Raw genomic sequence first — 72,089 nt, 5'->3', positions numbered from 1 at the left:
GGCCAGACGGTCTAGGTTCAGAATTTTACAAAAAATTTCATGATCTGCTGAGCCCACGCTTGCAAAGACTATATGATTACATTTACACTCAACAGAAACTCCCAGACACCTTAAATGAGTCTATAATAACGCTTATTCCTAAAGCCGATAAAGATCCGGAAGATCCGGGATCATACAGAGCAATTGCACTTCTGAACACAGACCAGAAAATACTAACTAAAATACTAGCACGTAGATTAAGTACAGTGATAAATAAATTAATACACCCTGACCAAACAGGCTTTATTCAGAAACGGTATTCATATTATAATCTAAGAAGATTATTTAATATTATATATACCAAGAGAATTATTAATGAAGATTTAGCAATAATCTCACTTGACGCTGAAAAAGCATTTGATCAGGTCGAATGGCCTTATTTATTTTCGGTGATGGAAAAGATGCAGCTAGGGGAGAAATTTTGCACATGGATAAAACTACTATACACAAATCCTACGGCTAGAATACTTACCAACCAAAGACTTTCATCTAAATTCAGTCTATCTAGAGGTTGTAGACAAGGATGCCCGTTATCTCCATTACTATTTGCACTTGCAATTGAGCCACTTGCAGAAAGAATTAGGGGGCAATCCGGAAATATATGGGTATAACACTAAAGACACAGTGAATAAAATTTCTTTATATGCAGATGACGTATTAATTTACATCACTAAACCAGAAATTAGTATCCCAAACCTATTAAAACTAATAAACCAATTTGGTGCACTTTCAGGATACAAAATAAATTGGAATAAAAGTGAAATTATGCCAATAAGGGAACATAACAAACAGATAATACAACTATTCCCATTTAAAGTAGTAAATGAAAAATTTAAATATCTAGGTATCTACGTAACTAAGATATATACATCACTATTTAAAGCGAATTTCCCTCCATTATTGAATAAATTACATAAGAATATCCAATACTGGAAAACATTACCTATCTCAATGGTTGGCAAAATTAATGCCATAAAAATGATTTTTCTACCACAAATATTATACCTTTTTCAGACGATTCCGATATACCTGGCAAAAAACTTCTTTAAAAAATTGGACTCTATTGTTAATGATTTTATCTGGGATTATAAGAATCATAGGATAAGCAAAAGACACTTGTGTAAATCAAAAAATAATGGAGGCTTGGTTTTACCTAACTTTTTGTTTTATTTCTGGGCAGTTAATATTAAAAATATGAACTTCTGGTTGGGAGAAATAGACCAGCAACCAGACTGGTTAAAAATGGAAAAGGAAGATTGTATGCCTTATGACATTGGTTCGATATTATTTGCTACGTCCAAATTAAACAAGAAAATTTACAGGGAAAACCCTATAATATTTAGTGCTATAAAAATTTGGAAACAATTAAAAAATACATTAAAATTAGATAACTTATCTCTTTCTCTTCCAATCGTGAATAATTCATTGTTTAAGCCTTCATGTTTAGACGGGGGTTTTACACAATGGAAGAATAATGGAATTAAAAATATGGGACACCTTTACAAGGAAGGCTCTTTTTTGACATTTCAGGAGTTGCAACAGGTTTATGGACTTCGAGGGAATGATTATTTCAGATATCTTCAACTTAGAAATTATGTTAAATCAAATTCTAAAAACTTTCGAAATAGAAACCCAGAGATTCTTGACGAATGTTGGAATAAGCATCCTAACACAGAAAAATTAATATCTTTTATATATAATATCTTATTAGACAGTGACATCCCTATGACGGACTTACACAGACAAGCATGGGAAAAAGAATTAAATCAGGTAATAACGAAAGACACTTGGGAAGAAAGTTTACAATACATACATCAGTGTTCACTAAACGCTAGACACTCTCTAATACAATTTAAAGTAATACATAGGTTACATTACGCCAAAACAAAATTACATAAAATGTTTCAACATATCTCACCTATATGTGATAAATGTCAACATTCAGAAGCTACGTTATCGCACATGTTTACAAGCTGTACAAAAATTAAAAATTTTTGGGTAAATATTTTTAGTATAATATCCAAAGTAACCAAAACACAACTGGAACCAAACTCAAAATTAATAATACTCGGAATATTAGAATTAAATCAAACACTTAGAATAACACAAAGAAACTTTATCGATTACAGTTTAATAACAGGAAAAAAATTAATCCTAAAATTTTGGAAAGGCCCTACGGCCCCCACAATCAGAATGTGGATTATAGAAATGACGGAGACCTTAAACGTGGAAAGAATTAGACTTGCCCTGTTGGACAAACAGGAATTATTCGTTGGAACATGGTCTCCTTTTATTGAGTACTTAAAGGGTCAGAATAGTTCAGAACCTGACTAGCACCCGGACTAAAGATTGGATGAAATACTACACTTTGAAATATACGAACATATCTCGAATGATGTCTTTAAACTTAAACAAACTTTTCCATTCTTCCTTAATTACCTTTTTCACCCCTCTCTCTTTTTTTATTTATTTATTTATTTATTTATTTATTTATTTTTTTCCCCCTCTCTTTCCCTCTTCTTTCCCTCTATTTCACCTATCCTTTTAGTTCTATCTAGTTAAAAAAAAACGAAGAAAAATGTAAAAAATATTGGAGACAATGTAATAATAACTGTCAATGTTATCATTTTAAAAATGTAAGACAGTAATGATGTAATAGACTATGTACTTATCTCCAATAATAATAAATATAAATAAAAAAAAAAAAAACCAAAAAACAAAAAAAAACCAAAAAAAACAAAAAACAACAACAAAAAACAAAAAAAAAAAAACAAAAACAGTCTACCTGCCGACCTAGACCCACTGCAGTTCGCCTACAGAGCCAACCGATCCACAGAGGACGCAGTCTCAACAACACTGAACCTCGTACTGTCACACCTTGATCGGAAAAATACTTATGCCAGGATCCTCTTCATAGACTTCAGCTCTGCTTTTAACACAATCATTCCGCAGCAGCTGGTGGAGAAGTTGGAGCTATTGGGGGTTGATGCTGGCACATGTAACTGGTCCTGAACTTTCTATCGCAATGGCAGCAGACAGTCAGGGTGGGCAGTAGGACATCAAAAACCATAGCCGTGAGCACTGGCTCGCCCCAAGGCTGTGTCGTAAGCCCCCTGCTGTTTAGTCTGCTTACACACGACTGTACTGCTAGACTCAACAACAACTTCATCAACAAGTTCGCTGATGACACAACAGTGGTGGGTCTCATCAGTGACAATGATGAGTCGGCGTACAGGATGGAGGTGGAGCTGCTCACAGGATGGTGCAAATCCCACAACCTCATTCTCAACATGGGAAAAACTAAGGAGATGGTGGTTGACTTCAGGAGGGCGGGAAAACAACACCATACACCTCTGCACATCAATGGAGCTGATGTGGAAAGGGTCAGCTGCGTGAAGTTCCTAGGACTCCACCTGTCAGATGACCTGACGTCCACGACCAACACCACAGCACTGGTCAAGAGAGCCCAGCAGCGACTACACCCTCTCCAAAGACTACGTAAAGCAGGCCTCCCCACTACACACCTACGAACTTTTTATAGGGGGACAATCGAGAGCACATTAACCTACGGCATCACTTCCTGGTTCGGGAGCTGCAAGGAGTACGAACGGCACCAACTAGACAGGATTGTGAAGACCGCCAGCAGGATTATTGGTGCTCCACTCCCTTTCCTGCTGGACATATACAGGAAGAGATGTATCAGCAGAGCCATCTCCATCATCAAAGACCCCTACCACCCATCACATATTCTCCATCCTGCCATCTGGGAAGAGGTACAGGAGCATTAGCTGCAAAACCAGCAGGATGCTCCTCAGCTTCTTCCCGCAGGCTATAAGACTGATAAACGGACTTTGCCCCCTGCCAAAGTATCGCGCACCAACCACCAACCTGGACACACTGCAGCAGAGCCACTGTCGTGCCGCTGCTGATCGGAACGCCTGTTGATGTTTAGTACAGAATAGAGTATTTAATTTGTTCTTGATATATGTATTTTTATTTCTATTTACTTTTTACTGCACACTGAATGGGCACTGGTTGAGCAACGTTTTGTTTCCTCTGGGTATGTGAGTACTCAGGAAAATGACAATAAAGATATACTATACTATACTATATTATACTATACTATACTATACTATACTATACTATACTATACTATACTATACTATACTATACTATACTATACTATACTATACTATACTATACTATACTATACTATACTATACTATACTATACTATACTATACTATACTATACTATACTATACTATACTATACTATACTATACTATACTATACTATACTATACTATACTATACTATACTATACTATACTATACTATACTATACTATACTATACTATACTATACTATACTATACTATAGTATCAGTGAAGGGAAGCAGTGCTGAAAGTCACAGCAACAGGTTCATCTTAGAAAAGGAAGCTCTGTGTGTGCGCCCCTCAGTCTCAATAGATTATCATAAATTTTAAAGAAAGCACATCAACGCCTCTACTTCCTGTAGAAGAGAAGATTATGGAGATTCAGTATGTCAGAGTGGATTCTCTTGAACGTCTACAGGTGTACAGCGGAGAGCATATTGACTGGTTGCATCGCGGCCTGGTTCGGCAACTTGAACGCCCGGGAGCGAAGACGATTGCAAATAGTGGTGAACGCTGCCTACTCCATCACCGGCTTGGACCTCCCCACCATCGAAGGGATTTACAGGAGTCATTGCCAAAAGGCAGCCAGCACCATCAGAGACACACACCACCCTGGCCACACAATCAGTTCACCCCTGCCATCGGGAAGAAGGTACAGTAGCCTGGAAACTGTAACGTCCAGGTTCAGGAGCATATTCTTCCCTGCAACCATTAGGCCATTAAACAATACAACCCCAAATGAGCTTTTAACTACATAGACTGTTATTGTTATTGTTGCACTTATTGTTTGTTTTTTCCGTGTACGTATGTGTGCGCGTGCGTGTGTTTACTGGTGTACATATATACATGTGATCTATATATATGTGTATTTGTGAGTATACATACACTGAATTTTTTTTTCTCTCTCTTGTTTATCATATTGTTTACAGTGTACTATGTTTACATATTCTGTTGTGCTGCAGCAAGTAAGAATTTCATTTTTCTATCTGAAACATATGACAATAAAACATTCTTGACTATTGATTGGAAAGTACTTTTACTTGTTTCCAAATATGGCAGAAATGCTGATGGAATGGTTGGCCAGAGAATACAGTGTGTTCCAGATGATGTTATGCCTTTTGGCACTGGGCCTGTACGTTTCACTTTGCAACAGTACTTCTTCCACCTGAGGCATCTACAGTTCAAAGAAGTTCACACGTTCTTGTTCATGAGAGATAGAAGCAGAATTAGGCCATTCGGCCCATCAAGTCTACTCCGTTATTCAACCATTGCTGAACTATCTCTCCCTCCTGACCCCATTCTCCCGCACTCATGAAGAATCTATCCATCTCTGCCTTAAAAATATCACTTGACACCCTCCACAGCCTTCTGTGGGAGAGAATTCTGCAGATTCATCACTCCCTGACTAAACCAACATACTGAAGATGATATGAATCTGAAACAAAAACACAAAATGCTGGGAAACACTCAGCATCTGTGGAGAGGGAAAATAATTTGGGTCATCGGTCTCTCATCAAGTTGTTGTTATGAAACATTTCTTGCTTAGTACAGATGTCAGAGGTTATAGAGACAAGGCAGGAGAATGGGGTTAGGAGGGAGATATACTGTAGATCGGCCATCATTGAATGGCAGATGATGGACCGAATGGCCTAATTCTACTCCTATCACATGCCTCACGGCACCAGCGACATGGATTCAATCGTAACCGCTGGTGCTGTCTGTATGGAGTTTGCATGCTCTCCATATGATTGAATTTTTTTCTCCATGGGCACACACAGACTATACGACATAGGAGCAGAATTAGGCCATTCGGCCCATCGAGCCTGCCCTGCTATTCTATTATGGCTGATCTATTTTTCCCTCTCACTCCCATTTTGCTCCGTTCTCCCTGTAACCTTTGACACCCTTGGAACCTAACAATCTCCACTTTAAAAATACCCAGACTTGGCCTCCACAGCTTCCTGTGGCAATAAATTCCATAAATCCACTATCTTCTGGCTTTTGAAATTCCTCCTCATCTCCATTCTAAAGGTACGTCCTCTTATTCTGAGGCTGTGATCCGAGACTCTCCCACTACTGGACATATACTCTCTGCATCCACTCTCTCTGGACCGTGGAGTAACTAAGCATAAAAAAGGGGAGAAATGGAGTCATCGAGTCAAGAGTCAAGAAAGTTTTATTGTCATGTGTCCCAGATAGGACAATGACATTCTTGCTTGCTGCAGCACAACAGAATATGTAAACATAATACAGAACAGGAGATAAAAGTTCAGTGTGTCTATATTATTATCTGAATGGTGGCCGATTAGGAAAAGGAGAGATGCACCGAGACCTGGGTGTCATGGTACACCAGTCATTGAAAGTAGGAATGCAGGTGCAGCAGGCAGTGAAGAAAGCAAATTGTATGTTAGCATTCATAGCAAAAGGACTTGAGTATACGAGCAGGGAGGTTCTACTGCAGTTGTACAGGGTCTTGATGAGACCACACCTGGAGTATTGCGTACAGTTTTGGTCTCCTAATCTGAGGAAAGACTTCATGCCATAGAGGCAGTACAGAGAAGGTTCACCAGACTGATTCCTGGGATGTCAGGACTTTCATATGAAGAGACTGGATAGACTCGGCTTGTACACGCTAGAATTTAGAAGATTGAGGGGGGATCTTATAGAAACTTACAAAATTCTTAAGGGTTGGACAGACTAGATGCAGGAAGATTATTCCCGATGTTGGGGAAGTCCAGAACAAGGGGTCACAGTTTAAAGATAAGAGGGAAGTCTTTTAGTACCAAGATGAGAAAATCATTTTTTACCCAGAGAGTGGTGAATCTGTGGAATTCTCTGCCACAGAGGGTAGTTGAGGCCAGTTCATTGGCTATGTTTAAGAGGGAGTTAGATGTGGCCCTTGTGGCTAAAGGGGCCAGGGGGTATGGAGAGAAGGCAGGGATGGGATACTGAGTTGGATGATCAGCCATGATCATATCGAATGGCGGTGCAGGCTCGAAGGGCCAAATGGCCTAATCCTGCACCTATTTTCTATGTTTTTCTGTTTCTATATTCCATCTATATAATTAAAAGTCTAAACTTGACCACTTCCTGTTTGCACTCTATATTGATTTTAGAAAAAAATGCGGAAGTGTGGACGTGCCTCAGTTGCTGCAAGATGGGGGAAGCGAGAGTTCACAGCTCTCTGACTGAGCTGTGAATCAACTGAACACTGAACACATGTCTACTAAATTTTGAGTGCCCTTAATGTGGTTTGAAAATAAAGTTTGAAAATGAAAATGTGGTTGGTTTGAAAATGTGGTTGGTTTGAAAAGCGAATGTGATTGGTTTGAAAAGTAAATGTGGTTGATTTGAAAAAGCAAATGGTGTTGGTTTGAAATTCTATATAATTAAAAGTCTAAACTTGACCAATTCCTGTTTGCACTGTATATTGATTTTAGAAAAAAACGCGACCACTTATGGCTGTGATTTTTGGCCACCTTACTCAGTCCCCCTCCAGCTGTCAGGGCCAGAGGAATTTTCCCGTCGATGAAAAATAAAAGTCTTATTAATGGTTAGAAAATGTTGAGTTCTCTCTCCTGTCAATCATGCCATGAAGGCCACGCCCCTTCCAGTGGGAGGGTGAGGAGCTATAAACCCAGAAGTGGGGGCGTGGCTCAGTCTCTGCAAGATGGGGGAGGGGGAGGGTCACGACTCTCAATCTGAGCTAGAAATCTACAGAACACTGAGAATACTGACCTGAGAGTGCACTTTATGTGTTTTTAAACTGTGCCTTTTGCAACTGTGCGCCATTTGCAACTGCAAAAAAAGATGAAAATGTCCAAAATTGATTCTCCACCATCTCCCCCTTCTCTTTCACCTGTTTTCGGCAGAATTTCTGGCAGTTTATGAGCTGCCAGCATGCCAGGCCGAAGGTACTGAGCTGCCAGGCCTGAGTGACTGAGCTGCCAGCCCAAGAATCCATTTGGCCCACAATGTCCATACTTGCCCTGTGGAAATTACTCCCTTCAGCCCACAACACCCATGCTAGTGCTCCAGAAAGCCCCCCCCCCCCCACACACACACCGGCCAGCTACTCCCGTTAGCTCCCGGGATGGGCTGCAGTGGTGCAGTGGCATGGCAGAAGTCTCCTGGGATGCACCTTAGTGCCGAACAGAAACGGATCACCACGAACAAAGACGGATGCGGCGGACCACATGGAATGAAGACGGATGTGGCGGGCCGCCCACGGCCTCCTACTAAGCAAGGCATGTCTCGCTGCTGCAAAGAAGGACCCAGCGGGTCGCTGCTGCAAAGAAGGACCCAGCGGGTCACTGCCAGCAGGTTCAATGGATATTTATTGTCACCTGCGCAATTATACATTACACAGTGAAATTAATTTTGCACATGGTATTGAGGGTAGTGTTGACATGGATAGAAAATTGGTTGGCAAAAAGGAACCAAAGAGTAGGAGTGAATGGGTCTTTTTCAGAATGGCAGGCAGTGGCGAGTGGATGCCGCAAGGCTCGGTGTTGGGCTGCAACTGTTTACCATATATATTAATGATTTGGAAGAGGGAATTAGGAGCAACACTGGCAAGTTTGCGGACGACACAAAGCTGGGTGGCATTGTGAACTGTGAAGAGGATGTTAGGAGGTTGCAGGGTGACCTGGACAGGTTAAGTGAGTGGCGCTAGTGGAATTAAGGGATACGGGGAGAAGTCAGGCATGGGTTATTGATTGGAGATGATCAGCCATGATCACAATGAATGGCGGTGCTGGCTCGAAGGGCCGAATGGCCTCCTCCTGCACCTATTTTCTATGTTTCTATGTTTCTATACCATCATGCCGGAGCCGCCATGTGTGGTACCATGTTTATCGAGTTCAATGGGAAGTTCGGAAGCCGCCAAGCTCAACCATGAAACCCGGAGAGTGGAGGTGGGAGTCGTTGGTGATGACCGATGAGAGGAGTGGGCCGGTCAAGTCAAGAGAGTTTATTCTCATGTGTCCCATATAAGACAATCAAATTCTTGCTTGCTGCAGCACAACAGAATGTTGTAGGCATAAATACAGAACAGATCAGTGTGTCCATATACCATAGAATATATATATATATATATATATATATATACAGTGGCTTGCAAAAGTTTTCATACCCCTTGAACTTTTCCACATTTTGTCACGTTACAACCACAAATGTAAATGTATTTTGTTGGGATTTTATGTGATAGACCAACACAAAGTGGTGCATAATTGTGAAGTGGAAGGAAAAAGATACATGGTTTTCAAATTTTTTTACAAATAAAAAACTGAAAAGTGTGGCATGCAAAAGTATTCAGCCCCCCTGAGTCAATACTTTGTAGAACCACCTTTCGCTGCAATTACAGCTGCAAGTCTTTTGAGGTATGTCTCTACCAGCTTTGCACATCTAGAAACTGAAATTTTTGCCCATTCTTCTTTGCAAAATAGCTCAAGCTTGGTCAGATTGGATGGAGAGCGTCTGTGAACAGCAATTTTCAAGTCTTGCCAGAGATTCTCAATTGGATTTAGCTGTTCATGAACCCGGATGTACCAGATTTCATGCTCCTGTACCTTCTACCTGATGACAGCAGAGAGATGAGTGTGTGGCCAGGATGGTGTGGGGCTTTGATGATGTTGGCAGCCTTTTTGAGGCAGCGACTGCGATAGATCCCCTCAATGGTAGGGAGGTCAGAGCCGATGATAGACTGGGCAGTGTTTACAACTTTTTGCAGCCCTTTTTTGCTCCTGGACGCTCAAGTTGCCGAACCAAGCCATGATGTAACCGGTCAGTATGCTCTCGACTGTGCACCTGTCGAAGTTTGAGAGAGTCCTCCTTGACAAACCGACTCTCCGGTGGGAGAGGGAGCCGGGCATTGTGCCCAGCTCCTGCAAGGTCGGCTGCAGGAGGCAGACTCAGGACACAGAAGCTGTTGGTGAAGTGAGGGATGTGGATTTGTGGGCCATGCCAGTCGAGAGTGATGGAAGAGGCCCTGCAGCAGCCAAGGGCTTACCTGGGCTTACCTGGACTAGGGGCACTCCAGTACATCCAGCATGTGGACCGGACTATGGTCTTTGGACATTTTCTTTGTGTAAATGACGCCAAAATATGGCAACATGTACGTGTAAACTACACAAAAAGAATCTCACTGTTCAGTGCACACATCACAATAAAGAACCATTGAACCATTAGGATCATACCCTTGTGTAAGTAGGAACTGCAGATGCTAGTTTAAACCAAAGATAGACACAAAAAGCTGGAGTAACTCAGCGGAACAGGCAGCATCTCTGGAGAGAAGGAATGGGTGACGTTTCAGGTCTGAAGAAAGGGGCTCGACCAGAAACATCATCCATTCCTTCTCTCCAGAGAATCTGCCTGTCCCGCTGAGTTTAGGTATGTTACAAAACCTACCTGAATCGTCATTGGGAATCTGCCCTCAGCCAGGTCCGCGATTTTGGCGCTGTTTGGAGGGGGCGGGTTTAAAACGCGATTTTTACTAGGCTGTACTAATCGCAGATGTTCAGCCTAGTAAATCATTAACGAAAAATCGCTGCAAGACCCGGTCGCAAAAGGTATTATTAGTTTTATAGGCCTCGATAATATAGTTCTAATAGTTTTTAAATTACTGTCTGATTCCGCAACCTCTCGCAGCCCCAGGGTTTTATAGAGCAAACAATTAAAGGTATGTACCTTATTTTTACATTAAATGGGGCATATATATAACCCTGAATATCAAGTTATCTATAGCGAATAGTTCATTTTGCAGGGCTTTTTATATCCCGCAGTATTTTTCCTCGGCATTTGAGGGCACTAATCCAGCGCGATTTCATCAACATTCTCCAAACCAGCCAGCGCGTTCCACATGAACCCACTAGATAGCCGATTTAAATGGGCATTTATTTACAGCAATTGAACACTAAATTCCTTCCATTTGGCCTATAAATTAATGTAAATTAGATATAAAAATCATGTTATATTGTGAATTATTTGTGAATAATCTTTGGACACTTAGGCTATTTAAAAATGTTAATCTTTCCTTAAGAAATGGCCTTTTGACAATCCAAGATCACAGCTTTTTTGTAATGTCCATTGAAAATCAATAGGGAACAAGATGCTAATTTCCGAGTATGAAAATGGCCATAACTTTTTTAATACTTGAGATAGGAAAGTGAATTTGGTGTCAAATTAAACTTATTGTTATGCTTTATCTGATGGGATAAATTGCAGACTTGATTTTTAAAATCTCAAAATTTTTGTAACATTGCTACAAGTTACTCCAGTTTTTTTGTGACTATTTTAGGATTATATACTTGCCTGATTTGCCTATTTATAATAATTTTTTTGTCCATGATTAGTCATGTACAGCACTTTGTGGCAACAGTGGTTGTTTTTAAAGTGCTCTATAAATAAAGTTATTATTATTACTATTATCTATCTGGTTACCATTTCAATTAAATCTGACACCACCAGCTGTAGCAACTGGTTTCAGGAAGTGTGCTGGAGTACATGCCCCAATTAGCAACAATGGTGTTGAAGTGGAAATGGTTAAGAGCTTCGAGTTCCTTGGTGTAAACATTACCAATGATCTGTGGTGGGCCAAGCATATTGAGGTAACAATCGAGAAGGCACACCGTTTCCTTTACTTCCTGAAGGACTGGGGAAATTCAGCGTTTACCTCGTGGCTCTTACAAACCTCGACAGATGCTGCATAGAATGCATCCCATCAGATTGCATCGCGGCTTGGATTGGGAACAGCATTGCCGAAGAATGCAAGAAATTTGCAAAAGTTGTCCATTACATGGACCTAAATCCCCACCATTGACTCCATCTACACTTTATGCTGACTCGGTAAAGCAGCCAACAAATGAAAGAAGGAATTATTTAATTAATTAAGTGATTAATTAATTAATAATCAATTGATGAATTACTTAATAGTTTATTGACACATGTGACAAGTCACAGTGAAATTCTTTGCTTGCTTTACCCAAGGTATGCAAATGGTCGCCACATAAAGGGAGCTTACAAAGTAACCAAGTGTCCCCGCGCCATGTCCCCCATTGTTCTCCCCCCTACCCCCCTACCAGAGCCCTATCCAACTGCAGAAGAACCTCTTTACTCCTATACTGAAATCCACTTGTTATGAAGGCCAGCATTCCATTAGCTTTCTTCACTGCCTGCTGTACCTGCACGCCAACTTTCAGTGACTGGTGTACAAGGACACCCAGATCTTGCTGTACCTCCCCTTACCTAACCTAAACCCATTGAGATAGTAATCTACCCCCTTGATTTAGCCGCCAAAGTGGATAACCTCACATTTATCTATATACTTCATCTGCCACGCATCTGCCCACTCACTCAACCTGTTCAGATCACCCTGCAACCTCCTAACATCCTCTTCGCAGTTCACAATGCCACCCAGCTTTGTGTCATCCGTAAACTTGCTAGTGTTGCTCCTAATTCCCTCTTCCAAATCGTTAATATATGGTAAACAGTTGTGGCCCTAACACCGAGTCCTGCGGCACTCCACTCGCCACTGCCTGCCATTCTGAAAAGGATCTGTTCACTCCTACTCTTTGATTCCGGTCTGCCAACCAATTTTCTATCCACGTCAACACCCCACCACCAATACCATGTGCTCTAATACTTGCTCCCCTCAGCAAAAGGAATGACAGGGAATGCCCTTGGAAGCAAAGATCCTAGAGCAGAGCAAGATGGCTTACTCTCACGCAAACGCGTAGTACGATCATGGGCAGATTCATGGGTGATTATAGGACCCATTTTAGCAACCAGCCTCCGCCATCTTGTTCCGCCATCTTGTTCCGCCATCTTGCTTCCGGCCAAAGATCGGATCTTTGCTTCCGCCTCCGCTCCCGTATCTTTGCTTTGGTCTTTGACTTGGGCGGGGAGAGGGGGGTGCGCGGCCCGGGGTGACGGGGGGTGCGGCCCGGGGCAGCGGGGTGTGCGGCCCGGGGCAGTGGGGAGAGGGGGTGTGGCCCGGGGCAGTGGGGAGAGGGGGTACGGCCCGGGGCAGTGGGGAGAGGGGGCATAGGGGGGAGACATTGTAGTGTGGGGGGAGGCGAGGGAGTGCCGGGGGGAGAGTTGAGGGGTGGGAAAGGGCCTAGTGTGTGTGAAGTTGCGGGGAGGTTTACAATGTTTCTTATTTAATGTCCCTTGTCTAGTCTGAAATAAAGTTCATCATTGGATATAAAAATCAGAAGAAATATAATTGTGTGTGTTATATGATTACATACATTTATATCACATTCATGTATGTGTGCTTACAAACATTTTATTCTTTAACAAGAATTAACAGAATTATGAATCTAACCCTATATCACGCAAAAAACTGTTCCCCCGCAATGCTAATTACCTTGCGAGTCGGGTCAGGTCGGATCGGGTAGGTTCCGGTTACTACAAAATTAACTCAAGCACTGCTTGTGAGCCATTTAAAAAGAAATGATTTAAAAAAACATTAAGATAGACAATGACCAAAGTCAAATTTTATTCTTGACAAGAAGAATGAACTGACAGAATTATGAATCTAACCCTATATCACACACACAAACTGTTGCCCCGCAACATTGATTACACTGTGAGTCGGGTCGGGTCAGGTAGGCTCCGGTTACTAAAATGGGCGGGGAAAAATGCCCAGGATCCCCTCTGTAGCGTACTACACGTCAGCCCATTGCATTTTGCAGGAGCAAGCTATCTTGCTCCGCTATAGGATCTTTGCTTGGAAGTTTGAAGAAATACACTGCCCGCCAACTTGGACTCCACCTTCAACCCCATTAATTGCTGTACCTGAGACCAACATTTAAGTTCCTTCACTGCAAAAGTTGCTCTTCACTTTTTACTTGCCCTTCAAACACAAAGGACAGTTAATTGGAAATACTGACGGCTCGATTTATAACATGCCAACCTTCCTTGGACAGGCTAGATGCAGGAAGATTGTTCCCGACCCCAACTCGCAGGAACATTGTTCCCGATGTTGGGGAAGTCCAGAACAAGGGGTCACAGTTTAAGGATAGGGGGAAATCTTTTAGGACCGATATGAGAAAAACATTTTTCACACAGAGAGTGGTGAATCTGTGGAATTCTCTGCCGCAGAAGGTAGTTGAGGCCAGTTCATTGGCTATAATTAAGAGGGAGTTAGATGTGGCCCTTGTGGCTAAAGGGATCAGTGGGTATGGAGAGAAGGCAGGTACAGGATACTGAGTTGGATGATCAACCATGATCATATTGAATGGCGGTGCAGGTTCGAAGGGCCAAAAGGCCTACTCCTGCACCTATTTTCTATGTTTCTATGTTTCCACTCTGGCCACATCCCAGGAGCAAGAGGTAATTCTGAATTACGAAGTGATGAATGGCAAACACTTGGATAAACACTGCCGTTCTCTTGGACCTTCCAAGAACATGCTGTGGAAGAGTATTTAATGTCATGGCTCAGTTGTCGAGCAATCCGTTCACTTGTAAATGCCAGTACTTATCACCAGGCTGACACACATAGAAAATAGAAAAGTACGGCGCAGGATCAGGCCCCTCAGCCCACAATGCCCGCGCCGAATATGATCCCTGATAAACTAATCTCATCTGCATGCATTTGAGTCATGTCCCTCCATTCCCTGCATAACCTATCGTATCTGCTTCCACCACCGCAACCACTGTCAGGGCATTTCCGACGACCACCATTCCATGTTTAAGTTCTTTCATGTCATAGGAACAGAATGAGCCCATTTGACCCATTGTGTCTACACCGCCATTCAATCATGGCAGATCTGCCTTTATCACTCAACCCCATTCTGCTGCCTTTTCTTCATAACCTTTGGCACCCGTACTAATCAAGAATTTGTCGATTACTGTCTTAAAAATATCCATTAGCAGCCTCCACATCAATCTATGGCATTGCATTCCACAGATTCACCACCCTCTGAATAAAGACATTCCTCCTCATCTCTTTTCTAAAGGCACATCCTTTAATTCTAAAGCTATGGCCTCTGGCCTAGACTCTTCCACTAGTGGAAATATCCTCTCTGAATCGCCTCTATCCGCATCCTTTCACTATTTGGTAAGTTTCACTGATGTCCCCTTCTCTGGGAAAAACTTGCTCTTGGATCGGATTGTAGGTACGCAGATATATAGGCGCGTGCAGGGATTGGAGGTGGACCGCGTGGCAGATGATCGCCTGCTGGTGGGCCGTGGCTCATTGCCCGTGCCCAAGCCCGGCCTCTGCTCGCCCAATGCACTGGGAGGAAGACGCAACGAGGGCCGGTAAGCAGACTGGCGGTGGGTAGCTTGGCTGGGCCTCAACAGTGGACAGGGCCGTTGGAGGCCCTGCCGCAGCCTGGGGCTCTACCCAGTCGCCTGGCCCGGCGAGTCATAGCTGTATCCCAACCGCAGGCCCGGCTTGCTCGGTGAGGGTAGGCCACCAGGCCCAGCCCCTGCTCACTCCGTGGATCAGGTATCGGAGAGAGCATGGGAGGAAATGGTGACCGTCATTAGACAAAGGGCCTGGTGAGAGGAATCTTCCGCACCCTCGAGGTTGGCTGCGGGAGGTACCTGCCCTTCCCCTCCCCTCCCCTCCCCTCCCCTCCGAGGAACGAAGGCTGAAGAGGGCCAGGCATGGAGATGGACATCGGTCCGCAGGACGACCTGAATGGAGGTGGAGGAGACAGCTGCAATGGGCCGTTGTGGTGGGGTATGGGGATAGTGTTGTGGGTCTGTATGCTAAAGATGTATTTCATGGTACCTGGCACACGTGAAAATAAATAAACCATTGAAATCATTGAAAGTATTGAAACCATTGAGGTATATGTGAAAGAGCTAATAGTTAAATCTAATATGGTTTACAAAATGGAGTTGTTCTTCGACAAAAGCATGGTCTAGTAGAACAAAAGAATGGCTCGGTGCCAAGTCTGAATGACTTTGCAAATGACATGGAACACAATATGGAGGACAGGTTGTCTTTTTAATAAAGACATTAAAATGGAAACCTGCATAAAAACATGTGCTCTTTCAAGACCATAAAGAAGCCAAGATTGAAAAAAATAGCTGACGCCCCAGAGATTAGTAATAACTTGTTATTGGATGAGCATGATTTGGACCCAGCTTTTCCTATATTCTGAAATGCTACAGTATCTTTCAGTCATGCCATATTCAGACTTGGTAGGAGTATTTTACTGATAAGAAAAATGTATAATTGTGGTAACTTTCCTTGGTTCTGTGAATGGAGCCCGAGAAGCACTGAGCAACGTTTGTGCTCATTGGAGATCTTGCCACTCCCGTCTGACGAATTGATTAAAGATTGCCATTGTTTGCCTTTAACAATTTTGTTGCTGTCTGCTTTTTGAGAGACTTTGACATATGGATCATGTACAGGTACATGAGATTAGTTTATTTTAGTATTATGTTCGGCACGGACATCGTGGGTCGAAGGGCCTTTTCCAGTGCTGTATGGTTTTATGTTCTATAAATGCTCACATTTATTTAGAGATGGCTTATATACACAACAGGGATGTAATGCTGATGCTCTATAAGGCACTGGTCAGGCTGCATTTGGAATATTGCAATTTTGAGCACCATAACTAATTGTGAGCAATTTTGAGCACCATAACTAAGGAAGGATGTGATGGCTCTGGAGAAGGGTCCAGAGGAGGTTTACAAGAATGATCCGAGGAATGAGTAGGTTGTAGCGGCGCCTGCTAGCGTACGCAGAGACCAAACCTGGCGTTCATAAGCCGCGGTCATGTGACTCGGGAGGGGCTGCTTGTTTCACGCGGTTTTACACTTGCGCGCGTTAGTTCAGCACTGACCGCCGTTGCGAGCAGATGTGGCTGAAGAACCTGTATACTGGATATCGAACTTCTGAATAAAGATCTGTTGAAAACTCCAGTAGTCATTTCTCAGACCACTAAATCGGTGACCCCGACCTGTCTAGCCGTTGTTAGACAAGAACAATAATGCAGGAAGAGAGAATTGGCCAGCACGAGGCAGGGCTCACCGGCCTTCAAACTGGACTGATCAACCTCAGGTGTGGTTCACCCATGTTGAGGCATAGTTCCACCTTCATCGCATCATAACAGACGATCCCATGTATTTTCATGTGGTGGGGGCGTTACTGCAGGACTGTGCCACGAGGTTATTGCCCTATATCAGGGACCAGTCGTCCATCGGCAAGCACGAAGGGATGAAGGCCCTGTTGTTCCACGCCTACGGTCTCAGCCGCAGGGACAGAGCAGCGAGGCTGCTGCACATGTACTGTGTCGGCGACCGACGGCCATCCACCATCATGGCGAAGATGCTAGCCTTGATGGACGGGCACCGCCCATGTTTACTCTTCGAACAAGTGTTTCTGGAACAGATGCCTGACGAAGTCCAGCTAATGCTACCAGAGCAGATTTCAGCGACCCGCAGCGACTCACAAAACAAGCAGCCCCTTCCTAGACACGTGATCGCGGCTTCCAAACACCGAGCTCGATATCTGCTTACGCCAGCAGGCGCTGCTACATGGCCCCCCCAGAATCCGCGGTACGGAAACGGACGAGTAAACGGACGGTTCGACCGGAACGCGTAGTCCAAGGTCGCGGGGCGAGCGTAACATTAGGGACCGGCAGAACAGGACCGGAGTGGCGTGAAAAATGGAAACAAGGGACGGGCATAACAAAGGGGACCGGAGAAACATGACCGTGGCTACTCCACGCCGTAGAGGACGTCCACCCGCTGTTTTCCCGCCCTCTGCACCTGTTACCCCCGGTTATGTTTTGCGGATTCTGGGGGGGGGGGGGGGGGGGGTAGCGGCGTCTGCTTTCGTACGCAGATATCGATCCCGGCGTTCGGAAGCCATGGTCACATGACTCGGGAGGGACTGCTTGTTTCGCGCAGTTAGAAACATAGAAACATAGAAATTAGGTGCAGGAGTAGGCCATTCGGCCCTTCGAGCCTGCACCGCCATTCAATATGATCATGGATTATCATCCAACTCAGTATCCCGTACCTGCCTTCTCTCCATACCCCATGATCCCCTTAGCCACAAGGGCCACATCTAACTCCCTCTTAAATATAGCCAATGAACTGGCCTCAACTACCCTCTGTGGCAGAGAGTTCCAGAGATTCACCACTCTCTGTGTGAAAAAAGTTCTTCTCATCTCGGTTTTAAAGAATTTCCCCCTTATCCTTAATGTCGGAGTTATTCACTTGCGCGCTAGTTCAGCACTGACCGCCGTTGAGAGCAGACGTGTCGGAAGAACCTGTATACTGGATATCGAATTTTTGAATAAAGATCTGTTGAAAACTCCAGTAGACGTTTCTGAGACCACTAAAAGGTTAACTTATGATGACATTTGATGGCACTGGGCCTGTCCTCACCGGCGTTTAGAAGAATGTTTGAAATGTACAGAATAATGAAAGGCTTGGATAGAGTGAATGTGGTGAGGATGTTTCCACTAGTGGGAGAGTCTAGGACCAGAGGACACAGCCTCAGAATTAAATGACGTTCTTTTAGGGAGATGAGGAGGAATTACTTTAGTCAGAGTGTGGTGAATCTGTGGACTTCTTTGCCACAGAAGGCTGTGGAGGTCATCAGTGGATATATTTAAGGCAAAGTTATAGGTGGACAGATTCTTGATTGGTACAGGTGTCAGAGGTTATAGGGAGAAGGCAGGAGAATGGAGTTAGGAGGAAGAGATAGATCAGCCATGATTGAATGGCGGAGTAGGCTTGATGGGCCGCATGGTCTAATTTCACTTCCATCACTTATGATGCTATTATCTTATGATTTATGTTATGTGGTCTAATCAGAGACAGGAGAGGAATGCTGACCTTGCTAGAGTAAATTCACACAATTCTCACAAATTCTCACAAAAGCTTTTCACTGTATCTCGGTACACGTGACCAGAAACTAAATTAAGCTAACTATCTGTCTGAAGAAGGGTCTTGATCCGAAACGTTGCCTATTTCCTTCGCTCCTTAGATGCTGCCTCACCCGCTGAGTTTCTCCAGCATTTTTGTATACCTTCGATTTTCCAGAATCTGCAGTTCCTTCTTAAACAACTAACTATCTAACGTGATGGTTATTGGCCACATTTACATTTGTTCGTGAAGAAACCGCAGTCAAAGGGTTCTGACCCAAAACATCACCCAACCTTTTCCTCCAGAGAATCTGCCTTGATTGGAGCCTTGTGTATAAAACCGGTGTTTGAACCATGTCCTCGTAACTCAAAATTGAAGATGCTAACATCTGATGGGAATCGACAAGCCACTATTACATCTGGTAAAAGTCTAGTTCATATTTTAATGGTAATATGTGTACTTGATTTGAATTAGCGGTTTCCCTCAATTGTTCATCCAAAAATCAATAATAATACAACATCATTTTATCCCGACTGGTTTTGTGAGTGAGATCGCACAGATCTAAGCTTGTTTTTAATTTCCGGTTAATCCAATGTCCCTGGAATTTCTGAACAGCTTGTCTGGGAAAGGCCATCTTACTGCAGATGATTACACTTCCAGGGCCATAAGCCAAGTGTAACTGGCTGGAGCACATCCAGGGATGCTCAGTCATAGTCATCCTCAAGACGTCAACAGCAGCTTGGAACTGAGCCCATTGCGGGACACAACTAACAGCAGTAAGCAGGATGAGAGGAATCGAATAGATCAGACAGCGTGCTGCAGTCTCTGGCTGCACTTTAGTTAATAAACTCACCAGGAATGCAAACTATCAGCAAAGGAATTTATAGTGGAAGCCTCAGCTATCACACAAAAGAATTATCTGACATTCCCAAGATGAAGATCATAAGATCATAAGTGATAGGAGTAGAATTAGGCCATTTGGCCCATCTTCTACTCCGCCATTCAATTATGGCTGATCTATCTCTCCCTCTTAACCCTATTCTCCTGTCTTCTCCCCATAAACCTCTGGCACTCTTACTAATTAAGAATCTATCTATCCCTGCCTTAAATATGTCCACTGACTTTGCCTCCACAGCCTTCTGTGGCAAAGACTTCCACAGATTCACCACCCTCTGATCAGCAGCCATTCTAACTAACATATCTGTTTGTCACAATAGTCCATTGGTTCAATAGATGGATAGACACAACATTCTGGAGAAACTCAGTGGGTCTCTGGATCTCTGGATTAGTGCAGGTGTCAAAGGTTATGGGGAGAAGGCGGAAGAATGGGGTTAAGAAAGGGAAGGATACATCCGCCATGATTGAATGGCGGAGTAGACTTGATGGGCTGAATGGCCTAATTTTGCTCCTATCACTCATGAACTTATGAACAGATGACATTTTGGGTCGAGTCCGTTCAGCAGCCTGATGAAGGGTCTCAAACCGAAACGTCCCCTATTCCTTTTCTCCAGTGATGCTGCTTGACATGTTGAGTTACTCCAGTATTTTGTATCTATCTTCGGTGTAAACCAGCATCTGCAGTTTGATCTTACATATTGGTTCAATAGTGCTGCTCGGAGGAGAAATCCACTGTCATTATCTGCTCTGGCCTGCACCTGGCTCCAGATCTGCAGCAATCTGTTCAAAGAATAAACATATAAAGGGATGGACAAACAAGGAAGTGCAGATGCTGGTTTACAAAAGAGAAGACACAAAACCCTGGAGTAACAGCAGGTCAGGCAGGAAAAGGATACGTCACATTTCAGGTTGGGGCCCTTCTTGGTGGATATGTTGACTGGTGAAATGCAGCCTGCATTAAACTTGTTTAAACTCATAGTTAAACTGCATGGAGATGAACAGTGACAAGGAAGTGAAGGCCTGAAGAAGGGTGCGGGCCAGAAACGTCACCCATCCATTTTCTCCAGAGATGCTGCCTCATCCGCTGAGTTATTCAACATTTTGTGTCGATCTTCGGTATAAACCAGTATCTGCAGTTCCTTGCACCACATACAGGATTTAATTATTGCTTTTGCTTTGGATATATTAACACTATGCCGTTATTATAATAATAAAATGATCTACATCAAAGCAATACTCCTCTGACACCAGCTCCCAAATCCACAGTTTCTACCACCAAGAAGGGTGAGGGTGGAAGTGAACATCAACACCCTGTGGTTTTCTTTCTGAAAATATATTGAAAATATACCACGAGTTCCTTCATCACTAGACTTCTAAAGCTTTGAAAGTAAAGGGCCCGTCCCACTTGGGCGTAATTTGTGCGTCATTTCCGCGACATCATTTATGTGTCACGACGCACGATGGCGTGCATTACGCAAGCATGGGGCGTTTTGAGGCGTGGTGTAGGCAGTGATTTGGGGATTCTCAAAATCTTTGCGTGCCACCTGAGTGACGAGCAAATGATGCCCAAGTGGGGCAGACCCTTAAAGCTGGAGAAATTGAAACCCAGAATGCTCAAGGAGCCAGAAGTTTCTTTGGCACACCAAGAGTCAAGAGTGTTTTATTGTCATATATCCCAGATAGGGCAATGAAATTCTTACTTGCAGCAGCATAACAGAAAATGTAAAAATAATACACTGTAAACAGTATAATAAATAAGAAAAAAAACTTCATGTCCACGCTGACCTTTTCACCCATCTACATTCATTCCATTTCTGCCCACAGCCCGTTTAGATATACCTAAAAGTTTTTAAACATAGTGCCTATGTAGTCATCTTCTTGCGTATGGCCTGCACAGCCTAAAGTTGTAGGACAACTTGAAGGTACACAAAAAAGCTGGAGGAACTCAGCGGGTGCAGCAGCATCTATGGACCGAAGGAAATAGGCAACGTTTCGGGCCTAAAAGGACAACTTGCTTTATTTGATCTATTTGATTGTGCACGCCTGGTTGATTGCATTTGTTGAAACAGGGCGGACCACGTGAAGGTTGCATTCTCCCACCCCACCTATATAGTATCTATACAGTACAGAAATAGGTCCTTCAGCCCAATATCTCCTCGCCAACTTCAGATAGACCTTGATTTCTCTATTCCCCTTCCCCTTCCCAGGTTTCCCACTTGTCTTACTGATTCCGCCTACATTCTATCTTTGTCCTGCCACCTCCCCTGACATCCGAAGAAGGGTATCGTTCATTTTGTGTCTATCTTCGATTTAAACCAGCATCTGTAGTTCTTTCTTACTCCATGCCAATGTTAGTGTCCATTTACACTGATCACATTTGTCCACACCAGGTCTGTATCCTGATAAGTCTTGCCCACTTAGCTGTATGTAGGAAGGATCTGCAGATGCTGGTTTACACCGAAGATAGACACAAAATGCTGGAGTAACTCAGTAACGCAGTTCCTTCCTCCAGATGCCGACTGATCCGCTGAGTTATTCCAGCATTTTGTGTCTATCTTCGATTTAAACCAGGATCTGCAGTTCCTTCCTACAGATTTTGACGGATCCATTGCGAAATCTCTTCAAGGTACGCCTACACCCTCTCTCGCTGCTCCTTCTCTATGATTCCTCCTGCTCTCCAACTCTACGACTACAATTTAACCCAGGCTTGTTGTCCTTTTCATGCCTTGGTTCTGCACCTTTTCATATCTCTTGTTTCCCTCTCCCCTGACTCTCAATCTGAAGAAGGGTCTCGACCAGATTAGTCACCTATTCCTGAGATGCTGCCTGACCGGCTGAGTTGCCTGTTTAGGCACCTGTCTAAATGTCTCTTAAACAAAATGATTGCGGTTGACTCCTCCATTTCCTATCATCACATTCCAGATGTCAATCATTCCATGTCTTAAAAAAACATTCCCCTCAAATCCCCTTTAAAAATCTTCTCACGTTGAAGTGTGATGGAATGGAATGCAATGTGAACTGGCAGGCTATCACAGTGATTGCAGTCTGAAGAAGGATCTCGACCCAAAACATCACCTATTACTTTTCTCCAGAGATGCTGTCTGACCCACTGAGTTACACCAGCTTTTTTGTGTCTATCATCGGTTTAAACGAGCATCTGTAGTTAGCTCCCACACAGCAAGGTTTCAAGGTCAGTTTATTGTCACATATACCAATTATGATTACCACATTAGAAATTAGCATCAGTAGGTCATTGTGACTATTGTAACCTCTTGTGGCTATGATCCCATTCAATACCATTGTGACTGACCTTTTATGACACTGCTGCTATTCCGCTCTAACCCCATATCTCTTGATCCCTTAATACTATAAGTATAAAATCATGAGGAATAGATCGGGTAGATGCAAAGTTTCTTGCTCAGAATAAGTGAATTGTGGACGAGGGGACCTAGGTTTAAGAAGCGGGGGCAAAGATTTAATTGGAATCTGAGAGGTAGATTTTTCACGTAAAGGTTGCCGGGTGTATGGAACGAGCTGCCAGAGGAGATAGTTGAGGTAGGGACTATCCCAACATTTAAAAAACAATTGGACAGATATATGGATTGGACAGGTTTGGAGGTATATGGACCAAACGCGGGCTGGTGGGACTAGTATAGCAGGGACATGTTGGCCAGTGTGGGACAGTTGGGCTGAAGGGTCTATTTCCACACTGTTTCACTCTATGGATCAATGTCCTGAATTTCTGAATGAGTGACCCATCACCGTCTTGCTGAGTAGAATAGTAAGATTAAACGAGAACTTACCAGTTTGAAGTTTGATCTTTATTTTATGAGGAGTAACGTTGAGGGATTACGTGAAGACCCCGTCCAGTACGCATGCGTGTCAATCTTCAAAGCAGCGGTGTGAAATCACAGAAAACAGTTGTTGAAATGAACATAGTAAGATAAGAGAACCATAATACCTGTTGAGCTTTATGATAGAGGGCTGGGAGCGGAGGGCACGTAATCCCTCAACGTTACTCCTCATAAAATAAAGATCAAACTTCAAACTGGTAAATTCTCGTTTAATCTTACTATTTTACTTCGGAATCACGTGAGTGACTGCGTGAAGATTTTAAAGCTCTGTGATTTCATGCCGTGGAACCAAGTCCAGGCATCATACACTGCATCAGTAGGCCAATGATGAGTGAGCATTAAGAATGCATTCAGACATGACATAGATATAGACATGTTGATGCTATAAATTAATAATAGTGGCAATAGTAACCTCCCTCAACCTGGAGGAAGTATGAACCATGCCTAACATCGAGTTGGCAAATACCCCTGTTCTGGCAATAGGTTTATTCTGAATATTTGGACAGATCATTAGTTTTTACCATCCTGCAACCGCTAGGATGTGGTCCATCTCTGCTGCTGAGGTATAGCGGTCCTGGTGGAGTGAGACTCAATGTCAATGTACACTCCTGTATATGCCAGACCCATATGACCATCTATATAACCATATAACCATATAACAATTACAGCACGGAAACATCTGGAGAAGGTTCGTAGTGATTCCTTCTAACAAGATTTTATGTAACTTATAATATTGCTGTCAGTCTATAAGGCTCTTAGGAACCTTGACATACTGGTGTAAATGCGTGATCACACGCAACCCAAGGTCCATGGGATATGCAACATCTAGTTTGGTCTTGTGTCCCTGTCTAATCTGCTTGATTATTCATAAACAAACCTGTTATTATAGCCCGCAGATATGATCATCCTATCCAGTGTTGCAATGACTGGACCCATAGCGCTGTACTCAGTGGCATGACGTAATTACTAGTACGTGAGTATGACCACGGATAGGGATGTTGCTGGTGCCCATCGGTGAAGTGACGTAGTACAATGTTAACAACCCATATCTCTGTATCCCTAAACCTGGGAGGTTTTAAGCTGACGGTACCTTCATTCTCTGGATATCAGAGGGTGTGAACTGGGCAGAGTGGTTTATGTACTCCTCAGCCAAATGATTAGGAGATACTTAAGGCACAGTAATGGAATAGTAACAATGTTATAATCCCATAAAACTGAATTTTAATGTGTCAGTCATCCGTGCCGAGTTAAACATAAGGAAGCATAAACAATGCTTCCCATCTCCTATGCAGATTGCTGCTATTTGGTGCTATCCCTGCAATCTGTAGTGAGCACTCTTAACGCTCATGGTTTTACAACCTAAGCCGCAGAAATGATCTCTCAGAGTCTGTAAGTCTATGATTGATTATCTCATGCAGAGGATGGTTTCAACATCACAACTGAACCAGCATCTTTTTATCCAGAATTAACCATGTAAGGTTTTATGTTCATTCTTCACCTCAGCAGGAGCCATAGGTGTATAACCCAGGCAGGCACTATGAACCCGGAAGCGGGAATCTTGCTGAATTTTGCAAACCCGTCTATTTAGGCCAAATGGAGGAAGGCATAAAGACCATTCCTTCCTAGTGTAGCGAGAATGCACCCTTCACCACTGTATGCCTCGTTCACTGTTGATTGAAACTGGATGCAAGCAACTCAATAGTTAGTGTTCTATCAATCCACATTGTCATTAAATACTTTGTGATCACACATTCATTCTGTGTTGTCATTGATTTTGCATAATAATACACCAGTGCTAAATGTGGTTTGGTAAAACTATCACCGGATACTTTGATTTGATTGGTCTCACCGATGTAGATCAGCTGACAACTAGAGCAGCGGATGCCATAGATGAGGTTGGAGGACGTGCAGGTGAACCTCTGTCGCATCTGGAACGACTGCTTGGGTCCTTGAATGAAGTCGAGGGGGGTGGTAAAGCGACAAGTGTAGCATCTCCTGCGGTTGCAAGAGAAAGTGCCCGGGGAGGGGGTGGTGCAGGTGGGAAGGGAAGAATTGACCAGGGAGTTACGGAGGGTGCGGTCTTTGTGGTAAGCAGACAGGGGGGAGATGGGAAGATGTGGCGAGTGGTGGGGTCGGGATGGAGGTGGCGAAAATTACGGAGGACTATTTGTTGTATGTGACGGCTAGTGGGGTGGAAGGTGAGGACTAAGGGGACTCTGCCATTGTTCCGAGTTGGGGATGGGGAGAGAGAGCAGTGTTGCGGGGTATTGAAAAGATCCTGGTGAGAGCCCCCAGTTCCCTGAAGAATGAGGACATTTCCGATGCCCTGCTATGAAACACCTCATCCTGGGAGCAGATGCAGCGTAGACGGAGGAATTGGGAGTAGGGGATGGAGTCCTTCCAGGAAGCAGGGTGGGAAGAATAGTAGTCTAGATAGCCATGGAAGTCAATGGGTTTATAGTGGATGTCGGTCAAAAGTCTATCACCTGCGATGGAGATAGTGAGGTCAAGACATGGTAGGTAAGTGTCGGAAATGGTCCAGGTGTATTTGAGTGCCGGATGGAAGTTAGTGGCAAAGTTGATGAAGTTAATGAGTTCTGTGTGGATGCAGGAGGTAGCACCAATGCAATAGTCGATGCAGCGGAGGCAGAGGTCGGGGGCCTAGAGAACGGAATACCCGGAGATGACAGAGAGTTTCTGAGGTGTCTTGAACATAGGTAGGGAGGGTTGTTTGAACATAGGCAGTAGGGTCGGTTGTGGTGGGGGAGTACGTGGCAGGGGGGGGGGGGGGGGGGGGGGGGGGGTTAGAGTGAGACAGGATAGTGGAGAGGTTGAGGTCCACATTAACCAACCTGATCTTCCTGTGGCTCAGCACTTCAACTCCCCCTCCCATTCCGAATCCGACCTTTCTGTCCTGGGCCTCCTCCATGGCCAGAGTGAGGACCACCGTAAATTGGAGGAGCAGCACCTCATATTCCGCTTGGGCAGTCTGTACCCCAGCGGCTTGAACATTGACTTCTCCAATTTCCGGTGGCCCTTGCTGTCTCTTCCCCTTCTCAGCTCTCCCTCATCCCTCTGGCTCCTCTGCTTCCTTTCTTCTTTCCACCCCCCCCACCCTGCATCAGTCTCAAGAAGGGTTTCGGCCTGAAACGTTGCCTATTTCCTTCGCTCTATAGATGCTGCCGCGCCCGCTGAGTTTCTCCAGCGCTTTTGTCTATCTTGGGTATTGTATTTAAATGTGATCATCTCTCTTTCTTATCAACAATGTAATATTGAGGCTTCATTAGGTACTGGTGAGGCAGCAGTTGGAATGATGTGAGGATTTTTGGGCATCATATCTGAGAAAGGATGTGCTGGCTCTGGAGAGGGTCCAGAAGAGGTTTAAAAGAATGATCCCAGGAATAAGTAGGTTAATCTATGATGAGCGTTTGTCGGTACTGGGCCTGTATTCGCTGGAGTTTAGAAGAATGAGGGGCATTTCATTGAAACATACAGAATGGTAAAAGGCTTGGATAGAGTGGATGTGGAGAGGATGTTTCCACTAGTGGGAGAGTCTAGGACTAGAGTTCATAGCCTCAAAATTAAATGACATTATTTTAGGAAGGAGATGAGGAGAAACTTCTGTAGTCAGAGGGTGGTAAATAAATGTAAAAATAAATAATAAATAATTTAAAAATAAATTGGATAGTTATATGGACGGGAAGGGAATGGAGGGTTATGGTCTGAGCGCAGGTATATGGGACTAGGGGAGATTATGTGTTCGGCACGGACTAGAAGGGTCGAGATGGCCTGTTTCCGTGCTGTAATTGTTATATGGTTATATTATATGGTTATAAATCTGTGAAATCCTTTGCCATAGAAGGCTGTGGAGGCCAAGTCAGTGGATATTTTTAAGACAGAGATAGACAGATTCTTGATTAGTACGGTGTCAGAGGTTATGGGGAGAAGGCAGGAGAATGGGGTTCAGAAGGAGAGATAGATCAGCCATGATTGAATGGTGGAGTAGACTTGATGGGCCAAATGGCCTATATCTATTCCTTATGACATGGCCTTGACAGGTACATACTGTGCCCTCCATAATGTTTGGGACAAAGACCCATCATTTATTTATTTGCCTCTGTACTTCACAATTTGAGATTTGTAATAGAAAAAAATCACATGCGGTTAAAGTGCACATGGTCAGATTTTAATGAAGGCCATTTTAATGCATTTTGGTTTCACCATGTAGAAATTATAGCAGTGTTTATACTTAGTACCGCCATTTCAGGGCACCATAAGGTTTGGGACACAGCAATGTCATGTAAATGAAATGTCATGTTTAGTATTTTGTTGCATATCCTTTGCATGCAATGGCTGCTTGAAGTCTGTGATTCATGGACATCACCAATTGCTGGGTGTCTTCTCTGGTCAGGCCTGTATTGCAGCCATCTTTAGCTAATGCTTGTTTTGGGGGCTAGTCCCGTTCAGGCTTCTCTACAGCATATAAAAGGCATGCACAATTGGGTTAAGATCAGGTGATTGACTTGGCCACTCAAGAATTGAAAAGTTTTTAGCTTTCAAAAACTTCTTTGGTGCTTTAGCAGTATGTTTGGGATCATTGTCTTGCTGTAGAATGAACCGCCGGCCAATGCGTTTTGAGGCATTTGTTTGGACTTGAGCAGATAGGACGTGTCTGTACACCAGAATTCATTATGCTACTACCATCAGCAGTTGTATCACCAATGAAGATAAGTGAGCCAGTACCTTCAGCAGCCATACATGCCCAGGCCATAACACCCCCACCACCGTGTTTTACAGATGAGGTGGTATGCTTTGGATCTTGGGCAGTTCAGTCCTTCTCTCCTCCATACTTTGCTCTTGCCATCAACTGATATAGGTTAATCTTTGTCTCAACTACCCACAAGACCTTTGTCCAGAACTGTGGTTGCTCTTTTGCGTATTTCTTGGCAAACTATAACCTGGCCATCCATTTTGGTGGCTAACCAGTGGTTTGCATCTTGCAGTCTAGCCTCTGCATTTCTGTTCATGAAGTCTTCTGTGGACAGAGATCATTGACAAATCCACACCTGACTCCTGAAGAGTGTTTCTGATTTGTCGGACAGGTGTTTGGGGATTTTTCTATATTATAGAGAGAATCCTTCTGCCATCAGTTGTGGAGGTCTTCCTTGGCCTGCCAGTCCCTTTGCGATTTGTAAGTTCACCAGTGCTCTCTTTCTTCCTAATAATGTTCCAAATAGTTGATTTTGGGAAGCCTAGTTTGGCTGATGTCTCTAACAGTTTTATTCTTGTTTCTCAGTCTCATAATGGCTTATTTGACTTTCCTTGGCACAACTTTGGTTGATAAACTCATGTTGATAAACAGCAATAAACGTTTCCAAAGGTGATGGAAAGACTGGAGGAAAGACTCGGTGCTGAGAGCTCTCTTATACCTGCATTAAGGAGGCAATTAAACACACCTGAGCAATTGCAAATGCCTGTGAAGCCATGTGTCCCAAACATTATGGTGCCTTTAATGGCCTTTAATAAAATCTGACAATGTTCACTTTAACCACGTGTAATTTTTTCTATTACAAATCTCAAATTGTGGAGTACAGAGGCAAATAAATAAATGATGTGTCTTTGTCCCAAACATTATGGTGGGCACTGCAGGTCAATCTACTTCATCTTTCATCACTTGTTCAACAAACCCTTCAAATTAGCTCAATGAAGTGTGGGTGCTGCACTCCTTCTATTTAGTTTAGTTTATTTTAGAGTTCGCACCGAGCAGTGACACCTATGCTATCCTACACACTAAGGACAATTTACTATTTTACCAAGCCAATTAACCTACAAACCTTTACGTCTTTGGAGTGTTGGAGGAACCTGGAGCACCCAGAAAACCAATGCAGTTTGTCCTTAGTTACTTGGGAAAACAAGGTCTATATACAATATTCTATTCAATGTATACAATATATATTGAATATATAATAGTTAATATGTACAATATATTTTCTCACACACAGGGTGGTGTTTATGGTGGAACGAACTACCAGAGGAGGTAACTGAGGCAAGTACTACTACAACTTTGAAAAGACATTTGGACAGGTACATGGTTAGGAAAGGTTTTGGGAAGGATATGGGCCAAACGCAGGCATGTGGGACTTGTGTGGATAGGCATCTGGGTTGGCATGGGCAAGTTGGGCCATGCTGTATGACTCTATGACTCTATAGATGTGGTGTGACTAGAACCACACATATTATCAGTGCAAGATGTCTCTATTATGCAATTAAGTGCTCCTGTGATAAAGGACAGCATACTGTATATTCCTCTTCCTAATGTTCCAACGATGCCCTTATTATATCTCCACAGAAACCAGAGCACTTGACTATGGAGGAACTGTTTCAGAATGTCATGTCTGGTTTCCTCCCACACTCCAAAGATGTGCAGGTTTATAGGTTAATTGGCTTCTGTAAATTGTAAATTGTCCCTAATGTGTAGGATAGCGTTAGTGTACGGGGTGATCGCTGATCGACGCATACTCGGTGAGCCAAAGGATATGTTTCTGTGCTTATCTCTAAAGCCTGAAGCCTAATGTGTGAGTAGAAAAAATTTAGAAAAATATATTGGGATTACAATAAGTGGATGGAACCGTTTTACATTGATCTTTGGGAAGCAGGCTTTGGCTGTGAGATTGCACCTTGAAACATTCTTCATATGCGCTAGGAGTTTGAAACCTTTTCAAATCTTTAACAAAAGGTAAAATGCTTGTGACTTTACTGCATGCTTTCCAATGTTTTAATATTGCCGAGATGGTGTGGAATTTAAATGACAAAATATTTAATTTGCAAGTTCTATCCAGATATTTTAGTTTTTAGTTTAGTTTTAGCTTAGTCAAGTCAAGTGAAGTCAAGTCATGTTTATTTGTCACATACACATACGAGATGTGCAGTGAAATGAAAGTGGCAATGCTCGCGGACTTTTGTGCAAAAAGACAAATAACCAAACAACCAAACAAACTATAAACACAATCATAACACACATATACCTTTACATAATAAATAATGGAAGGAAAAATGTTCAGTAGAGTTAGTCCCTGGTGAGATAGGCGTTGCCAGTCCCAATGGCCTCTGGGAAGAAACTCCTTCTCAACCTCTCTGTTCTCACCACATGGCAACGGAGGCGTTTGCCTGTGTAGCAGCTGGAACAGTCCGTTGCAGGGGTGGAAGGGGTCTCTCATGATATTGTTGGCTCTGGAGTTGCACCTCCTGTTGTATAGTTCCTGCAGGGGGGTGAAGTGAAGTTCCCATAGTGCGTTCGGCCGAACGCACTACTCTCTGCAGAGCTTTCTTGTTCTTGGCAGAGCAATTCCCAAACCAGATGGTAATGTTCCCGGACAACATGCTTTCCACCGCCGCTGCGTAGAAGCATTGGAGTTCCTCTGAATTTCCTGAGAAGCATTCTGAATTTCCTCAATTGCCTGAGGTGGTAAAGGCACTGCCTTGCCTTACTCACGAGTGCTGATGCGTGTGATGTCCATGTCATATCCTCGGAGATGTGGACTCCCAGATATTTAAAACAGTTCACCCTATCCACAGGATCCCCATTTATCCTCAATGGAGTGTACGTCCTCGGATGATGTGCCCTCCTAAAGTCCATGATCAGCTCCTTTGTTTTTTTGATGTTCAAGAGGAGGCTGTTATCCTGGCACCAGAGTGCTAGATCAGCCACCTCCTCCCGGTAGGCCTTCTCGTCGTTGTCTGAGATCAGGCCCACCACCACAGTGTCATCAGCAAACTTAATTATTGAATTGGAGCTGAACCTAGCCACACAGTCATGTGTGTACAGGGAGTACAATAGGGGGCTGAGGACGCAACCCTGGGGCGATCCTGTGCTCAGGGTGAGGGACTTCAATGCATTCCCTCCCATCCTGACTACCTGGGGCCTGGCGGTGAAAAAGTCCAGGACCCAGGCACACTGGGAGGTGTTGAGTCCCAATTCCATTAGCTTCCCGGCCAGTCTGGTGGGGACTATCGTGTTGAAGGCTGAACTGTAGTCTATGAACAGCATCCTCACGTAGCCCCCCTTCTGGCTGTCCAGATGGGAGAGAGCGGTGTGCAAGACCTGAGAGACCGCATCGTCCGTGGATCTGTTCGGACGGTATCGAACTGCAACAGGTCCATGTTCCAAGGGAGGAAGGCGCAGATGTGTTTCTTCACCAGCCTCTCAAAGCATTTCATGACTACCGAGGTAAGAGCCACCGGACGGTAGTCATTCAGACAGGCAGGGGAGGCATTTTTTTGTACCAGTACAATGATGGATTTTTTGAAGCAGGCAGGGACCACGGACTTGTCCAGAGAGAGGTTGAATAATGTAGTGAGCACTGGAGCTAGTTGCGTAGCACAGGACTTGAGTACTCGCCCCGAGATGCCATCGGGGCCTGCAGCTTTTCTCGTGTTCACCCGTGTCAGAGCCCTCCTCACGTCGTGCTCGGGCAGCGAGAATGTGTGCACATTCCTCCCTTCAGCTTCGGTAGCCAGCCCACTGGCGGTATTGTCGATAGTCGGCAGACCTGAGCTGGTGTTGCCCATCTCGAAACGAGCGTAAAAGTTTAGAGATACAGTGTGGAAACAGGCCCTTCAACCCACCGAGTCCGCGCTGACCAGCGATCCTCGCACACTAACACTACCCTACACACATTAGGGACAATTAAAAATGATACCAACCCAATTAACCTACAGGCCTGAAAATAGACACAAAATGTTCAAGTAACTCAGCAGGAGAGGCATCATCTCTTGAGGGAGTTAAAGAATGGGTGACATTTTGGGTCGAGAAGTCTGAAGTAGGGCCTCGGTCTGAAACATCATCCATTTCTTCTCTCCACAGATGCTGCCTGTCCCGTTGAGTTACTCCAGTATTTTGTATCTTTCTTCAGTGTAAGCCAGCACCTGCAGTTCCTTCCTACACAATTGACCTACAAACCTGCATGTCTTTGGAGTGTGGGAAGAAACTGGAGCGCCCGGAGAAGACCCACGCGATCACATGGAGAACGTGCAAACTCCGTACAGACAGCGGCTGTAGTCAGGATCGAACCCGGGTCTCTAGCGCTGTAAGGTCAGAAGGCCGTAAGTTCATAAGTGATAGTAGAATTAGGCCATTCGACCCAAGGCCGATCTATCTCTCCCTCCTAACCCCATTCTCCTGGCCTCTTCCCCATAACCTCTGACACATGTACAAATCAAGACAGCAACTGCGACCTATCTGCACTGTATCTGCACCACCTCGTTCCCATTTTATTCGGACTCAATTCGGTACATTCCTACAATACCTGCCTGGTATTTCAATTGAAAGACAAGTCAAGCCTGGTGTTGTACGTGCATTACAGACACAATGAAAATCCTTCCTTGCAGCAGCATAACAGGTCAAATAGAATGAAATGAGCTCAGTGTGTAAATGAAAGTCACAGAAACTAGACTAAGTGGGACCCGTTGAGTCCCAGCTTCACACAGGAGGGCTGACCCCCCAATGCAATATTCCACCTCTCCACCAGTTCCAAGATTGCTGGCCAGTGTGGGGGGGAGGGGCTTTCTGGAGCGCTAGCACGGGTGTTGTGGGCCGAAGGGACTGGTTTCCAGGGGGCTAGTATGGATATTTGTGGGCCGAATGGATTCTTGAGATGGCAGCTCAGTAACTCAAGCCTGGCAGGCTGGCAGCTCAGGAACTGCCAGAAATTCTGCCAAAAACTGGTGAGAGACTGTGAGAGAGAAGGGGGAGAGGGTGGACAATCAATTTTAGACATTTTCATATTTTATTACAGTTGCAAAAGGCACGCAGTTGCAAAAGACACACAGTTACAATAGGCACACATTTCAATAGCCACACAGTTGCAAATGGCACAGTTTAAAAACACATAAAGGGCACTCACAGGTCAATATTCTCAGTGTTCTGTAGATTTCCAGCTCACACTGAGAGTCATGACCCTGTCCCTCCCCCATCTTGCAGAGACTGAGCCAACTCCACACTTCTGGGTTTGATAGCTCCTCCCCCCTCTCCCAGAAGGGCCGTGGCCTTCATGGCACGATTAAGCAAAGAGTTCCTTCTGCAGTTGTACAGAGCCCTAGTGAGACCACAACTGGAGTATTGGGTACAGTTTTGGTCCCCTAATTTGAGGAAGGATATTCTTGCTATTGAGGGAGCGCAACATAGGTTTACAAGGTTAATTCTTGGGATGGCGGGACTGTCATATGCTGAGAGAATGGAGCAGCTGGGCTTGTACACTCTGGAGTTTAGAAGGATGAGAGGGGTTCTCATTGAAACATGTAAGATTGTTAAGGGTTTGGACATGCTAGAGGCAGGAAACATGTTCCCGATGTTGTGGGAGTCCGGAACCAGGGGCCATAGTTTAAGTATAAGGAGTAAGCCATTTAGAATGGAGATGAGGAAACACTTTTTCTCACAGAGACTGGTGAGTCTGTGGAATTCTCTGCCTCAGAGGGTGGTGGAGGTGGGTTCTCTGGATGCTTTCAAGAGAGAGCTAGATAGGGCTCTTAAAAATAGCGGAGTCAGAGGATATGGGGAGAAGTCAGGAACGGGGTACTGATTGGGGATGATCAGGCATGATCACATTAAATGGTGGTGCTGGATCAAAGGGCCAAATGGCCTATTCCTGCACCTATTGTCTATTGTCTATTGACAGGAGAGAGAATCTCAACATTTTTTAAACATTAATAAATCTTTTATTTTTCATCGATGGGAAAAATCTTCTGGCCCTGGCAGCTGGAGGAGGGCTCTGAGTAAGGTGGCCAAATATCACAGCCGTAAGTGGTCGCGTTTTTCTAAAATCAATATAAATTGCACCAGGAAGTGGTCAAGTTTCGACTTTTAATTATATGGATAATAAACTGTGGACCCACTCCGAATTTCCACCGCCTCCATCCATATCTCTTTAAGTATGTGCAGTTTTCTGAATGTGTCTATGTTTGTGTGGGAGTCCACTACTACTTACGTATGTGCTCATACTTGAATGCATCCCTCTCAGTTGTCTGTATCCAAATGAGTTTGTCCTAGTGGTGAGAGCTGGGAACTGGATATAGAATGAGCTTCATGGTTGGAAGCCAAGGGTGGTGGTGGAAGGTTAGTTTTTGAACTGAAGGCCTGTAACTAGTGGTGTACTTCATGGATTGGCGCTGGACCCATTGCTATTTGTGATCTATGTCAATGATTTGGATGAGCATGTACAAAGCATGTAAGTCTGCAGATGACACTAAAATAGGTGGTTATCAAGCATTACAATGGGATCGTGATCAGCTGGGAAGAGGAATGGTCAATGGAGTTTCAATCAGATAAATGTGAGGTGTGGCATTTTGGGAACTCAAACCAAAGTAGGTCCTTGTGAGTGAACAGTAGGTCCTGTGTGTTGTAGAGCAGAGTGATCTAGGTGTAGAAATACAAGGTTCCCTTAAGTGGCATCACGGCCAGGGTGGTGAAGAGGGGCTTTGGCACACTGATCTTCACCAGTCAGTAAATTGAGTGCAGAAGATTGGAGCAGTTGTACAAGCCATCGGGGAGGCTGCACCTGGAGCATTATGTCCAGTTTTGTCACCATGCTAAAGGAAATCTGCCTTGAAGCTGATAGAAGTGAAGGGAAGATTTACAAGAGTGTTGCCAAGACTCGAGGGCCTGAGCTAAAGACCAGGCTAGGACATTTTTCCAGTGTAGGGGAATCAAATACTGGAGGGCATAGATGAGACGGAAAAGATTTAATAGGAACGCGACGGGCAACCTTTTACACACAGGTGGTGTTGGATATATGAATAAACTGCCAGAAGACGTAGTTGAGGCAGGTGCAATAACAACATTAAAAGCCATTTGGTCAGGTACAGTACATGGATCGGGAAAGGTTTGGGCCAAACATGGGCAAGTAGGGCTAGCTTAGATTAGGCATAGACCATGAGACTTATTTCTCTGCTGTATGATTCTATGACTGTTGTAACTTTTAGTAGTGATTGCATGTTATGCTTCTCGTCTGAAATCGATTCCACTGAAGCCACTGAGACCTTTAGCATTACTAAAGGTATTGAGTTAATGTAAATTGCCAATGCTGTGGATACCTTAATCCCAAGAAACATACAACCTGGGATGTCAGGACTTTCATATGAAGAAAGGCTGGATAGACTCGGCTTGTACTCGCTAGAATTTAGAAGATTGAGGGGGATCTTAGAGAAACTTACAACATTCTTAAGGGGTTGGACAGGCTAGATGCAGGAAGGTTTTTCCCAATGTTGGGGAAGTCCAGAACAAGGGGTCACAATTTAAGGATAAGGGGAAAATCTTTTAGGACCGAGATGAGAAAAACATTTTTTACACAGAGAGTGGTGAATCTGTGGAATTCTCTGCCACAGAAGGTAGTTGAGACCAGTTCATTGGCTATATTTAAGAGGGAGTTAGATGTGGCCCTTGTGGCTAAAGGGATCAGGGGGTATGGAGAGAAGGCACGTACAGGATACTGAGTTGGATGATCAGCTATGATAATATTGAATGGCGGTGCAAACTCCTGCACCTATTTTCTATGTTTCTATGTTACAACACAGTCTGCTTTCCTCTTCTTCTCTGCCTAAGGGGGGCTATCTCCCCTTCCCATTCCCCCCCTACTAACACCAATATATCTAGCATGCTCCAAAAGGCAGATCACTGGTGAAATAATCAAATAAGCCAGTTCATTTATCACAATTTATTATGTTCCGTAGTACGTGTGGAAATAAATATGCAAGTAAGTCCGGCCGGACTGAATGGTGGTGTTTCCAAAGCAATGAAGAAAGACTGGATAGACTTGGTTTATACTCTCTAGAATTTAGGAGATTGAGAGGGGATCTTATAGAAACTTACAAAATTCTTAAGGGGTTGGACAGGCTAGATGCAGGAAGATTGTTCCCGATGTTGGGGAAGTCCAGGACAAGGGGTCACAGCTTAAGGATAAGGGGGAAATCCTTTAATACAGAGATGAGAAGAGCTTTTTTCACACAGAGAGTGGTGAATCTCTGGAACTCTCTGCCACAGAGGGTAGTTGAGGCCAGTTCATTGGCTATATTTAAGAGGGAGTTAGATGTGGCCCTTGTGGCTAAGGGGATCAGAGGGTATGGAGAGAAGGCAGGTACGGGATACTGAGTTGGATGATCAGCCATGATCATATTGAATGGCGGTGCAGGCTCGAAGGGCCGAATGGCCTACTCCTGCACCTAATTTCTATGTTTCTATGTTTCTAATACAGGATGAGGTGCAGAGCCATGCTCAGGTCTGAGTGGTTCAGCCCTGGTCAAAGATAGGACATGCCTTACCGCAGAGCACCACAGGGGGCATGCCTGGAACATCGAAGCTAGGATTGAAACAAATGAAAGACACAAAATGTTGGAGTAACTCAGCGGGTCAGGCAGCATCTCTGGAGAGAAGGAATGTGTGACGTTGCAGGTCGAGACCCTTCTTCAGACCGAGAGTCAGGGGAGAGGGAGACTAGAGTTATTGAAGGGTAAGGTGTGAAAATGACAGATCAAAGGAGATGATGATCAAGGAAATGTAGAATGGTTTATTCATAGTAGAGGAGAAGTGGACAACAAAGCATACAGTCAGTAAAATTAATCAGGACAGCAAAACTAGTCAGAGAACTAGGGTGGGAGAGGGACGGAGAGGGAGGGAATGCACAGAGTCTCTTGCCCAGAATAGGGAAATCTAGAACCAGAGGACATAGGTTTAAGGTGAGGAAGGAAAGATTAAATAGAAATCTGAGGGGTGACTTTTTTACACAAAGGGTGAGGGGTGTATGGAAGGAGCTGCCAGAGGAGGTGGTTGAGACAGGTACTAACGCAATGTTTAAGAAACATTTCGACAGGTACATGGATAGAAAAGGTTTAGAGGGATATGAGCCAAATGCAGGCAGGTGGGACTAGTGTAGATGGGGCATGTTGGTCGGCATGAGCAAGTTGGGCCGAAGGGCCTGCTTCCACGTTCGATGACCCTATGTTTACGCTTTGGTCATGGCTGAATCAAATTTCAACATCACAAGTCCTGTTAAACAACTGATTCCCTTTCATTGATAGAAGTTCAAAATGCTCTTTCATTCCAAAAGGAGAAGATCATGCAAATTAATCACGGTGCGGTTTATTTTGAAGACATTTAGGAAATAACCAAAATATAATTTAACATCAAATATGGCATTTGGTGACGTACAAAAAGAGCAGACATGGAATAACAATATAATTTAAGAAGTTTGAATACATACTGTACATTGCCTGCATACATTGTAAATGGGTTTTATGTTATGTATCCTCAGCAACCCAAGAGGGATCAAAATTGTCTCCTATCTACAGGAAGACAACACACAAGGAATCTTCGCCAAAGCATTTACAGTGATGCTAGATATGGGGACCAGAGCAAATTGTATCTTCTCCGACTAAAATCTGTACGGTGGAGACATGACAAACACAGAAACAGGATAACGACTAAACGCATAGGTATGTTCTTTGTTCCCCTTCAGACCCAAAGTTATCTGTCTGCAAACATTGAAACAGTAAACAAATGTGAAACTTCATATCCAGCTTTATTAAAGAGTTTGGAGGAAGAGTTTATACGCCAGCACTTCTTAACTCCTCATACCAATTTTGGTTTAGAGTGATGAGAATCGAATATCCCCTTTGGTAATCACACCAAAACTAAGCATTGCCCAACTTTTGCAGCGTATTGTTGCAGAGTTACTTCCACTGCGGCTCAATGGAACCTTGCATTTACCGGTCGCTTGTTCTGTATCATTAATGAGGAAGCAGGATCTGAGCTTTATAAAGGTGCTCCTGCCACCACCTCCCATAAGGGAAGATTTGGACTTGAATCGTCTGAAGCAGATGCATTTCTTAAGGGCCTGTCCCACTTTCACGACCTAATTTACGACCTTTTTTACTCGTGGACATTTTTCATCAGGCTAGAAAAAACGCCCCGACCTACTTGATGCCACGAGTACCTACGACTAGCATCACGGCCTGCTACGATCTACCTACGACCTCCTACGACCTCGTGACGACCATGGTGCGAGTATGAGTCAAGGGCAAACTTGGCAGTGGTCGTGAAAGTGGGGCAAACCCATAACCCTTCTTAAGTTAAGTTCAGGGATTGTCCAGGCAATTAGCTCTGTGTCTATAATGCCAAGTGTTCCAGATATTATTTAGGTCCCAAGTAATGACTGTTAAGGGCCTGTCCCACTTACGTGACTTTTTCGGCGACTGCCAGCACCCGTCATAGGTCGTTGCAGGTCACCGACATTTTCCGGTGTAGCCAGAGACAAAACCACGGGGTCACGGGGAGAACGTGCAAACTCCATACAGATAGCACACGTAGTCAGGATTGAACCCGGGTCACTGGCGCTATAAGACAGCAACTCTACCCCTGCACCACCATGCCACCATGTTCCTGAGCTAGGCTTGATTCCATGCCTTGAATGTAAAAGCAAACTGACAAATCTATTCAAACAACAGGTAACAAATAATGGGGCGATGTATGCAGTCCTCCCACCATCTCTACCTAGGGTGGAAATGTCAATGTGTAGGACAAGTTCTTTTACACAGAGAGTAGTGGGAGCCTGGAACGCATTGCCAGGGGTGGGGGTGGAGGCAGATATGATGGCGTTTAAGAAGCTCTTAGTTGTGTACATGGGAGTATGGGGAATAGAGGGATATGGATCATGCACAGGCAGATGATACCAGTTTAACTAGGCATCTGGGGTGGGGGTGGGGAGGCGAATGGCTCATTCCTGTGTTGTACTGTTCTGTGCTCTATGTTCTGTGGACAGTTTAGAGGGCCAATGGGCAAATGCAAGCAAATGGGACCAGCATACATGGGGCATCTTGGCCATAGCTGAGTTGGGCTGGGGGGCCTGTTTCCATGCTGCATGGCTCTATGATTCTCAACGGGAGGAAGCATGAGCCAGAGAAATCCCAAGGAAGATAAAGGGAACAGCATGGAAGGAGCTCCTGAAGGATTTCTTGGCATGCGCGCGTGTGTGTTTTTTTTATACCCCTTATCCTTTCTCAAGTCAAAACTGGAAATATGAAAACATCAACGATCCTTGAACAAACACGTTTACAGAACATGCATCTCAGTCCAGAGAAGTCCTGCGGCCTTCACCTTAAATGTCGGTCTCTTTCAGCCCGAAGGAGTCATTCACATCGTATATTTGATAAGCAGCTTGCTCTTTGAACTCCTGGCACAGGCCGATGGAGATGGACTCCACCGACGTGCCCTCTACCTTGGGTTGGGCTGGAGCACAGGGCTGGTGCTGTCCCACCCTGAACTTGTTGGAGAGGTTGTTCATCTTCTCTCTGAGTTGGAAGGGCGAGTTGGACAAGGAGGGGAAGAGTCTCCAGCTGTGATGGCTGAGCGCTTGGTTGGCCCCTCCGCCCACGCCGGCTCGCTCGCTGCTCCCCCACCGCCCGCGGCTCAGCTTGGAGGAGCTGTTGATGGACAGGGTCTCCTGGCTCATGACGGACCGGCTCAAGGCGTCCCCGTTGAAGCCGCGCTCGGAGCTGTTGATGGAGGCCTGCCAGTCCCGCTGGCTGTGCAGGCGCCAGGGAGGATGCCGCCTCCTGCGGCACTGGCACTTCAGCAGCCTGGTGAAGGCTCTCTTAAACTCCTTGCTGGAGCACGGGTAGATGATGGGGTTTATGCAGCTGTTGAAGTAACCCAGCCAGAAGATCACCTTGAAAACCACGTCCGGAGGCTTGATCGACGGGAAGAAAGCGCCTGGAAGATAATCGAAGGAAAGACAAAAACGTGAGCGAGGCATCTCATTAACATTTGATGTTGTCAAGCTGGAAAAGGTGGAGAAAATATTTAGTTTAGTTTAGAGATACAGCGCGAAAACAGGCATTTCGGCCCACCAAGTCCGCTCAGACCTGCGATTTCCCGCACATTAGCACTACACTTCAAGTCAAGTCATCACATTTATTTACATAGCACATTTAAAAAACAACTCTTGTTGGCCAAAGTGCTTTACATTTGTAATAGGTATAGTATAAACAAACAAACTACATACATATATACATATAGCCCTCACTCAGTGGATGTCAGGAAAGGCTTGGGAGTATAGATAAGTTTTTAGTCTTGACTTAAAGGAGTCGATGGAGGGGGCAGTTCTGATGGGAAGGGGGATGCTGTTCCACAGTCTAGGGGCTGCAACCGCAAAGGCGCGGTCGCCCCTGAGCTTATGCCTAGACTGTGGGATATTCAGCAACCCCAAGTTGGCCGATCTGAGGGACCTGGAGGTGGAGTGGTGGGTGAGAAGACCTTTAATTTAGGAGGGGGCACTAGGGACAATTTACACATACTCCAAGCCTATTAACCTACAAACCTCTACGTCTTTGGAGTGTGGGAGGAAACTGAAGATCTCGGCGAAAATCCCAAGCAGGGCACAGGGACAACATACAAACTCCATACAGGCAAGCACCCCTAGTCAGGATCAAACCCGGGTCTCTGGTGCTGTAAGGCAGCAACACTACCGCTGTGCCAATGTGCCACCCGCAACGAGAATGTTGCTAGGAACTGAGACCTAACCTATAGGGAGAGGTTGTGCAGGCTAGGACTTTATTCCTTGGAACGCAGGAGGATGAGGGATGATCTTTTGAGGTGTACAAAATCATGAGAGGAATAGATCGGGTAAATGCTCAGAGTCTTTAACCCAGAGTAGGGGAATCAATAACCAGAGTACATAGGTTTAAGGTATGGGGGGAAAGATTTAATAGGAAGTTGTGGGGTAACCTGTGTACACAAAAGGTGGTAGGTGTATGGAATGGGCTGCCAGGGAAGGTAGTTGAGGCAGGTACAATCAGAACGTTTAAGAAACATTTAGACAGGTGCATGGTTAGGACAGGTTTAGAGGGATGTGTGCCAAATGCAGGCAGGTGGGACTAGGGTAGATGAGACATGTTGGTTGGTGTGGGCAAGTTGGGCTGAAGGGTCTGTTTCCACACTGTATGACTTTATCACTCCCTCTGCTAGAAGTTTCTGCACAGGGAAAGGAGAGACTGTGTTGCGATGGTGCTTATCCCCGATGTGAACTTTCTCCGACTTTGTCTGAAATAAGAACAGAAAATGCTAGTGGCTCTTGGATCAGGCAGCATCTGTGGAGGAAAACCAATCTCAGGTTAATTTATTGCTGTACTGAGGGGAGGCTGTTCTGATGGGAAGGTGTTGTCTTTCAGGTGAGGTGTCACACTGGTTCCTGCCTGTTCCCTCAGGTGGCTGCTAAAGATCTCAGGAAACTTCAGTGGACACAAAGTCAATGGGTCAGGCAGCATCTCTGGAGGACATGGATAGATGATGTTTTGGATCTGTCATAATGCCCCTCCACGAAACATTGTCTATTGGCCTATCCATAGCCTCCCAAGATGCTGCCTGACCCATTGAACTTCCCCAGCACTTTATGTTCCACGTAAGATTCCGGCATATGCAGCTCCTTTCATTTCCAAGGCCCATAGTCGCAGAGATAGACTCATACAGCTTGCTCACACCAATCAATATGTCCATTCCAGTTCATTGTGTCATTTAGCCCGATTCTCTATTCAGCTTTAGCCGGCACTTTGTGTGTTGGATCTTCACCAGTTTCTCAATTAAAGCACTAATTGATGATCTATCCAGGGATTAATTAACTTTATGGTTTCTAATTGTTGGATGTTCTGTTAAGGGCCTGTCTCACATGGCGATTTTTTTCAGCGACTGCCGGCATCATTGTCTGAAGTATCAGGGTCACTGAAATATTTGCGGCGTGACGCGACGTGATGACGTACGACGCGTGGTGTTTTTTTCAAGTGTCGCAACATTTTTTGTGTAGCCACTGGATTTTGAAATGTTCAAAACCTTTTAGCGACACTGATATGACGCCGGCAATCGCCGAAAAAAACGCCAAGTGGGATAGGCCCTTTACATGGCATTAAATGACCATCGTCGGAGCGCTTGTAAATGAAAACTTCCACTCTATAGAACACATGGTTTCTATGTGCCCAACACAAACATCGAGAATGAGACAATTCCCTTGCTTAAGGAACAAAAGTTTAGGGGTGACATGAGGGGGAACTTCTTTACTCAGAGAGTGGTAGCTGTGTTGAATGAGCTTCCAGTGGAAGTGGTGGAGGCAGGTTCGATTTTATCATTTAAAAATAAATTGGATAGGTATATGGACGGGAAAGGAATGGAGGGTTATGGTCTGAGTGCAGGTGTATGGGACTAGGGGAGAGTAAGTGTTCGGCACGGACTAGAAGGGCCGAGATGGCCTGTTTCCATGTTGTAATTGTTATATGGTTTTATATGGTTTACCCCATAATAAAGATAAACCCTGGAAGATTGCACGATATTTAAGCACCAATGCTGTGACTGGTTTCATAAACTACTGAAACAAAACAAGCAGAGTTAGATGCCCTCCCTTTTAGCTGCGCCTCAGCATCATACAGCACAGAAGCAGGCCCTTCGGCCCATAACGTCCATGCTACCCAATCTACCTTTCATCCGCTAATTCCATTTGCCCACATTGGAACTGTAGCCTTCCATGTCTTGATTTGGCCTGAATTTAGCCAAGAATTGCAAAAGTAACAGGAAGGAAATTGATCACATGAGTGGCAACAGGACAGGGGCGACACAGTGTCACAGCGGTAGAGTAGCTGCCTTACAGCATAAGAGACCCGGGTTCGATCCTAACTACGGGTGCGGTAGTTAGTGGAGTCCCCAGGATCTTCCATCTGGGCTCAGTACCAGAACCCTACAATTTGATCCTGGACAGCTTATTAACTGAGCTCCACCCTCGGTGCAATGTACGCTTGCCTCCGAGGTCAACAGATCCTGATGACTTTCACTCTCAGCTCTTGTGTTGAATATTATGCCCTATTCATCGGGAGGATTCAGTTTGCCACTGAACAGGTACATCACAGAATGGACATTTGGTGCATGGAAAGACATGTCCTGTTGAAAAAGGAGTTGTCATCACCTGGACCAGAGATTGCTTGTTGGTCACTGGTAGTGAACAGACCTACATTATTAATCACCTGTGGTATTCCCCTCCTGAGGCTAGACACTGCTGTGAAGATGAACTACAGGAGAATATACATGGAACTGCAGATGCTGGAATCTTGAACAAAACATAAAGTGCTGGAGGAACTTGGCAGATCAGGCAGCATCTTTGGAGGGGATGGATAGGTGACGTTCTGGGTCAGAACCCTTCTTCAGACTGACTGTAGTGAGGGGAAGAAGAAAGCTGTAAATGAGAGGTGTGGACAGGCTAAAGCCTGGCAAGTGATGGATGGATTCAGGTGGGGCGGTGTGATTGGCAGATGGGTGGAGTAAGTGACAAAGGCTGGAGATGAAGATGAGACATAAAGATATCAGATAAGAGGAGAGATGAGGGAGGCTACAGTGCCTGTGATAGGTGTGTATATGCGGAAACATTCAGACATAGAGTAAAAGGCACTAATCCATTTGCCTATCCAAAAGTCTCTTAAACTTGATGGGTTTAAACATATGCGTCAATAACAATTCAAATTAGAATGCAAAGATACTTTGCACAATCTGTTCACTAATGTGAGTTCTGACCAAAAAAAGATCTTCGACGTGAAACCTTAACTATGTTTCTCCGTTTAGGAAAAACTCTTTCACCCAGAGAATTGTGAATCTGTGGAATTCTCTGCCACAGAAGGCGATGGAGGCATGTTTTCAAGAGAGAGTTAGATTTAGCTGTTAGGGTAAAGGGAATCAAGGGATGTGGGGAAAAAGCCAGAACGGGGTACTGATTTTGGAAGAACAGGCATGATCATATTGAATGGTGGTGTTGGCTCAAAGGGACGAATGGCCTACTCCTGCACCTGTTTTCGATGTTTCTATGTGTCTATGTTCACAAAACCTGCCTGACCTACTGAATGTTTCCAGCACCTTCTGTCTATATTTCAAATTTCCAGCAACATAAGCTTAATATATTTTCATTTTCTGCTGACCTCTGTGCAGTTTTAAGGAATTGAGCTGCGTATGAAATTAGTAATACTGCATGATAAATTGTTTGTAATAATTAGACAATCACATTGAATACTAAGTTTATAAGTAATTGGTTTGAATTATGCTTAAAGACTTTTTAAAATTTAGACCAATTAGATATTCCAATCAGCTGATAGAGCAGTAGAGGGCAACCATTAATAATTCCGATATCGGCAAATGACCACAGTTATTTTGTTAGGGGATGTTTCTTTAGTTAGTTAGTTTGGGGATGTTTCTTTAGTTATTTTGTTAGGAGATGCTATGCCCCCCCCCCCCACCGTCACCTCTATCTTTCAGGCTGAAGAAGGGTTGCAACCCGAAATGTCACCTATTCTTTTTCTCCAGAGATGCAAGCAGAGGGACACTTCCGGCAAGCAGGCCCAGCTCGCCCATCACTGAATCATCCCCGAGTTACCAGTGTCGACAGGGGGCCGCCGAGAACAAAGGGGGAACTGGCGGAGGGTGAGGGAAGTAGGGGAGGGCCCATTGCCACGTGCAGTGGCAGGCAGTAGGTAGGATAAACCCTTTCACCTGGGCACATGTGACAATAAAGTATCATTCATTCTTTCTGAGTTACTCCGGTATTTTGGGTCTATCTTCTGTGTAAATCAGCATCTGCAGTTCCTTCCTGCACAGTCATTCCGTTTGTTGCTTTTCAATAATTGCCGACCTTGATGCTTTAAACTGATGCTCTGCTTCAGCGCTTTAAACTGCTCTGCCATTCTTCCATTTTGCATCCTGTTATATTTATCATCACTTGGGTGGCACGGTAGAGTTGCTGCCTTACAGCGCCAGAGACCCCTGTTTGATCCTGACCGCAGGTGCGATATGTATGGTGTTAGTACGTTCTCCCAGTGACCATGTGGGTCTCCTCCGGGTGCTTTGGTTTCTTCCCACATTCCAAAGATGTTTGTAGGTTTGGCTTCAGTAAATTGTAAATTGTCCCCAGTGTGTTGGACAGTGCTAGTGTCCTAATGTGGAAGATAACTGGTCGACATGGACTCAGGGGGCCGAAGGGCCTGTTTCTGCGCTGTATCTCTAAAGTCTAACGTCTACAGTCTAAAGTCACTGTATGTACCGTATACAGTTTACTTCATGCACTTTGTGTGGAAAAGGAATTGCATTGCACCTTAGTGTATATGGCAATAAATTAATCTAATCTAGTCTAATCAGCGCAGCGGGCCCTTCGAGTCCACATCGACCAGTGATCCCCACACATTAACACTACCCGACACACACTGGGGACAATTTACAATGATACCATGCCAATTACGAATGTACAAACTCCGTACAGACAGCACCCCTAGTCAGGATCGATCCCGAGCCTCTGGCACTGCAAGCGTTGTTGCTGGTGGTTGCCGGAGGTTGCAGGTAGTGGAAGCGGCTAGGGAGACTGACAAAAACCTCCGGGAACCTCCGGGAACCGCACAGAAACCTTGGGTGGGGGGCGCAAAGTCTCCAGAGGTTTCCGTTCAGGTTTCCTAAGTGGGACAGGGACAGAAGGCAGCAACTCTACCGCTGAGCCAACTTCCACCAGGGCCCCTGGGCTCGAGTCTTGGTATATTCTATGCCATGGTATGCTTGGCTTCAAGGGTTTTGAACACTGAGTATATGAGCCAGGAAGTTATGTTGCAGGTTTATAGGATTTTGGTCGGCTGCATTTGGAGTGTGGTGTACAGTTGTTGTTGCTCCATTACTGGAAGGACATGGAGGTTTTGGAGAGGAAGTGGAAGATTAGAGGGTATTAGCTATTGAGAAATTATTTCATAGAAAATGAAACAGAAAATAGGTGCAGGAGGGGGCCATTCGGCCCTTCGAGCCAGCACCGTGTTTCTCTGCAATGCCAAAGCTTGAGGGGAGACCTGTTGGAAGTATATATCATTATGAGAGGCATTGATAGGGAAGACAGTCAGAACATTTTTTTCCCAGGATGGAAATATTCAAGACATAAGAACATAGCTTTAAGGTGAGGCAGACACGGTATAAACGAGATCTGAGGGACAAGTTCTTTTACATAGAGAGTGGTGGATGCCTGGAATATTGTGCCAGGGGTGGTAATGGAGGCACGTATGATAGTGACATTTAAGAGGCTTTTAAATAGGCACATGGATATGCAGGGACTGGCGGGACGTGGATCGTGTGCAAACAGAGAAGACGACATCCTGATCACCATGGACATTATGGGCCAAAGGGCCTGTTCCTGTGCTGTACTATTTTATGTTCGTTGTTCAATCCTTACATGGTCCCATTAACTGCAACAGCAAGCAAGAAAAAAACAATTTTAACAAACTAGTTCTGTATGAAAGACACCTGCAAATATATTTTTCAATTTATACAGCAAAGTATGTGTCTAGGACTTGCCATTGCAATAGCTATTTATTGCTTGTAGAGATCTTGTAGTAAATATAGTACTTAGTGATATTTCTCACCATGATTGAGCATAGATGGTAACACATGTCAACAATAACAAAATCATTTATATAGTGCCTTGAACACAGTAAAACATCCCAGCAGAAGATAGACATAAAACGCAAGAGTAACTCTGCGAGTCAGACAGCTTCTCTGGAGAAATGGAATAGGTGATGTTTTAGGTCAAGACCCTTCGTCAGACTGAGAGTCGGGGGGAAAGGGAAGCGCGAGATATCGACAGTGATAGAGAGAGATATAGAACAAATAAATGAAAGATATGCATAAAAGAAACAATGATAAAGGAAACAGGCCATTGTTAGCTGTGGGCTAGGTGAAAATGAGTTACAGACAATGAGACTGGGCAAGATGACTTTGAACCTGGTACAACGACGGGTGGGGGAGAGACGAAGAGGGATAAGCTATAAAAGTACATAGAGTAGAATGTAGAAGTATTAGGGAAAAGTGCACATCAGGGAGGAAGAATCAAAGCCCTATTGTTCTACATAGATAAACATTTCAGTAAAAATAAACAAAAGTATTTTCCAATATTCACCGTAATCCAGTTGGCACGGTGACACAGCGACAGAATTGCTGCCTTATAGCATCAGAGACCCGGGTTTGATCCTGATTACGGGTGCTGTCTGTACGGAGTTTGTATGTTCTCCCTGTGACCACTTGGGTTTTCTCTGGGTGCTCAGGTTTCCTCCCAAACTCCAAAGACGTATTGGTGTGTAGGATAATTGGCTGCGGTAAGTTGTAAACATTGTCCCTGGTGTGTAGGATAGTGTTAGTGTACGGGGTGATCACTGGTCGGCGTGGATTGGTGGGCTGACGGGCCTGTTTCAGACGCAGTATCTCTAAAGTCTAAAGTCAACATTTTCCAAGGGTGATGCGTACAATATAGCAACCTCAGACTCTTCTCCAGTGTTATGGGATTTTACACCTATTATTGCCAAAGCTCTACCTCTGTGATGGAATACATGGCCTGAATGATGGCAGGAGATTTGATTTAAAGTCCCGTAAGAGAATTGGATACATGTCTTGGAAGATTCTTGGGACGACAAATGGCGCAATTTCGAATCCCGCTTGGAGTGCACATGTCTTGGGCAAGATTCTTGATTAGTAATTATGTGAAGCAGGGGTCAATGCAAGTGTAAAAATGTGCTATATAAATAAGATTATTATTATTATTATTATTATTCTTGATTAGTACAGGGTGTCAGGGGTTATGGGGAGAAGGCAGGAGAATGGGGTTTGGAGGGAGAGATAGATCAGCCATGATTGAATGGCGTAGTAGACATGATGGGCCGAATGGCCTAATTCTGCTCCTAGACCTTACGAATTTATGACCAACACATTTCCTGGAGTACTTTAGTTATGAGGGGAATACGGATAGGCCCCCCTCGGTCATGACTGACCATGGGTGATGCATCCTGGTCGGATGCAAGCCTGGGCGATGTCATATGGAGGACAGGTTGTTACTCATGCAGCACATCCCCCCTCTCCACGTCGCTGATCGATCCAAAGGAACAGCAGGGCCGTTACAGTTTGGTACCAGCGCCGTTGCAGAAGCTGCCAGAGCGAGGTTGTAGACAATGACAAACTGCCTTAGGGGCTCCGACTCCAGATTTTCTTGTGGTTTACTCCTGGAGCCATTTCCATGACTGGATATGGTCACAAGGCAGTGGAGGTTTTAAATCAGAATTTTCCCTCTCCTAGATGGACTGCCTTCCCAGGCTGACGAGCCCCATCTGCCCGAGACTCGAGGGGGCGGGAGCGTCTACCTTCCCATGCAGGTCTATATCACCTGCCCACTGCTTATGGATAGGCTCTGCGATAACGTATGTGTGACAGTGCGGGTCGGAGCACTTCTTTCTAACCCGTTGAGTTAATCCAACACTTTGTGTTTATCGTCAGTATAAATCAGCATCTGCAGCTCCTTCCTACACATGGATGGGCCTGGTTTGTTTTCCTGAAGTGAAGGGAACTGACAGATGATCTGATCGGCATACAAATAGTCTGCAGCTTCTGTTTTAGAAAACTAATTTTTCCATAGATCATAAATGAACAAGTTGAATAAATGTCAATTAACATGAATAATTAGAAACATAGAAATGTACAACATAGGTGCAGGGGTAGGCCATTCAGCCCTTCGAGCCAGCACCGCCATTCAATATGATCATGGCAGATCATCCAAAATCAGTACTCCGTTCCTGCTTTCTCTCCATATCCCTCGATTAGATATAGCCCGAAGAGCTATATCTCTCTCTTGAAAATATCCAGTGAATTGGCCTTCACTGTCTTCTGTTCTAGAGGATTCCACAACTCTCTGGGTGAAAAAGATTTTCTACATCTCAGTCCTAAATGTTCTTATTCTTAAACTGTGACCTCTGGTTCTGAACTCCCCGAACATCAGAACATCCAACATCCCCCAACATCAGAAACATTATTCATGTCTGGAGTCTGAAGAAGGGTCTCGATCTGAAACAACACCTATTCCTTTTCTTCAGAGATGCTGCTGGACCCACAGAGTTACTCCAGCATTTTGTGTCTAACTTCAGTGTAAATCTGCATCTACAGTTCCTTCCTACACATGAGTATTTATTTATTGTATTCTTTTGTGTGGATACAATGGCAGAATATCCGAAAATTCCACATCCATTGGCTAGTTTTAATGAACTTAAAACATAATTTTGATATTACATTTTTTCTAACACATATTACGTGTTAGTTGCCTATGAGATTTGCCTTGTCAGTTTCCAAAACAAATCTCTTTACTTAAGAGCCTGTCCCACTTAGGCTATTTTTAGGTGACTGCCGGCGGCTGTCATAATCGTAACAGGTCGCTGAAAAACAGGCGACTGGATCCCCCTTTGACATAAAATTTGAAATGGAATCATACTTTAACCACAAAAAAAAAACAAAGCCAGCACCGACGACAACCTACGTCACCTGGTGACAACCTATGTTAACCTGCAACAACCACGACAGCACTCACGTCAGGAGAAGTCATTCTACGCTCATTGGCGTCAAACTCTCTGTCGCCGACTGTCTCCGAAACATTTTCAACATGCTGAAAATCCAGCGATGACCAGAAAGACGCTGCGACTCTTTGAGCAACTGAAGAGACTACTCACAACCATACAGGCAACAGCCCAGCGACCATGTGGCGTTAGCCCAGTCACCTATAGTCACCTAAAGGATAGCCTACATGGGACAGGCCCATTACCTCCTACTGTGAACTGGTAGCTGCATTCTTATGGACAATGTATCTGTTCGATTACTGTGGTGAGGTCACATGGAAAGTTATCTTTGAGGACTGGATGCCTTTTGAAATAACTTTTAAGCTGCTGCCCTTATTCCATAACTCCTGAAGAGGCATCGATAAATAGGGATAAAGGTCAGGATCATTTTCCCTACGAAGGAAAACGAAGAAGACATGGGGTGAAGGTGAGAGGAAATTGTGTTAATAGGGAATTGAGGGGTTATGTGAAGAGTGGTTGCTGCCAAAGGAGGTAGAGGCAGAGACAAACACTACATTTAAGGGAAATTTAGGCAGGCACTTAAATTGGCAAAGTATAGAAGGAAATGGGTTGTGTGGGCTGAGGGTAGTTGATCAAAAGGGTCAGCATGGATATGATGGGTTGAAGGACCTGTTTCTGTGCTGTGTAATTCCATGATTCTGCGATAGTTTAGTTTAGTTTAGTTTAGAGATACAGCGTGGAAACAGGCCCTTCGGTCCACACACTAGGGACAATTTACACATACACCAAGCCAATTAACCTACAAACCTGTACGTCTTTGGAGTGTGGGAGGAGACTATAGTACAATAGGTGCAGGAGTAGGCCATTTGGCCCTTCGAGCCAGCACCGCCATTCACTGTGATCATGGCTGATCATCACCAATCAGTACCCCATTCCTGCCCATCCCCATATCCCATGACTGTTTAAGAGCTCTATCTAACTCTCTCTTGAAAGCATCCAGAGAATCGGCCTCCATTGTCTTCTGAGGGAGAGAATTCCACAGATTCACAACTGGGTGAAAATGTATTTCCTCAGCTCCGTTCCAAATGGCCTACCCCTTATTTTTAAACTGTGGCCCCTGGTTCTGCACTCCCCCAACTTCAGGAACATGTTTCCTGCCTATAGCGTGTCCAATCCCTTAATAATCTTGTATGTTTCAACAAGATCCCATCTCATCCTTCTAAATTCCAGTGTATACAAGCCCAGTCGCTCCATTCTTTCAACATATGTCAGTCCAGCCATCCCAGGAATTAACCTTGTGAACTTACGGTTCACTCCCTCAAAAGCAAGAATGTCCTTCCTCACTAACTGAAGATTTCAGAGAAAACCCACACAGGTCAGGGGAGAAGGTACAAACTCTGTACAGACAGCACCCGTAGTCAGTATCAAACTCGCGTCTCCAGCCCTGTAAGGCAGCAACTCTTCGGCTGCGCCACCGTGCCACCGTGCCACCGTGCCACCGTGATAATCAGGGTGAAAGTTACAGTGCATGCAGAATTCATTTACTGCATTTAGGACAGCTTCAATTTAGCAAATTTTTAGCAAGAGGTAGGGGTGTGCAATTTATTTTCTGGATTTAGTTTTAACTAATGAAACCAGGCAAGTAGAAGGAGTGTCAGTGGGAGAGCACAGTGGGGGTGGATAACAATTCAGGTCGATTTAACTGAGGTTTAGTTTAGTTTTTGTTTCGTGATTCAGCACGGAAACAGGCCCTTCAGCCCACTGAGTCCACACTGGCCACCAATCCCCGTATAATAGCACTACCTTAATTTACAAATTTACTGCAGTCAATTAACCTACATACCTGTACGTCTTTGGAGTGTGGGAGGAAACTGGAGCACCCAGGGAAAACCTACAAGGTCACAGGGATATTGTACAAACTCCGTACAGACAAGCACTCGTAGTCAGGATCGAACCCAGGTCTCTGGTGCTGTAAGGCAACAAATCTGCCACTGTGCCACTGTGCAGTCCCAAAGGTGCTGAGCTGGGACATGGCAAGTTTTACTCGGTTGAGAATTGATTTTGCAAAAGTAAAGGGCCTGTCCCACGAGCATGCGACTGCATGCGGCAAGCGCAACCTAACGTGGTTGCTTTAGCCGTACGGCCTAGCGGGGCCGGTCCCATTTTGATCGCCAGAGCCGTATGGAGTTGTGCGGAGCTGGTCCCGACATCATGCGGGGCTCCAAAAAACTGACACTGACCAAAAATTCCGCGCGGCAACGTCTCGACGCCATATGCAGCATCTTGACGCCGTATGCAGCGTCTTGACGCCGTATGTCACGTGCGAATTTCCCACGGACTTCGCTCGAACTTCATGTCAACTTGTACGGGATCACTCGACCTCCACGCGGCCCCCGCTTCCGGTTTGGTCCCTCTTGCGATAATGAAAGACCTGGATAGTGTGGATATCACACAGAGAGTGGTGAATCTCTGGAACTCTCTGCCACAGAGGGTAGTTGAGGCCAGTTCATTGGCTATATTTAAGAGGGAGTTAGATGTGGCCCTTGTGGCTAAGGGATCAGGGGGTATGGAGAGAAGGCCGTAGCCTCCGAATAAATCAGACTTTTATTGAATGGCGAGGCTGAAGGGCCGAATGGCCTACACCTTTTCATTAGTTTTCTAGAATGGTGGTGGGAGAGTCTCTGCCAGAGGCCACAGCCTCCGAATAAAATGCCACAGAATTAGTCAGAAGGTGTGATCTGCGGAATTCATTGCCACAGAAGGCTGTGTGTGAGCCAAGGCTCCTATAACATGAATTTATGAACTTTAGAGAAACACAGCAGAGAACACGATAAACCAATCAAAATATTTTTTGAAGAGGGGCGATAACCAAGGAAGGAATAATGCCCATGAAGGACCACATACTTAATCTATCTGTTGCGCTGAAGGGTGTGGGAAATATTCTAGTGAAATATTTCACAGCTGTAATTTCAAATTAAGTTGGGGTTGATAATGACTGCAGTTGAGGAGGGTGTTTGAAATATGCATGGGATAAGTATTGGAACAGAGGGAGTATTAAAGGGTTCACCTCTTTGAAGGTAGATACATTGTCAGGCTAAATGAGATATACCACAAGAAGCAAGGAAGGAAATTGTGGACATTGTAATCATAGTTTCTGAGATTGATCTTGGCAGCTAAAGGAGAATTGCAGGACTGCCTTTGTTGTCTCATTGTTTAAAAAAAAGATGGATTTAATAATGTGTAGGAAGGAGCTGCAGATGCTGGTTTACTCCGAAGATAGCCACAAAAAGCTGGAGTAACTCAACAGGTTTGGCAGCATCTCTGGAGAGGTGATGTTTCTGAAGAAGGGTTTGAACCCGAAATGTCTCCTATTCCTTTTCCCCAGAGATGCTGCCTCACCCGCAGAGACGTAAATTTAATAATTACTAGCAGGTTAATTTTAATGGGCAAATTATTGGAATCGATGCTAAAAATCTATGTAAACATTCATGTAGAAAAGCAGACCTTAAGCAGGGATAGGTACACAAAAATTCTGGAGAAACTCAGCGGGTGCAGCATCTATGGAGCGAAGGAGATTCGGGCCGAAACCCTTTCTGAAGATGGGTCTGAACCCGAAAGTTTTGATGGTTATTTTTTTGAGTCTGTGACAGAATGTCTTCCAGGTTCAATGGACTGAAAAATAAAGCCCATTGATATGGTCCACATCTGGCAAACGCAGATGATGGTTTAAACAGTGACACAAGATGTTGGATTTTTCTTTTGTCCCCCTGAAGAAGGGTGTGTTTCCTTCTGGATGCTGCCTGTCCCGCTGAGTTACTCCAGCTTTTGTGTAAGGTTTGATGGTTATTTCTGTGACAGAATGTCTGGTTCAATGGTGCTTTATGGTCACATCTGCAAACGCACAGTGAATTTTTTTTCCCCCATGTGTTTCATGGAGCTGATGTAATATACGCATACCAAAGAAGTTTGTAGATGACAGAAGTTATCTGTGTGGTTAACAGTGAGAGGTAACAACTACACCACAGGATTAATCAGTTTGACAGAATAGCGTTAACTGAATCCATAAGATCATAAGTAATAGCAGCAGTATTAGGCCATTCAGCCCATCAAGTCTACTCTGTCATTCAATCATGGCTGATCTATCTCTCCCTCCTAACCCCGTTCTCTTGCCTTCTCCCCATAACCTCTGACACTCACAATCCAACAGTGTACAGTATGAGGTAAGACACAAAGTGCTGGAGTAACTCAGCAGGTCAGGCAGCATCTCTGAAGAAAAGGAGTAGGTGATGTTTCGAGTCGGGAGCCCTCTTCAGTCTGAAGAAGGGGTATGACCCAAAATGACATCTGAGTTGTTCCAGTATTTTAGTTTAGTTTATCGCCTCAGCCCACCGAGCCCATGCCGACCAGTGATCCCTGCTCACTAACACTATCCTACACACCACATGCAATTTGCAATTTTACCAAGCCAATTATCCTTCAAACCTACATCTTTGGAGTGTGGGTGGAAACCAGAGCTCCTGTAGAAAACCCACACAGTAACAGAGAGAATGTACAAATTCCATACAGACAGCACCCGCAGTCAGGATTGAACCCGGGTCCTTGGCGCTGTAAAGCAGCAATTCTACCGCTGCGCCACCGTGCCTCCCTCTTTAATTGCCCTTTACTCTATCCCACTGCGCAAAGTTACCTTAAAGAACCCCGCCCGTTCCAGCCCTCTTGTTTCTTCACGTTGTATGGACGTTGATAGCAAGACAAGCATTTATTGGCGATTCCAATTTACTTCAGAAATATGTGGTACAAGTGAGAGCAATTTGCTTCAAAGTGTTGCTTGTTAGTTCAGGTCAGAAGTTAGTTAAAGCCAAACACGGTGCAGTGGTTCTGGACTTTCACACAGGCCGGAACAGTAGATTGAATAGCAATTATGAGCACCATATCCGAGGAAGGACGTGCTGGCTCTGGAGAGGGTCCAGGGGAGATTTACAAGTATGATCCCAGGAATGAGTGGGTTAACCAGTGATGAGCCATTGTCGGCACTGGGTCTGCATTCGCTGGAGTTTAGAAGAATGAGGGGGGAAGGCCTCCTTGAAACACACAAAATAGTGAAAGGCTTGGTTAGAATGGATGCGGAGAAGATGTTTTCACTAGTGGGAGAGTCTAGGACTAGAGGTCATAGCCTCCAATTAAAGGACGTTCTTTTAGGAAGGGGATGAGGAGACATTTCCTTATTCAGACGGTGGTGAATCTGTGGAATTCTTTGCCACAGAAGGCTGTGGAGGCCAAGTCAGAGATAGATAGATTCTTGATTAGTACGGGTGACAGAGGTTATGGGGAGAAGGCAGGGGAATAGGGTTAGGAGAAAGAGATAGATCAGCCACGATTGAGTGACAGAGTAAACTTGATGGGCTTTATGACCTTATTTCCTTCTGAAACCAATTAGCATTACATTTAATCTGTGCGCCCATCCATTCCTGCTTTGAACTCAAAAATTTCAGTCATTAGATTGACACAAAAATCTGGAGTAACTCAGCGGGACAGGCAGCATCTCTGGAGAGGAATGCATGGCATTTCGGTTTCGGGTCGAGAGCAACTTTTAATTGCTTGCCCAGTTATATAATCACCGGGCTACAATGCCTTGTATGTCTCTCTTCTCTGTCCATTCATGTTTCCTCTGAATGCATCTAATCCAAGAGACCCACTTCCTGTTCCCTTGACCATATTTCTACTAAGCTAATGATTACATAACTTCAGCTTCTGGCCAGCACATAAGATATTGCCAAGAGTTCTATTTATGAAGACATTGCTCTCCGCTCCTTCAAATCCAACATCATCTCCTCAAAACAAAACATTTGCCTCTACAGTCCGACTCCACCAGCTCTAATCTACCTTGGACACAGAGTGCTGGAGTATCTCAGCGGGTCAGGCAGCATCTCTGGAGAACATTGATTGGTGATGTTTCCGGTCGGGACCCTCCTTCGGAGATGCCACCATCTATGTTCTCACCTGTTCCTTCTCTCCAGAGACGCTGCCTGTCCTGCTGAGTTACTCCAGCTTTTAGTATCTATCTTCGGTTTAGACCAGCATCTGCAGTTCGTTCCTACACATATGTTCTCCAGAGAAGCTGCCTGATCCGCTGAGTTACTCCAGGAATTTTGTGTCCTTTTGTGCAAACCAGCTTCTGCCGTTCCCTGTTTCACTAATCTCCCTTGCCTCTCCAATTCATGATGGTGCAGTAAATTTCCCAAAAACATGTCCATCTGTCCCAGAACCACCAATCTCACTGGGTCTCTGCACTCAGATCTGAACCAAAATAGCTCTGATCAAACCTAACATTTGATTTATGATGAAGATGAACTATCCCTCCTTGCCCTTCACATTCCAGCCATTCCTTATCACAGAATTAATCACACCTGCCTCTTGCAACCTTTGTCAGCAAGGTGGAATTACACTTGCTTCCTTTATATCTAACCAGTCATGGCCAGAGGTAGACAAAAATGCTGGAGAAACTCAGCGGGTGAGGCAGCATCTATGGAGTGAAGGAATGGGCGACATTTCGGCCAGAGAATCACCTGTAGGAACTTATTTTCTCAGATGTGTATTATCACCTCCTTTGATCTCTGAACTATGAACTATGGCCCTAACTATGGGCCGAACTATGGGCCTAACTATCCATTTTCCATCTTCTTGGTGTCCCTTGATAATATAATCTAAAATCACTTGCTATCGACACATCTCCACCTCCCAATCCTTACAATTTCCAAAGTGTTGGTATTCAGTGAGGGAAGAACAAACTTCTCCACCAACTGAACAGAGTGATGATCATAAGATAAGATTGTTGAATTACGCGGGATTGCCTATAGGCACAGGAAAATGACAGACTTTGAACAAATGTGTTGCATTTATAGTTTACTAGACTAAGTGGGACCCGTTGGGTCCAAGTCACACGGGAGGCCTGGTCCCCCCAACGCAACCCGTTCCCCAACGCAATATTCCACCACTCATCTGTTCCCCCAATGCAACCCGTTCCCCAAAGCAATGTTCCACCACTCTGGGGAGGGGGGAGGGGTGTGGGGGAGGTGGGTTGTGGGGGGTGGGTTGTGCGGGGGGGGGGGGGGGGGGGTATATGGGGGAGGGGGGGGTGGGGGGAGGGGTGGTGTGGGTGGGGGGAGGGGGATGTGGGGGGGTGTGGGGGTGGGGGTGTGTGGGGAAGGGGGTGTGGGGGGGGGGTGTGTGGGGAAGGGGGTGTGGGGTGATGATTCAAGTGGTCATGAGCACAATAGTTGCCATCCCAATCTGAGATTCATCAGTCAGAGTATTGAGTATAGAAGTTGGGAGTTCATATTGCAGTTGTATAAGACGTAGGTGGGGCCACATTTAGAACATTGTGTTCAGTTCTGGGCACCATGTTATGGGAAAGATGTTGTCGAGCTGGAAAGGGTTCAGAGAAGATTTACAAGGAAGTTGCCAGGTCTGGAGTGTGTGAGCTGTAGGGAGGGGTTGAGTAGGCTGGGACTCTATTCCTTGGAGCGCAGGAAGATAAGGGGTGATCCTATCGAGGTGTATAAGCTCATGAGAGGAATAGGTCAGGTAGATGCACGTCTCCTGCCCAGAGTAGGGGAATCGAGAACCAGATGACACAGGTTTAAGATGAAGGGGAAAAGATTTAGTAGGAACCTGAGGGATAGCTTTTGTATGGATGTACAAGCTGCCAGAGGAGCTAGTTGAGATTGGGACGATCCCAACGTTTAGGAAATAGAAACATAGAAAATAGGTGCAGCAGTAGGCCATTCGGCCCTTCGAGCCTGCACCGCCATTCGATATAAGATCATGGCTGATCATCCAACTCAGTATCCCATCCCTGCCTTCTCTCTATACCCCCGATCCCTTTAGCCACAAGGGCCACATCTAACTCCCTCTTAAATATAGCCAATGAACTGGCCTCAACTACCCTCTGTGACAGAGATTTCCACAGATTCACCACTCTCTGTGTAAAAAAATTATCCGAGATGGGTACATGGAGAGGAGAGGTTAGGAGGGATATGGACAAAATGCAGCCAGGTTGGAGTAGTGTAGCCAGGGCATGTTAGCTGTAGTGGGCAAGTGGGCTGAAGGGCCTGTTTCCACACTGTATCACTCTATGACTCAATTCATCCTGCCAAAATACTCTCTGGCGTGCATCTGTAGATGTTCAATAGAATCCTTGTTGGCCTATAGAATCTTTTCAGGTGCCCAAGAAGTTAAATATGATGAAGCACCCTCTTTATCACGGCATTAGTGTGAAGGGACCAGATTAGATTGACAAGGGTGGCATCATTGGCAAAGTTCAGAATCAGATTGCCGTTGTACAGGACCACGCAGTCATGGGTGTACAGGGAGTATACGAAGGACCGAACACACAATTCTACTCCTATGTGTTATAACACATGTGTTATTCCACTATGTGTATAACAAAACAAAACTAAGCCTGTATAGGTGTTTATTTTTTTTAGTTCAGACATAAAGCATGGAAAAAAGGCCCTTCATCCCACTAGGTCCACGCCCACCAAAATCACCCGTGCACTCATTCTATCCTATACACACTTGGGACAATTTATAGAAACCAATGAACCTACAAAAACCCACAAGTCGTGGGAATGCGGGAAGAAACTGGAGCACCTGGAGAACACGCACACAGTCACAGAGAGAACTTACAATTTTTTGTACTGACAGCACCTGTAGTCTGAATCAAACCTGGGTCTCTGCTGCTGTAAGGCAACAACTCTACCCCTGCGCCACTGAGCCACCTTGTTTCTGAGCTAGGTTTGATCCCATGCCTCAAAGGTAAAAGAATACTGACAGAGCAATTCAAATAACAGAAAGGGGGCATTTCATGCAGCCCTCTGCTCTTATATACAGGAAGTTATTGTTGCCTGGAATTTCCGTAGACAATTTTTATAAAAAGCCCTTCCTACAAAAGTGGCTGCCACAATTGATAGAAATGGGTTAAATCAAACCATGATTGTTTCAGCAAGAAATTTCAGTTACTTTAGCTCCTGCTGTGTAGACTTAATGTAGCTTGATGTACAGTAAGTTCTATTGAAATAATACTACATATTTTTGTACGTTGGTCTATCATATTTAAGCCAGATTAGTAAAATAGGAATGGCTCCTGTTGTGAAGCAATTTAACAAAACTGTTTCGGAGAAATACATTTATTCTTCTGCATGAATGAGACTATAGAGATTGATTGGAATCCACTGGGTAAAATGTATTAAAGTTAAAGGGAATCTGCTGAGCTCAGCCTCTGCTTGCCCCTGATGACCGGGATTCAGAGAGGAAGATGGAGGATGATGGTGGATGCTGGACAAAAGGCCCGGTGAGAATAACCGGGGGAGTTTTACCTTCCATGCCCTCAAGGTCAGCTGCGGGAGGCACCCCCAGGGGAACAAGAGCTGAAGATACCTCATACTGTACACTGCCGGATTGTGGGTGTCAGAGGTTATGGGGAGAAGGCAGGATAATGGACTTAGGTGGAAGAGATAGATCAGCCATGATTGAATGGCGGAGTAGACTTGATGGGCCGAATGGCCTAATACTGCTGCTATTACTTATGATCTTATGGATTCAGTTAACGCAGTTCTGCCAAACTGATTAATCCTGTGGTGTAAATTGTTATCTCTCACTGTTAACCACACAGATAACATCTATGTCATCTGCAAACCTCTTTGGTATGCATATATTACAACAGCTCCACGAAACACATGGGGGGAATAAAAAGAATTTCACTGTGCATTTACAGATATGACCATAAAGCACAATTGAACCAGACATTCTGTCACAGAAACAACCATCAAACCTTACACAAAAAGCTGGAGTAACTCAGCGGGACAGGCAGCATCTCTGGAGAGAAGAAATGGGTGATGTTTTGGGTCGAGACTCTTCTTCAGATCCTTCTTCAGAAGAGGGCTGTGCATGGAGGAGGGTGATGGTTCGTGGGATGGGGCTGCAGCTGCAATGGGCCTTTGTGGCAATTGGCACCAAAAATGGCATCTCATGCTCGATTGTAATCATGTATTGTCTTTCTGATGACTGGATAGCACGCAACAGAAGCTTGTCACTGTACCGTGATACATGTAGACTTAGTGTGCTGTTCTATACATTGCACAGAGCTGATGTGGAGTTTGAACAAGCAGCAACAAAAAGAAGCAGGGAGAAGATCTGATTAGCATAAGCCCTTGTGGGAGATCATCAGAGGTGAGTCAGAGGGGGCAAATAGTTGAAAAAGAGCGCCAAAAGGCAGCTAGACTTAGCACAGAGCTTATGTGGAGTTTGAATAAGCAGCAACAGAGAGAAGCAGGGTGAAGAACTGGTTGGCTGAAGCCCGTGGGGAAGGTGAGTAAGTCACAAGTGAAAAACAGTTTAAAACTGAAGAATTTGGTTTGTTAATTCTTAAATTTGTCAATTTGTCAGTCAATATAAGCAAGGCTGCTCTTAGGGAGTGGCTGTGAGGGTCATTGGCTCGGAGGCTGAGGGAGGACCGCCACGCCAAATGAAAGAAGGAGATGTCAAGCAAGTTGATTCAGTGTGATGCTTGCAGTATGTGGGAGGTCAAGGACACTGCTGGTGCCTCTGGCTGCTACAAATGTGAGAAGTGCATCCAGGTACAACTACTGAAGGACCGTGTTGGGGAACTGGAGAAGCAATTGGATGACCTTAGGTCTGAGAAGCTGAGTCATTCCTTGATGAGTCCTACGATAAGATTGTTACACCTAAGGTAGTGCAAAAGAGAAGGTACACAAAAATGCTGGATAAACTCAGCGGGTGCAGCAGCATCTATGGAGCGAAGGAAATAGGCAACGATTTGGGCCAAAACCCTTCTTCAGACTGATAGGGGGTTGTCGGGCAATAGCAAGGAAAAAGGAGAAGGAGGAGCCCGAGGGCTGAAGGATGGGAGGAGACAGCCTGAGGGCTGGGGAAAGGGAGGAGACAGCAAGGGCTAACAAAATTGGGAGAATTCAATGTTCATGCCCGCAGGATGCAGACTCCCCAAGCGGAATATGAGGTGCTGCTCCTCCAATTTCCAGTGTTGCTCGCTCTGGCCATGGAGGAGACCCAGGACAGAGAGGTCAGATGGGGAATGGGAGGGGGAGTTGAAGTGCTGAGCCACCGGGAGGTCAGGTTTGTTATTGCGGACCGAGCGGAGGTGTTTGGCGAAACGATCGCCCAACCTATGCTTGGTCTCACCTATGTAGATCAACTGACATCTAGAGCAGCGGACGCAATAGATGAGGTTGGAGGAGATGCAGGTGAACCTCTGTCGCGCCTGGAATGACTGCTTGGGTCCTTGAATTGAGTCGAGGGGGGAGGTAAAGGGACAAGTGTTGCAACTCTTGGGGTTGCAAGGGAAAGTGCCCAGGGAGGGGGTGGTATGGGAGGGAATGGAAGAATTGACAAGGAAGTTACGGAGGAAGCAGTCTTTGCGGAAGGCAGATATGGGGGGAGATGGGAAGATGTGGTGAGTGGTGGGGTCAAAGAGAAGGTGGGTGATGGTGAGAAAGGGATGGAAACATGGAATGCCAAAGTCCCTGGGTGTTGTACCTATTGAAAACAGGTTCATCCACTTAGAAGACAAAAATACGTTAACACACCGTTAACGCACTGGCTTGCGAAGCAAAAATTCATCAGTCTAATTTGCCCATGCAGCCCAACATGTCCCATCTACACAAGTCCCACCTGTCTGCGTTTGGCCCATGTCATAAGGAATAGCAGTAGGATTAGGCCAATCGGCCCACCTAGTCTACTGCACCATTCAATCATGGCCGATCTATCTCACACTCCTAACTCCATTCTCCTGCCTTATCCCTATAACTTCTGACACCAGTACTAATCATTGTGATCATGGCTGATCGTCCCCAATCAATAACCCATGCCTGCCTTCTCAACATATCCCTTGATTCCACTAGCCCCTAGAACTCTATCTAACTCTCTCTTAAATCCATCCGGTGATTTGGCCTCCACTGCCCTCTGTGGCAGGGAATTCCATAAATTCACAACTCTCTGGGTGAAAAAGTTTTTTCTCACCTCAGTCTTAAATGGCCTCCCCTTTATTTTAAAACGGTGGCCCTTGGATCTGGACTTGCCCAACATTGGGTGACATTTTTCCTGCATCTAGCCTGTCCAGTCCTTTTATAATTTTATATGTTTCTATAAGATCCCCCCCCATTCTTCTAACCTCCAGTGAATACAAGCCTCATCTTTTCAATCTTTCCTCATATGACAGTTCATTTTACTTGTCACATCTTCAAAAAATTCCAGAAGATTAGTCAAGCATGATTTCCCTTTCATAAATCTGACTTGGACTAATCCTTTTACTGCTATCCAAATGCGTGGCAGTATAATATGTATGAATGTGAGGTTATCCACTTTGGTGGCAAAAACAAGGGCACAGATTATTATCTCAATGGGGTTAGGTTAGGTAAGGAGGGTGTCCTTGTACACCAGTCACTGAAAGTTGGCGTGCAGGTGCAGCAGGCAGTAAAGAAAGCTAATGGAATGTTGGCCTTCAAAACAAGAGGATTTCAGTATAGGAGTAAAGAGGTTCTTCTGCAGTTGTACAGTGCTCTGGTGAGACCATATTGCCTACAGTTTTGGTTTCCTAATTGAGGAAGGACACCTTGTGATTGAGGCAGTGCAGCATAGGTTCACGAGATTGATCCTGGGATGGTGGGATTGTTAAATGAGGAAAGATTGAAAAGACTAGGCTTGTATTCACTGGAGTTTAGAAGGATGAGGGGGTATCTTATAGAAACATATAAAATTATAAAAGGACTGGACAAGCTAGATGCAGGAAAAATGTTCCCAATGTTGGGCGAGTCCAGAACCAGGAGTCACAGTCTTAGAATAATGATTGAGGAGGTGATTTAAGACTGAGGTGAGAAAAAACTTTTTTCACCCAGAGAATGGTGAATTTGTGGAATTCCCTGCCACAGAGGGCAGTGGCGACCAAATGGATTTAAGAGAGAGTTAGATAGAGCTCTAAGGGCTAGTGGAATCAAGGAATATGGGGAGAAGGCAGACACAGGTTATTGATTGGGGACAATTAGCCATGATCACAATGAATGGCGGTGCTGGCTCGAAGGGCCAAATGGCCTCCTCCTGCACCTATTTTCTATGTTTCAAATGCCCCATAATGACCTTTTTAATAATTGACTCCAGCGTCTTTCCCACCACCGAAGTCATATCTCTGATATCTATCTCTGTCCTAAAAATACCCACTAACTTTGCCTCCACAGCTTTCTGTGGCAAAGAATTCCACAGATTCACCGCCCCTGACCTTTCCCTCCAAACTTGTCCTACCCATGTACCCGTCCAATCAGTAGTACCCGTTGAAATCAGTAGTATGTAGGGAGTGGATGACAAAGTGGGATGACATGGAACTAGTGTGAACGGGTGATAGATGGCTGACATGGACTCGGTGAGCCGAAGGGCCTGTTTCCTTGCTGCATCTCTAAACTAAACTACAACATCATTTCATCTTACAAAGAAAGCCGAATGGTGAGTTAAACGCCCTGGTTTAACGGCACATTGCCAATAGTTGGACTGCGAAATAAAGCACTACAGGGCTGTCGCATTTCCCAACATTACCCAATGGGGTTAGCAACAGTTCTCAGGAACAGAGCCCCGTCGTGTCCTACAGAGGACTTGCAATGTTATGGCGAGGAGGCAGGAGAATGGGATGAGGAGGGACAGGTAGATCAGTCATGTTTGAATGGCGGAGTAGACTTGATGGGCCCAATGGCCCAATCCTGATACTATCACTTATGATCTTATGATCTTATGTCTGTCGGGAAAAATGTCGTGGATCTGGAGTCTCATAAGCGCCAGAGTAGGTCCAATGTCGCAAAGATAGACACATAATGCTAAAGTACCTCTGCGGGTCAGGCAGTATCTCTGGAAAAAAAGAAACGGCCCGCGAGTCTATGTTCTCTTTAGCCCGTCCCCAACATTAGCGTCTTTTCCACTTAAATCTATATTTTTCGCATTCCCTTCAACCCGCTCCAGATTCTACCACTCACTAAACATACTTGAGGCAGCGATTAATTAACCTGCCGATCCGCCCAATTATTAGCGTCGTGGGAAGAAACACACAAGACCAGAGAGAGGACCAAGTTTCTCACAGCGCCGGAGCCCGGGATTGAACCCAGGTCACTGCAAACTGCATCGCTGTCGCTGTCGTGTCACTGTGGGGAAAGGAATCAACGGGGGTTGGGGGTCGGCGAGTGCCAAATACTGCAGCTGTATTCAATGTACTCATGTTTCAGTGTATAGAGCTGGATCTGCCACGTTTGGAGAATTGTGTGCATTTTTGGTCACTGCATTGAAGGACGGTTGTGGAGGCTTTGAAGAGGCTGCAAAATAGGCTTTATCGGGACGGTAGATAGTGCTGGAGTAACTCAGCGGGTTAGACAGCATTTATATCAGTGTACCCCTTCGTTATCGCCTCTCCTCCAGCCAACAATGGGCCATTGTGGGCTCCACCCTTTCTTGGTCACCTGTTGTCGGCCCTGATTTGTTTTGGCTTTTTCTTACCTCCAGTTCCCTCCATTCTACTTTCAGCCTGAAGAAGGGTTCCGAGCCGAAGTGTCATCCATCCTTTTTCTCCAGCGATGCTGCCTGGCCCGCTGAGTTACTCCAGTACTTTGTGTCTATGTTCAAGAAGGAACTGCAGACGCTGGAAAATCGAAGGTGGACAAAAATGCTGGAGAAACTCAGCTGGTGCGGCAGCATCTATGGAGCGAAGGAAATAGGCAACGTTTCGTGCCGAAACTCTCCTTCAGTACCTTTGTGTCTATATTCGGTGTAAACCAGCATCTGCAGTTGCTCCCTGTACGCTTAAAGATTTACCGGGCAAGTTCTGCGGTTCCTTTCCACACATTTTATCAGGACGTTTCCTGGCTTCGAGAATATTAGCTGTAAAGAGTGGCTGGACTAACTTGGCTTTCTCGGAATGATTGGAGGCGAGGGGATACCTAACGAATTGTCATAAAACTACGAGAGGCATAGATAGGATAGATAAACACGGCCGTTTCCCCAGGAGGGAAATGTCAAATAAAGGTGAAAGGCGGACGCTTAGAATGTAAAGAGTCTCGAATCGAAACGTCACCCATTCCTTCGCTCCAGGGATGCTGTCTGTCCCATATAACCATATCACCATATAACAATTACAGCACGGAAACAGGCCATCTCGGACCTACAAGTCCATGCTCCCCCCCCCCCCCCCCCCCTTAGGGATGCTGTCCATATGCCTATCCAATTTATTTTTAAATGTCCAATGAACCTGCCTCCACCACTAACTCCAGTTTTCATTCCACACGGCCACCACTCTCTGCAAAGAAGTTCCCCCTCATATTACCCCGAAACACTCGTATTACCCCTAAACTTCTGTCCCTTAATTCTGAAGTCATGTCCCACTGAGTAACTCCAGTTTTTTTGCGGCAATCTTCGGTTTAAACCAGCATCTGCAGTTCCTCCTTGCACGCTTAAAGATTTACCGGGCAAGTTATGTTACACAGAGGGTGATAGCTGCCTGGAAGGGGACAGCGGGGCAAATGATCGACTAGATAGACACAAAATGCTGGAGTGACTCAGCGGCACTCAGGCAGCATCTCTGAAGAAAACGCGTAGGCGACGTTTCGGGTCGAAACTCTTCATCAGATTCGAAGGGTCTCGACCCGAAACGTCACCTATCCCTTCTCTCCAGAGATGCTTCCTGACCCGCTGAGTTACTCCAGCATTTCGTGTCTATCTTCGCTGTAAACCAGCATCTGCAGTTCCTACTTACACAACTGACGAAGTAGATATGATAGCGATATTTAAGAAGCGTTTACGCAGGCGCATGGACAGACCGGGAATGGAAGGAGATGGGACTACGTACAGACAGAGGAGATTTGTTTAACTAATTGGTCTAACATTATGATCAGTGTAGCGGTGGTTTAAAGAACCCTTTCGTGCGCTGTGTGCAGTTCTATATTTAACAGTTTGACTGCAGGACCTCTAAAACGAATCGCCTCATCATCTTGTCAATTTCGAGGAGCGCCGATTCTCGCCGCGGTGAAATAATGTCCATGGAGCGCCAGAGCAAGAAGTCAAACATTTCCCAACAACATCAACTCTGATTTATGTGGGAAAGTCGAGCAAATGAGGGGGATGTGGTTTTGGAAAGTTGGAAGGCGAGTACTTGCTGGGGCACTTTCATCGCTTGCTTGAGAACCGCACGAACCGAAGTCAGCGAGTACATCCAAATAAATAGCCAGGCAGAAAAAGCGTAACGTTCCCAAGCCGCGCATCCCCGCCGCAAGCCCAGCAGCGGGGCGAGGGTGCGATCTGGCGATAGTATTGGCGGTGTGAGGGCGGGAGTGGACTAGTGAATGGGCGGGATATACACCTGCCTGCAGAGGTGTCTTGCGCGAATAGTTTAATCTGGGTCTGAAGAAGGGTCTCGACCCGAAACGCCACCCATTCCTCCTCTCCAGGGATGCTGCCTGACCCGCTGAGTTACTCCAGCATTTTGTGTTTATCTTGGGTATATGTACTTCGGCGTGTGGCGCGGGTTAACAAACAGCAAATAGTTGCAGAGTTAAGGGCCTGTCCCACTTTCCCGAGTTATTCACGAAGTCTCCCGAGTTAAACGCACAGCGAGCAGAAACGTGGTATTCATGCCACAAAGGTCGTGGGGGACAAGTCATTGGATATGTTTTTAAGTGGTGATTGACAGATTCTTCATATAGTAACAGTGCAAACAGTTATGGGAAGAAGGTATATGTAGGGGTTGAGAGGGAAAGGTAGATCAGCCACGATTCAATGGCAGAATAGACTCGATCGGCCGAATGCCGAATTCTGCTCCTATGACATGAACCTACAAGAAGAATGATTGGATAGTGAATGACCAGTCAGACAGCGCGGAAACAGGCCATTCAGCCCAACTTGCCCATGCTGACCAACATGCTCCATCTACACTAGTCCCACTGCCCGCGCTTGGCCCATGACCATCCAAACCTGGCATATACAAGTACCTGTCCAAATGTCTATTAGACGTTATGATAGTACCTACCTCAACTTCCTCCTCCACTGCTCGACCATACACCCACCCACTGTGTAAAATAGTTACCCCTCAGGTTCGTATTACACCTCCCCTCCTCCCCCTCACCTTAAACCTATGTCCCCTGGTTCTCGATTCCCCAACTCTGGGAAAAATACTGTAATATGGACCCTAATCGCATTATCTTGTATACCTCTATAAGATCACCCCTCGCCCCTCTGCTTTTCAAGGAATAAAGTGCTAGCCTGCCCAACCAGCGACACCTGGCAACTTCCCCGTGAATCCTCCCTGCACCCTGTCTAGCTTGTCTGGTGGCGGACTCTAGAATATTTGGCAGCAAAACACATGTATTGTGGGAGCATAGAACATAGAACACAGTAACAGCGCGGGAACAGTCACGTCGGCCCCCAATGTTTGTGATGCCAAGACAAACTAATCTCATGTGTCTGCGTGTGATCCATAACCCCCCCCCCCCCCCCCCCCCACACACACACACACACACCCATTCCCCCCATATACATGTGCCGATATAAAAACCTCTTAAGTGCCACTATGGTATCTGTCTCCACCACACGCAGTGCGTTCCAGTCCTACACCACCCGCCGTGTAAAGCACTAACCTGCACATCTCCTTAAACTTTGTTTCTTTCACCTTAAAGCTATACCCTCTAGTCTGTTATTTCCACCCTGGGGGAAAAACAGTTTCTACTCTACCCATGCCTCTCGTGATTCTATATACTTCTCTCAGGTCTCTCCTCAACCGCCAGCCAAAACAAGCCTCCCCTTCGAGCTAATACTCACCAATCTCGGCACAAGGTTCGGGCTATCTACCCTATCTATGCCTCTCATAATTGTAGATACTTCCATCAGGTCTCCCCTCAACCCCCAGTATTCCAGAAAGAAAAAAAAACAAGCTAAGAAAACAAGCCAAGAATGGTTTTAGAACCGGGCAGAGAGTACCACACACAATGAGATCCCACATAGACAGTTGAAGTTTTGATGAACTCTTCCCTACTAAGAACAAGTGGATTAAAGTGAAAATAAACCACGGGGTTGGGGTTGAGAGGGATGAGACCGTGCACGGGTTCCAGGCTTACAGCGACACTAAACGATGCTGTCTGGTTGGTCTACCTACCCAGCGGTAAGATGGTGAAAAATGGCAGCCAGCAAAGAATGAAGACGCCGACCACGATGCCCAGAGTTTGGGCTGCTTTCTTCTCCCGGGAGAACTTGAGGAGCCTCATGGACAAGGAGCTGCGCAAATGATGTCCCTTGTTCTTGAAGTTGGAGTGGGAATCATCCAACACACTCCTGCAGTGAATCCTCAGGACCACCTCCATGGTCTTACTCCTCTCCCTCTTCACCCCGGCCTCCAGGCTCTTGGTAGTCCGCCTGGCTACCACGTAGATTCGGAAGTACATGACCAGGATAACCATGAGAGGCAGGTAGAAGGAAAATAGAGAGGAGAACAAGGCGTATCCCGGCTCCTCGGTGATGCTGCACATGGTATCGTCGGGCGGTGCGGGCTCCTTCCAGCCCAAGAGTGGACCCACCGAGACCACGATGGAAGTGACCCAGAGGACAATGAGGATCCACACCGCCTTCACTTCGGTCATGATGGTCGGGTAGCGTAAAGAGTAGCGCACGCCGATGTAGCGATCGATGGAGATGACACACAGGCTCATTATGGAGGCCGTGCAGCACAAGACGTCGACGGCAGCCCAGACATCGCAGAAGATTCTCCCGAAAGCCCAGTAGCCAAAGATCTCCAGGCTGGCCGAGAAGGGCAAGATGATGGTGCTGAGGAGGAGGTCGGCGATGGCCAGGTTGATGATGAAGTAGTTGGTGACTGTCTGCAGGTGCCGGTTGCAAGCCACCGACAGAATGACCATGATGTTGCCCACAATGGCGAACAGGATGAAGGCACCGAGGATAACGCCCAGGGCCACCGCTTGGTTGACATCCAACCCCTCCGAGTTGCCCGACCTGTTGGCGGTGACGGAGTCATTGGGAAACACGGCATAGCTCAGAGCCGATGCGTTGGAGCAGTTCCCGTCCAAGCTCTCATTGGTAAACTCCGCAAAAGTCATCTTGGAAGGACTGCCGTCTCCATGTAAGTAGGTTTCGCCAACTTCAGCCGCTTCGAGCCCTCGCTTCGTGCCAATGTGTCAAAAAGATCCCCATGCAACGCCGCGGATTCTGCCGGTGCCCAAACGGGTGAGATTCAAACTCCATGACCCAGCCTGGCGGGGTGACCGGGGAAGGACATTTCTCCTCCGCATTTCCAGCTCGATCGAAGAAGCCCCGTTAGACTCCGTGACATCCCTCTCCTTCGCCGACTCCTGTCCAACCGCCTTTGCAACTTTTCCTCCCTGCACCGTTTCAATTCCTAGCATCTGCAGAGTCCCGGGATAATATCATTCCTCTCTCTCCAACATACACACACATACACACACACCCACCCACACACAATTTCATGCACTGGCAAGAAGTGTCGCCGAAGCTGACCACCGCTGACAATCTCTTCAGGCGGTTGGGTGCTGAAGCACCAAGATCACTCTTCAATCACATGCAAACCTCGCCTCCCCGGGATGGTCCTCACGTCACTGATTCCTTGCGCTTGCGACGGCCGCCATCAGAGGGCAGCAGAGGCCCGACTGTGGAGAGACCCGGACAGCCCAAAAACTACTCAACCACAGAGGGAAGTTGGTCTCATTTATAGAAATATATTACATTAAAAATTATAAATAAGCCACAGCTAACGTATCCCACTTGCAATACTTAACTGACCAATGGAAACCAGCAACTTAAATATGACCACTGTGTCTATCTCTGTAGCTTTCTCTGTGTCTATGAATTTCGGATTTCAATTCTTCCACCAATTCCACATTTTATTTATTTTTGTTTCTATTTTTATCATTAACCCCTCGTATTATCCATCATTTGTTTTTTTCCCCCAGTCTTTCTGTAAATTGACCCCCCCCCCACCCCCCGACCTCGTACCTCCCGCCGTCTTATTGGAGTTTCTAATATATTCTCAGGATGTTAAATGGACTTTTGATTTGCTGCCGCTCGTTGTTTAGTTGCTAACTCGCCAGTTCACCCTTTCATCGTGTGATGCAACCGTAAACGCGCCCTGGAAGGGTTCAATGGTTAAATGATCAAACTCCTCAACACACAACATGCTGGAGGAACTCAGAGGGTCAGGCAGCGTCTGTGGGGGGGTCGGACAGGCGACGTTTCCCACTTCACAACCGCACCGCCGTCCGTCCGTCCGTGTCCCTAGACTGACAGTCGCAGTCTGACCCACTGAGTTCCTCCAGCACTTTGTGCTTAGTTCAAGATTCCAGCACCTGCAGTTCGTTGTGTCTCCAAATTCATCGGTTCTCCCATTTGACAGTTGAAATCCCTCTGAAGTGAGGGATCTTGTTTACAGATATGACTCGGGCAGCATCTCTGGATAGAAGGAATGGGTCGGGTCGATACCTTTTCTAAAACCCCGCTCGTTGTTTAGTTGCTAACTCGCCAGTTCATTCTTTCATCGTGTGATGCAGCCGCAAACGCGTTGCTATAACGGCCCTGGAAGGGTTAAATGGTCAAATGATCAAACTCCCTGAGTTACTCCAGCAATCAAGACCCTGAGTTACTCCAGCATTTTGTGTGTATCTTCGGTGTAAACCAACATCCGGAGTTCCTTCCTACACGTTGCGGAATCAAAATCGTTGGATTTTAAAATATGCAGTCTCAACTCAAATGTTGACGACCAGATAGTTTCTATGGTGACACGTTGAAACACACGCGACCAGTTCAATTTTTTATGATGCGCCCCTCAACTATGAACTTCTATGGGCGCTCTTTGGTAGCGCTAAGAACTTTTTTACACTAACATTGTAGTATTAGGTTATTATATGTTTTCGTTTATTATATATAATTTGCGTGTATTGCGTTTGCAGGCCTGATGCGCTGCTGCAAGTAAGAATTTCATTGCTCCCTTGTCGGTACATATGACAACTAAACACTCTTTCGGCAGGTACTGGCGAAGACTCGCTATCGGCAGGTAAGCATGGGAAGACTCGTGAAGATTTTTCAACATGATGAAAAATGTCCACGAGAGCCCCGAGTACCGACGAGTGGCCATTACCGTAAATCTCCGAATTCGAATCAGGGCAAATCAGGAGAACTCGTGGAATGAACTCGTACCGTGGGACAGGGGTTTAAGACTAGTTGTGAAGATGAAAATAAAATTAAACACACACAATGCTGGAGTAACTCAGCGACTGATGCAGCATTGACCCGCTGAGTCACACCAGCAGTTTGTATGTGTTTTTGTAAACCAGTATCCGCATTTCCATGTGTATCTGAAGGTGATTTGACCATAGCACCAATAACAACAAGTAATGATGAGAGGCATAGATAAGATAGACAGTCAGAACCTTTTCCCCCCCATGGTACAAATGTCCAACACTAGAGGGCATAGATATAAGGTGAAGGGGGGGGGGGGGGGGGGGGGGGGGGGGGGGGGGGGATAATGGAGATGTTCGGGCGTTTTTGTTTTGCCAGAGGTGGTGGTGGTAGAGGCAGGTACGATAGTGGCGTGTAACAAGCTTTTAGATAGGCACATTCATTTGCCTGGAATGGGGGATGTGGATCAGATGCAGACAGATGAGATCAGTCAGCATCATAGGTACACAGAAATGCTGGAGAAACTCAGCGGGTGCAGCAGCATCCATGGAGCGAAGGAAATAGGCGACGTTTCGGGCCGAAACCCTTCTTCAGACCCCTCAGTCAGCATCATGTTGAGCACAAACAATG

At 45.3% G+C, this 72,089-nt stretch overlaps 1 protein-coding gene across 1 annotated transcript; it reads right to left on the bottom strand.

Annotated features, from left to right (window-relative positions):
- Positions 1-34,840: 34,840 nt before the first annotated feature.
- On the bottom strand, positions 34,841-70,139 carry LOC129703199 (alpha-1A adrenergic receptor-like). Its single transcript, XM_055645428.1, has 2 exons — positions 68,413-70,139; positions 34,841-40,542 (listed from the first exon to the last, which is right to left on the bottom strand). Exons 1-2 carry the CDS (start codon positions 69,365-69,367, stop codon positions 39,929-39,931), a joined length of 1,569 nt encoding a protein of 522 aa, XP_055501403.1. The 5' UTR covers positions 69,368-70,139; the 3' UTR covers positions 34,841-39,928.
- Between the last annotated feature and the right edge of the window lie 1,950 nt (positions 70,140-72,089).

The sequence above is a fragment of the Leucoraja erinacea genome, chromosome 1 (assembly GCF_028641065.1).
Source record: "Leucoraja erinacea ecotype New England chromosome 1, Leri_hhj_1, whole genome shotgun sequence".
NCBI classification, from domain to species: Eukaryota; Metazoa; Chordata; class Chondrichthyes; order Rajiformes; family Rajidae; genus Leucoraja; species Leucoraja erinaceus.
Note: the sequence above shows the minus strand (reverse complement) of the source record. Positions and strands in the feature narration are given on the sequence as shown.

Excerpts from the sequence above, each read along its gene's own strand:
- LOC129703199 (XM_055645428.1), bottom strand. The coding sequence starts at position 69,367 with ATGACTTTTGCGGAGTTTACCAATGAGAGCTTGGACGGGAACTGCTCC. Across the intron at positions 40,543-68,412 it reads TTTCACCATCTTACCGCTGG|GCGCTTTCTTCCCGTCGATC; the intron begins GTAGGTAGACCA and ends ATTATCTTCCAG.